This window comes from Engystomops pustulosus, chromosome 7, assembly GCF_040894005.1.
Source record: "Engystomops pustulosus chromosome 7, aEngPut4.maternal, whole genome shotgun sequence".
NCBI lineage: Eukaryota > Metazoa > Chordata > Amphibia > Anura > Leptodactylidae > Engystomops > Engystomops pustulosus.
The window spans coordinates 53,169,513-53,241,601 of NC_092417.1; positions in this window are offsets into that span (position 1 = coordinate 53,169,513).

Genomic DNA, 72,089 nt, shown 5'->3' on the forward strand with positions numbered 1-72,089 from the left:
TGGGCGATAGACTGAGATAAGAGAGGAGAGGTAGGGGGGTGCAGCATTATACAGAGCTTTATGGATGAGGGTTATTATTTTAAACTATTCGAAAGGAGACTGGCAGCCAGTGCAGCGACTGGCATGAACTGTAAGCATACATGGTCCCCTTATCAAACGAGCTGTGTCAGGCAGAATTTTGGGTTGTTTTCATGGCTTCCACAACAAACTTGTTAACTTTGTCGCCACCCTGCTGTGTAATCCACAAAAAATACTGGCAAACTTTTATCATTTACCGATATTATTTCAGCGCTTCTTGCGCATCTGTTTACATTCCCCTCACCCGCCATATCCTAAACTTATAAGAACGCTACTACACTTGATCTTATACAAAAGGTTCTTAGAAGTGCTGTTTGGGGAGTAGCCTAGAGACAGGGGCTTGGATTGGCGAAAGCTCGCCTGGCAGCGGAGCGCCAGCTCCATGCCAAGATCCAACTAACATAGTTTTAACTGCAGCACCTTTAATCTACTACTAGTTCACTGCCTCCATACATGGTCCCCTTATCAAACGAGCTGTGTCAGGCAGAATTTTGGGTTGTTTTCATGGCTTCCATGTTAACTTTGTCGCCACCCTGCTGTGTAATCCACAAAATATACTGGCAAACTTTTATCATGTACCGATATTATTTGAGCGCTTCTTGCTCACCTCCTTTGGTTCCTCTCTGCCACCCATTGGTTTGAAGCCTGAGTCCATTTAGGGTATGTCGCCATGACACTCTCTAGCCTGCTGCCGCTGCCTCTGCATGCCGTCCCCTATAGTGTCAGGGTCAATTATTGGATGTTTTAGATGCTATCTAGCTTCATTCTGTCACTCTGTCATGGCCATGCTGTTGCCCATAATTTTGGCATAATGGTGCGATTAAGCAGCCTCAGAGGCATCCATGCATGCTGCTCCTGCTGTTTCCTGTCCATTTCCGTGGTGTTTCCATCCTTTTCTGAGGTTCCCAGGTGTTTGGCCAAGCTTCCCTGTGCAGAGCCTTGGTCCCCTTGAAAAATGCTCGACTCTCCCATTGACTTCAATGGGGCTCGTTATTCGAGACGAGCACTCGAGCATCGGGAAAAGTTCGTCTCGAATAACGAGTACCCGAGCATTTTAGTGCTCGCTCATCTCTAGTAAGTAAATGTGCCCCAATATGATGACACTATTTAGGTTGTATATGCCAGTTTTTTTAAAAATTTTATGCTGGTATCATGAAGAAGATTATCTAAAAATAGGAGTAATAATTTTCAGATTGCATATCATTTTTTTCTAACCTGTGGCATATTCTTTATTACCAATTCTAATTTTTGTTGCAGTAAACCACGTCCATTCAGACACAAACCATTACCTTAGGACTTACATTCTACAAATCTTCCCCCTATACACATGTGTGAGCACACACCCATATGTACCATTCATCTTCCTTACATACACAAATACTGTGTCAGACACTGAGCAAGGCTTTTTATGCTGAGTCTTTCAAATGCACCAGATGCCACATGAAGCGCCAATGCCTGTGTTTATATGACCCAGAGGCAATAAATTTGATAGGTCTGTAGAGGGGCATAAATTTGTTCAATATTTATTCTTGCTGAAATAACTTTAACCAATGGCTTTTGTAATTAGGTTCTTTCTTCATTTCAGTTTTTTGTGGCTATTAAAAGCACAAGAGACCAAAATATTTAATCAATTGAATTTAATATTCTCGAACAAAGTAAAAAACCTATTTGTTAATACGATGCCACAATAATTGCAAGTGCTGTGCAGATTGTGAATAACTGGAAATTGAATAATCACAGCATTAAAGTTTATGAGTATATATATTTTACACAGCAGTTACTGCAGGTTTAATGGCCAACAAATGCAAAGAAAGTCCCAGTGAAACTCATTTTAATTTTCTATTTAGAGAATTTGGTTACCTGTTGTGGGCCCTTTGCCCACCACCCCTTGTTATTTAATTTGTAACATTTACCCTTAAAATGTTTGGTTTTTTAACTTACTTCAACCATAATTAATAAAAAAAAATTAACAAATGTGTCAGTACATGATTTTTCTTTTTTTTTTTTCTGTATATAAAGAGACAAACATTCTGTTCTGTTTATGATTCTGGTTTCATTGGTTAGGAAATTAACATTATGAAAGCGTTTGACAAGTGCTGAAACCTGAAGTTTCTTTCTGATTTTCCTATGGTTAATGTCTTTTCTAAAATCTGTTATGTTGCAATACATGCATCAACAAATTAATCTATATTATTTTGGAGTAGTGTAGTAAATTGGCGTGGCATATCTATATGTTCTGTGTGGATTTCAAATGTTATATCGTTTTAAACTGTTGCTTTAATGGGAACCTGTCACCAGGAATGTCATTTTTAGCTAGTGACAGGTTCCAATAGCCTACGCTGTGTGATTTTGTCAGCATTCTGAATCACTTCAGTAGTTTGTATAAGTTTAATTAACATCACCTGGCTCCCGGCCAGCAGCATGTGGTGAGTCCCAGGGAGGAGGTAGCTGAAGCCTGTGTGTGCCTATGTCAGTCTTCTCTCCTCCAAACTCAGGCAGTTTGGTGTGGAGTAGAGGAAGAATGCATAGGGAGACACAGGCTGCAGCGGCCCCTGCCCGGGGCTCACCTCATGCTCCTGGCAGGGAGCCAGGTAATGTGAATCAAATTATTATAAACTACTAAAATGATTCAGAACCTGTCACCACCAAAAAATCACATTCCTGGTGACAGGTTCACTTTAAGCCTGGGTACTGTATTCTTTCTGGGTCACATGGAGCTATTGGGGGTCATTTATTAGTGTTGCAAGATTATTTTTTTCCACTGTGTGTTTTGTTTGCCACTGTGATTTTTAGTCGCACAGGCTTAATAAATTGGAGCACGGCTAAAAGATTCCATGGGGGTCATTTATCTTTATTTTTCTTCCCCTTTTTTCTGTCTTTTTTATACATTTTATGGCAAATTGCAATTTTTTCCCCTTTTTGGGGACATTTTGAAATGTCCGCCAGACATTTGTTTTAAGACACATTTACCTTCTATTCCAGATGTGCTAAATGTTGCAAATGACATTTATCATTTCAAATTGTCTAAAATTTGCGACATTTTTAGGCACAAAAAACTCCAGACCAAACCAGACATAAGGAAAATTTAGAAAATAGAAAGAAATGACTGTTGTGCAACAAATTTTGTGAAATTTGTAACAAAAGTCTCAAAAAGAGATCTGATAAAAACACAAGGAAAAAGTGAGATTGACAAATTACAAAATAAGCAGATGGAAAAAGGAGCCAAAACAAACAGAGATAATATAAATGACCCCCCATATCATACAGGATAAATAAAACTTAATAGACTTGCATTTAGTGGGTCAAATGTGTGTGACAAATTGCGGCATAAGAAGAGTCAGAGAAACTAGAAGAGCAAGAAAGCTGTCAATATTCATCCAAATTGAGCAACAAAAAAATAAAACTGGCGTGAGAGTCAGAAAAGAAGCTAAATTGTGGCCCCTGTAAGAAATGGTGCAAAAAAACGGCATCCAAAAAAGTTGTGGAAATCAAATAATGAATGATCCCATTGTGACTAGTTTTAGAGAAATCAAGTTCCCAGCAGTGAACTTTATCACGGTACCTATAATATTAGGGGTCTTGTAGTTACCCTGTTAAAGATTACTGTAAGTGACCAACCCCTGTAAGCCTTTTTTCTTTCTAAAGGCAAATTCACACGACCGTTGGGGGACGTATATGTGGACACCATATATACGTCCGCATAGGCCGGCAATGGGCGCATGGCAAGGTACAGGACTGTACAGTGCAGCACAAGTGCCGCACCATACTTTTCCGTGCCTGAGAAAAGATAAGACAAGACCTATCTTTTCCCGTAATACGGTGCCATGCCTTATATATCTCCATGGAGAGGGGCACCCCCTCCTCCTCTCCACTGTGCCGACGTGTTCCCGCCGTGCTACACTTGTGTGTGAATATAGCTTAAGACTGATGTGACCACCAATAATAAAATTTGAGTAAATCACTGTTCTAGTTAACCTCACATATGGACATGAAGCAGAAGCAATAGATTTTACAGGGTTTGGTGGGTGTCAATAGAACGGATTCTACTTACAATGGGAATCCTACTCTAGAGAAGACATACATTTAATTTCTATAGCTTAAATATCCAGAATGTCCATATCTATTAGGCGTTATGCACCTTTTACTAAATGTAATGCAAATCTCTCAAGCTATATATAATACTAATCTATATTACCAGTGTAAATAAGAGAATATTTTAACAACTTCTCTATTATATCATATCAAATCTTTCTCATACAGAAATATCTTTGCTACCCAGTAATAGCAAAAAAATTAAAAATCTTATGGGAGAATTGATATGTATTCCCTTGCTGTCGTCTGGTGGTGTCAGACTGAGATAGGTTTGATGTGTTATTAAAGCCGATACCCTGAACACAGAATCACATTACCAGGACTGTAACTACAGACGCTAAGGACAGATATCGTCGCTATTTCGGTAAAAGCCCAAATTTACAACTCATTTTATCCTCTCTTCAACTAAAAACACATAAGACAACACTTTGCCACCAAGTGCAATAGTCAAAAAATCTAAAAATAAGAGAAAAAATATATATTTTTTTGTATTCCTCCCCTTCCCCTTCGCTGTGTTGGGCTAATCAGTAATCACAGCGACTCCGGTTGATTGGTGGTATTTTGGAGCAATTTCATCTCGGCATATGCCTTGAAGTTTGATATTCTCCGGTAAGAACTATGCAGTGTTATTGCTTATTGAAAGAGTTTATGTCTCTCTGAAATACAGTTATTACCGGCGTGCTTGGTGCAGAATTGCCTTTGTGCTGTTCAACACTTCCACTCCTTTATTATAACTATCTAAAGTAGAATCTGGAATGAAGTTGGTGACAAAGGAGGAATTTCCCTGCTCTGTGGCCGAGATTAAATTCCTTTATATTGCCATATACTTTAGATATGCGTATAATCCAGTTATCTAGGCCCGAGCTTGTCTAAAGTGCACTCATATTTGCTCAGCCCTGGTTCCAGTGGTCCATCATTGCTTTATTAAGAGAAACTCTATAGGCCCGTCCATTACTCATTAGATACAGAAAATCTGGGTAAATGGGATATGTAATCTTAGATTACAGCTTCTCTTTCCTGTTATCATTCATCATGTTGACCACTATAGGATAAATTAGTATACAAGATTTATATTTATGTCTCAGGTCTCTGGTAGACTCTACCTTTATCTTTAAGGAAAGAACATGTTTCATTGGATAAGATCAGAATATCTGTTGCGGAAAAATTGTTCATATTTTTGTGCTTGTGTGATGGCAAAATATAATCATGTAGGAGGAAGACCTCTCTACATTACTGTAAATGTTTAAGGTAGGTAAAAAAAATGATTGTTTTCAAAAATATTCTTGTTCTGCAGGATACCTTAAGAATAATCTTCAAACAAAGGCAGAATAAACAGTCCTGGAAGTGTCAGATCTGTTTGGAATTTGAGCCAGTCTACGTCTATAGTTATCTAAGGTGTTTGGACCAATCTCCCTGCCAAATTCCTTCGAAATCTGTGTCCAGGTCTACCTAGAAAATGCTGAAGGTTATGAAGGCAAATGATGGCCAAACCAAATATTGATGTGATTTTTCTTTTGTGCATTCACTTTGTATTCGTTGATTGAGAAAAAAAATCTAAAACTGCATAAAAATTTTGTACAATATTCCAATCAACAATGCTTGTCCATTGGGTGAGTTTTATATTTCAGCTAAACTATATCCCAATCCCATGTAGTTTTTCACCCCCGATTTCTAGTTCTGCAGTGATATATGGCAGGTAAACAGTGGTAAAGCTTCTAGACCTTGACTTTACTCTTGTACTGTGCTATTTATGATATTGGTGTTATCAGGCTCTTTTATGTGCCAGGGCCCATTAATGATGGCTACCTCTGCACTATACCTATGTCCCTGGTTAACAAACTACTTTTCAAAGGCTAGGTTTACTTTTCCATGAAGCACCAACGGGGCACATAAGACCCCATTGTCCATAATAAGTATTGTGTGGCTTATATTAGAGTTTCCTTAATTATTCTGTTCTCTTCTAGTGGATGTAAACTTATTATTATAAATATTATTCTTATTATTAATAGTATTAGTATTAATATTATTACTATAAGCCTACTGTATACATAGCTGTATTAATCCCATTTTTCTTTATTACAAAGTAAATGTGATTTTTTTGTCTTATTTTTTGCTTTGCTTTTGTTTACACTGTTTACTTAGAATGATATTACCAGCAGATGTTCTAATCTAATTTTAGAACATAAACATATCACCTACAACCTTCCTAAATTGGAGGGCAGGGACTAATTGGGCAGTGCCAATAATCAGCCTAAATTGCCCCCTGCTTTCATATATTGCACTCTTTTCAATCAGCCTTTCAGTACATGGACGTTCCTCTTGCTTTTTCTTTTTACCAAATTAGACCCTATTGGATTGAAGTTGATTGCTAACAATCATGTATAATAACTACTGTTAATGGGACACATAGCCAGCCTGACTCAAATGTACAAAACTGAGGTTTTTGACACGTAACTACTACAAAAGATGGATTCACATTTGGTTGTTTTTCTTTTATGTTTTTTTGTGTTTTTGTTTTCTTTTCTTGCAGTTAACCATTAAATCACCAATCCACAAACCTTACTGCACCTACTATACCAGACACTGTGGGGGAAATTTATCACATGCTGGCGCCCGTGTGGAGGCTTAAGCTTCTTGGTGTAACCGGCAGGCGAAACTGGCATTGTCTGACCTGGCATAGTTTTCCATGAAAACCTGCGAAAGAAAGTTTGCAGGTTTTTAAAAAGCATAAAAGCATGCATGACAGAGGAGGAACGCTCCATGGCAGCCCACTCCACCTGTGGCTGTGTCCCCCTGTGCCTCCTTGTCCACATGGCGTGGAGGTGGAGAATTTGTGATTATATCTGCACTTCTACACAAAAACTGACATAGAAGCGTTGATAAATCCACCCCTATATTTAGGAACAAATGTAGATTGTCTCTTGGTTTCCAATGCCACAGATGTTTCAATTCACACCAAAGTCCAATCCTTAGGCCATCTCAGTTAGGTTACCCTAAACTTCAATCACTATAGGATTCTAAAGAACTATGGATCCAGGTTTTGTGGATTCTAAAATGTAGTCATATTATTGCCAGGTAAATTCATTACAATGTAGAAGCATGGAGAGGAACAAAATGACATAGTCAAAATAAAGTGAATTTCTACCATTGAAGAAAAGTGGAGGTGAGGGGTTAAATAAAAAATGCTGTACTAAAGTGACTATATAAAAATAAAGCCATTAAATTACGGTAAAATAAATTTACAAATATAAAAATATACAGTTCTGCCCCTTTAAAAATGGTCATGATGATTATTATAAGAGAGCCTGAGTCTATATAGACACACTTTCGGATGAGTTCTCAGTTGTGTCTGTCATGAGTGTCTCATGCACATTTGTGTGTGAATAGGTAGACATCCCAGATACTGCATTGTCTCCAAATAATCATAACAAACCACCGATTCACTAGATGACCCGAGCCCCCTGACAGAACAAACCCTCACTCAGGGTCATGTTATTAAGCTGAACTGTCTGAGGGTGCAATTTACCCAACGCCTATGTGCTAAAGCCTGACACGTTACATTTACACCCCCCATATATCTACTGCTGACACATTATTGGGCCTAACAGAATTACAGTGTGTCATAAAACTCTGAGTGAGTATTTGTCCACATTAGTCCCAAGGGTGAAGAAGAGCATAAGTGTCCTTGTGGGATTTTTAGTGTTATAATTAATTACAGATTTCCCAGGAGACCGACGGATATATTTCTTTAAAATAATATTTGTTCCTTTAAGTGTCATCATGATGCTACTATCTGACGGTCATCAAAATGAAAAGTAACATAAAGTAATTATGGAAGAGAACACATTTTATAATGATCAAGCATAAATCATTACAGGGACATAACCTGAAATTGTGGACCCAAGACTCTAATAGATGCCATGACTAGGGTAGGACTGCCACAGGACCTGCATTGTTTATAGCTGCATCTGACCCATTATCCAAATAGAATAGCACACTTCCTAATCACATCGGTATGTACCCACTGGGGCTTATTTACTAAGGATCGCGCTGCTCACTTTCATCGGACTGTTTGCCTTTTTCGGGGATTACATGGTTTGTACAGGTATTTAACAAGTGTCTGTGCTGGGATTTTGGTGCACACAATAGTTTTATTGGCGCAGCTGCGCTTGCTTCCATGTGACACAAATTAGGGGGCGTGCCATCAGATGATCCGACTGATTCGGTCAGGGCGCGGAACTTAACTTTAAAACTGTGTCGCAAGCCCAAGCACTTACATGCACCAGGAAGAAGAAGGTGAACTCCGGTGGACCTTAGCGGGGAAGTGACATATGCAGGATCTCAGGCGCACGATCTTAGTGAATCGCGGCACAGTGCATTATTGTCAGACAATGTTCTTTCTGTGCTGGTAAGTAAATGTGGCCCATTATCTTCCATGTGCATATGTGACCAGGAATTTCTTAAATTGTGCAAATTATGGCTTAAAGGGGATGAACACTTTTTCAAAGAGGTCACACCTCTCATTATTCAGTCCACGTGGACCACGGTTGGCTGCGGTCCTCCACTGTGCACGGCAGAGTTCTTTTCAGACAACAGAGCATTGCTTTATGGAAATAAAACATGAACAATTTCTCCTGCACTGTGGTAAAATACAAATCTTTTATTTCAATCAATTAAAAAGTTACATGCTTGGGTGGAAAAACAAGATAAAGCTGACACTTTTGGGGCTATAAGATTGAGCCCTTAGTCATATAAATAAGGTCTCAATGTTATAGCCTGAAACACTTTGGAATCATACTTCATATCAACTATAAGTTAGCCTAGTTTACTCCTGAAAACTGCACCAAACTTTTTCCATATTTGTATAATTTTTGACTCACTGACTTTTTCCCGGCTGCCCCTTTTCTGAGGTCAGAAACCATTATCATCTATTGGGGACATGTCTTGAGTTACTTGGCTTTTGTCACATGACTAGGAAGAAAGGAGAGAGGATAATAAAAGCCAAAGTAAGTGGAGAAGGAGGAACTTTCTTCTAATGAGATTAGAGTTACTGGCCCTCTATTCACTGCTGTGGTGCTGTCTAATCTAAAGAAATGTAAAGGTAGCTAAGGCGGTCCTTCTCTACTGCAGGTTCAACTTTATCAACCCAAATAACAATAATTACTCCAATTGGCCAATTTGATGTATTTTGGATCTGCCAAGAAGGTGAGCCTATTATCAGATTGCTCGAGGTTGTCACAAAACCATTTCATTCATAGAAGGTTGAAGCTTTGGGCATATCCAAAATTTGCAGAAATGTCTACAGCTGAAAATCCATTCTATTTACTTGATTGGGATTGGTTTAACAGCAGACAGCCAGATTTATCCCAGGCCTATTAAGATGAATGCAACAGTAGAAGAAACTTCTGTTAAAAAACTGTTGCTGCCTACAACCATTACACGTCTGATCCCATTTCTAGGTCCTCCTACCTGCAGTATACAATCAATAAGGACTCCGTGGGGCACATGTATCATAAGTCCATCTTTGTCAGTCTGTTTTATTATTTATTAGACTTTTCTTGGCTTTTCTGTTGGTCAGATGTATCTTACTGGTTTTTCCTTATTGATACATATGACATTTTGTTTTAAGTGAATTGTCGACTTTTAAAAATAAAAGTCGCAAAAAGTCTCCAAAAGTCGCAATCAGTTTCAAGCTAATTTCTACACCTGGTCAGGGACAGCCAAAGATTTGCGCCAAATTTTTTTTAAAAGTAGCAATTTTCACATTTGGATTCAGATGATAACTCGGGTAATACTGCAGAAAACTAGAAGATGCCGAACTTTGAAAGGAGGCGCAAAAAAAGTCACAACTGATCACAAGCAGCCTGAAAAGTCTCAAAGTTAAAGAAATAGGCAAGTGAAAAGTTTGATACATATCCCCCCCCATGACTCTCTTGAGCTAAAAAGAGTGCCAAGACACACAATTACGAGACATTTTTGACATACAGGCGGTCCCCTACTTAAGAACACCCGACTTACAGACAACCCATAGTTACAGACGGACCCCTATGACCTCTGGTGAAGCTCTCTGGATGCTTTACTATAGTCCCAGACTGCAATGATCAGCTGTAAGGAGTCTGTAATGCTTTATTGATAATCCTTGGTCCAATTACAGCAAAAATTTTGAAACTCCAATTGTCACCGGGGCAAAAAAAAAAAATGTCTAGAACTTCAAGTATAAAATATACATTTTCGACTTACATACAAATTCAACTTAAGAACAAACCCCCAGTCCCTATCTTGTACGTAACTCGGGGACTGCCTGTATTAGGATATTCCATCAATTCCAATTTTTTAGAAAAAGCCCCTAAGGAATTATTTGCTCATTTCCACATAATTTGGGTCTTATTAGTATGGAAATATTTTGTATAAAATGCTCTTTTTTTATGTTCTATTTTTAGACATTGACATCACATCTTGGAAAAGCCATAAAGGTTGAGTAGTAAATTCATACCATAATGAAGCATTACTCTGACAGTCCTATATTGTCTGCTTGATGCATTAACTTCATCTAGTCACCATAAATTTTATGATCTATTTTAACAATTCCAGTTTATGGTAATGAATCTGAAGTGTGAAACAGAGCAGAAGAGAATACAGAATTGCAATGTAGAAGACAATCTTTATAGGGCCGACACGTGTTCTCTAACTGAACCATTAGAGGGAATTACATCTGCAAACAAATTCTCAGCCCCGAACAATGAGCAAGATTCAGCCTTCCACTGAAGAATAAAATGTAGTGGTGTGGACATAGTAGCGCAGGACTTATTTAAATGTTAATGAGAAAGGCTCTCCGAGTGATAGGACTACTAATGAAAGAGTCCCACAGAAACCCAATATTCTCTACTCAACACTTTTATGGTGCCATAGTACAGAAACAGGAACATATGCACGGCTAACAATCTGCCTCTGCTTATTTGGTAATGGACTTGAAGCGGTCGCATCCATTTGAATAAAGCTTTATTGCCGCAGAAAAGAACTAACATTTATTAAAAATATTGCACAATATGGATAGTGTAAATAATTGAAAAAAAAATGGAAAACAAGCGAGAAATTTTATGTATGTAGAAAGCATTATGGGAATATTTAGAATGCATTGTGTACTATGTGTCTCCTTAAATGCAGTGCAGGTACATTAATAATCAACATCTCCATCTGGTTATGTGATATCAACATACAGAACACATCTCTGCTTAGGGAAAACAATATTACCAGTGTAATAGTTGTATAATGAAAGTTGACTGCTACTGGGTCCAAAATGAACAAGGCACTCAGCTAGGGCACAATGCCAACAAGGCACACGGTCTTATGGGGTAGGAAGTAAAAATAAGGTAAGATTGCAAACTGAAATTAGATAAGTCACACTGACATTTCCAACTATACTGCAGGCATCATATTATAGAGTGGGGGAGTCAGGTACATTATATATGGAGTAGTTTCATGCAGAAAAATCAGTACAAGTTGTCATTCCTTGATGTAATTCAATGCTCATGTTTAGCATAGAAGTCCATAGGAGATAGGCATATGACTGACCATAGTATGAATCAGTCTATCATTGATAAGACTATGCTCTGGGCTCCTATAAGATAGACATGTATTTATCACATAATACATACTTCACCTTATACAAAATCGGCAGTGTGTGTATACATTGCTAGCACTAGGAATTTTGGGACCCTTGACTGAAAAATATTGAGGCCAACTTAGTTTCCCAACTTAATGGTAATGGAGAAAACGAAGCGGCACTCACCAGTAGCGTGAAGAGACTTTTATTTGCGGTGTGTACAGAGGCAGAACGGGTCCTGGCGACAGGCCGTTTCGCGCTAATCTAGCGCATCATCAAGCCGAATGACGTCATCTCACCGCGCCGCACACAATATATGCGTCGGAGCCGGTGGGTGGCGTCATGGCAACGAAAACAATGCAATAAAAACGTGACAGTGCAAACGTTTTTATTGCATTGTTTTCGTTGCCATGACGCCACCCACCGGCTCCGACGCATATATCGTGCGCGGCGCGGTGAGATGACGTCATTCGGCTTGATGATGCGCTAGATTAGCGCGAAACGGCCCGTCGCCAGGACCCGTTCTGCCTCTGTACACACCGCAAATAAAAGTCTCTTCACGCTACTGGTGAGTGCCGCTTCGTTTTCTCCATTACCATCGATTTATGTGGCTATATTATCTCAGCTGAGCACCACCTATTAGACTGCGTCATTGGGCTTACCTCACCTGCCAGGAATCTCACCCGTGCTGACCGGAGTAGGAGTGTTTGGTCGTATGGTGCCGGGACACTGTACTCTTTTTACTTTAGTTTCCCAACTTATACTACAACACCACATTGCAAAAAACCACGCTCTTCATTGTATCCTGTCTCTGGGATGTAACAAGATGCATTACAAGAACCAAGATGACTACATAGAAACAGTACCAGAACTAAGATTTCTACATAGAAACAGTACCAGAAACAAGATTAAGTATAAGAAAATAACAGAGAGTCACAGCACAAGGGGATGCCGCAGAAATGTGAGAAATACCGGTACTTACTGTAAATATGGAGACTTTTGCTATAAATCGGATGACATGACATCTTTGATTAGAGAAATTCTAATTAATTTTCTTCTTCTACACGGCCACCATGTCAGCTTTTTCCTGCCACAATTAGTCTATGCAGATTTAACACAAGAAAAATGTTAGGTTCCTCCTTCATCATCATCTTCTCCGCCTTCTTATCACAAAACTTAACAATTTTCTGTTGCTCCTCTAGAGATCACTACTATGCCTCCACATTAGCTAATATAGTAATGGTGCCCAATAGAAGCCAATGTAGAATCAGTGCTCCAACAGTAGCAAATATCTGGGGCCCCACTGGAGACAATATAAGAACAATGCCCCCATAGTAGCCAACAGTCACAAATCTATACGCACATGTGTGCCACCATATTGCTCCGTACAGCCATTGCCGGTCTATGAGCGCCTTATGTACAGACGCAAGCTTGCAGCTGTACATACGTCCCCCTACGGTCGTGTGAATGTAGCCTAAGGAGACCTCAAAATTATTATATTGGTTGCTGTACCGCACTTGTTTTTCCAAATTATTATTCTTGCAGCAAAAAGGAGCGGCATCCCACTTGGGCACCATTATTTCTGTGCACAGTTATGTGTTTGACTACCTAAAGGGACTGTGCAGGATCCATCTCATAGGCTACAGGCTTCCTCACCAGGCCTGTGACTGGAGTCTTAGTATTTCCCTCTTGATAGTGGCCCTTTATATACATGAAGAGTAACGCTGATTCTGGGCATTATGAGACTTGTAATCTTTAGTTTAGTCTCATCTTGGTAGTCAGTAACTCTACTTTTCAATCCTTTCAATGATCAGGGGTGGCAACCTAGCTGTTGTGACTCACTTTCACACTTTTACATAGAACTTATATGTAATTCCATACCTCAGGGAACGTCTGAGACTATTCCTAGCAAGATGGAGTTCAGTTAAGGTAAAAGGAAGATTTGGAGAAGAGTAAGGAGAATGAGAGGAGCCAAAAAAGTGGAGAAATATGCAGTTCATTCTGAAAAGACATAGGGACAAATTTACAAAGGGTCCGAAGCTTTCCCAAATTTTTCTGTTTTGCGCTGAATTGCCCCGGGTTTTTGGCGCACGCAATCGGGGGGACAAACTACGGAATTTAAAAATCAAATTGTGTCACTAGATCAGCACTCACATGCATCGGGAAGAAGAAGGAGAACTCTGGCCGACCTCAGCGGGGAAGCGACACATGCAGGAAATTGGACGCACAATCTTAGTGAATCGCGGCAGCTCCGAATCCTCGTCGGACATTCCGGATCAGCGGCGTCAACGGGAAGGGTAAGTAAATGTGCCCCATAGTATAAAATTTCTTGTGTTAATTTGTACTACGGAGTTGTGCAGAGTAATTGACCATTATAGGGCATATCATTTCAATACCAATACAGCATTTGAAGATAATTGTAGACACATTATCCATATGATGATAATTACAGTTTTGATTATTGTAAAACTCAAAATGAATGACAACCAGACTGTCCAGACAATGTCAGCCATAGTGGTTACAATGCCTGGCAGGAAATGACTTACAGCTCTTGATCTTGCTCTACTGGGCCTCTGGTAGGTTTCCATAATAATCAGGAGTCACCTGGATATACTAGACAAGTTTAATACCTACTATAAATAGAAATGCATAATGCAGCACCATTCTTAATAATTTAACATTAACCACATGCCTGTATAAAGAGTCTATGCTAGTCTCCAACAGTTCATGAATTGGTTTACTGTATTAACAGATTAAATCCATCAATGCACTACATTTCCATTCACCGGCAGATTATCCCAGCTAGAAAACTGCATGGATTTAGATTGTTATTGTGAAGCTGAACAATGAATGCACAGAACAATACAACAAATCAGGTTTAGACAACTTGTGGCTTTCAAATGCATCCCAGCATGCTCTTCAGCCAAAACGCACCTACACAAAACTCTTACACCTGTCAAATCCTTACATGTAAACTAAACATGTGGCCTTATAGAAAAACTGCTCCATATTATAAGAAGGTTATAAGAATATTGACTTAAAGAGAATTAATGTATGGATCAGCTAGATAAAGGCTGAGATGGAATCTTTGTGAGCTGCTCCAACAGGTAGTGGTGACAGAATTAGTTACAGAGACCTGATGACAGGTGTATCCTTTTTTGGTCCATAAAGCACATTTTACCAAGAAAAAAATGAATAAAAAGTATCTGTGTTTTATAGTTCGCAGGTCAGGAGGATCCAGCACTGCCTGTCCCTCCTGACTGCTGTAACATTCAAGGACCTTACCTGACATCATCAGGTCCTGTGATTTTTAAGTCACATATGCAGAGCAGAGACTGAATAAACAGGATGAGCTTTCTGTGCCTTGCAGTTACATGGAGAATATGAGCAGCAGTATGGCTGCAGGTTGGGGGGCTGGAGGTAATGGGATGGAAGGATATACTAAGGGATAAGAAGCTGGGGGGATTGTTTTACACAGGGGATAAAGAGCTGATTCAGGGAGGGTTATTAGTTATAAGTGTTTGATAACTGATGGTATGTGCGGGGGTTTAAACTGAGGGGATGGGGATCATAGCTGTATGTGTGAATGTGTGAGCATGTAGTGGAGATATTGGGGCAGATTTACTTACCCGTTCCTGTCGGGTTCCCCGCTGTGCATTGTCCGATGAGGATTCGGGTCTGCCGCGATTCACTAAGGTTGTGCGTCCACACATCATGCCCTCTTGTAGACAGGCGTGCATATGCACCGCATAGGAGGAGGAATGAGCCGGCTCACCCATCCACTCTCCAAGTGAAAATAAAGCCAAACATAGCTTTTTTTTTCCGGGCACGGAATGGTGTGCTGGCACCATACCCGTCAATGAGGACGTATATATGGCCGCATTTTACGTCCCTCAGGTGGTCGTGTGCATGGGGCCTAAGTGTACAATATTGTGGCTAAAAATAAAATAGTGGCATGATAATTTCATTCTGCTGCCTGTGAGCGGCACATGGAGTGGCACAAGCCTTTGTACACTGCTCTCTCTGTCTACTGTATCTGCATATACAGTTAATTATTCTGGGCCCACAATTATAGTAATTGGCTTGTTGTAGCCTAATGAAGCACTATGCACAGCACTGGCAGGGAGTCCTAGCCAGAGGGTAAGTGGCAAGGGGACCTTTAAGTACGCACCCTCCCGGCTTAGGGAGCCCTGATACAACAGTGACCTTTGCTATCCCTATAGCTATACCACTTTTGGTGACATAAAAGATCATATTAAATCTATTATCAAAACTCTAAGTGTGTGTGTGGATGTATAGATGGTTAATCCATCACTCACCCACCACCCAACCATGTAAACGTAACTTATAGAGCACAGAACAAAACCATTGCACTACACTAGTATCGGTATCCCATTCTCCCTAATAGCTATCCAGTGACCCCCTGCTGAGAATTTTGTCGACACCAGTGAAACCCCTAGTAACAAAAGGAATCTACCAGTGGAGCCCATACCAAGTTGATGTCCTTCTGTTATGAGGGGATAGCAATTCCATATTCAACTCTCTTTCATGGATAACTGACTAATAACTCTAATGAGAAGTTACTAGTATCTATATAAATCAAAAACACGAAAGAAAAGGGGAATGAAATGAAGACTAAAATACCATTTGGTGAAGGTGAAAAAATATAAATTTTATTAGTTACATTGTGAATAATAAAAACATATATAATGAATAAAAAGGGAAATGGCTGCAGGAGACAGAAGTTCATGTAGACCAGGACCTATGATGTACAGGAAATAAGTGCTCAAGAGTAGAGGGCATGCTGGTAACAAAACTCAATGGATGAGTTACAGCAATGTAAGTGCCCAAGTAGTTAACAGCGGTGAAATAGCATTTACATATACATAAGCAGCCCACCGGTCAACCCCTTGAGAAAGACCGGCGGGTTGAAATGGGCGTTGGGGCATTTCCAGCAACCAGGTAACCATGAGTACAGGTTTTGCATCCACAGCTGTGTTAAATGTACAGGTCTAATGACTATACTAGTCACCTGCTTATGTATATGTAAATGCTATTTCACCGCTGTTAACTACTTGGGCACTTACATTGCTGTAACTCATCCATTGAGTTTTGTTACCAGCATGCCCTCTACTCTTCAGCACTTATTTCCTGTACATCATAGGTCCTGGTCTACATGAACTTCTGTCTCCTGTAGCCATTTCCCTTTTTATTCATTATATATGTTTTTATTATTCACAATGTAACTAATAAAATTTATATTTTTTCACCTTCACCAAATGGTATTTTAGTCTTCATTTCATTCCCCTTTTCTTTTGTGTTTTTGATTTATAATTGTTATATATGGGGATAAAGTAAATCCTCCTGGCACAACACTCTCTATACAGGTATAGGTGTGTTGTCACCTTGATGATATATCCACATTTAGGTTACCACATATATGTGTTCTGATTACTAGTATCTATAGTCCATACGGTTTTCTATACCATAATGCATCATTTTTTTCTTAGTTGGCATCAGTGTGGAAAGAGTTACCAAAAAGTCCATTCAAAAAGTTACATTTCAAATGTTTTACTACAATGGTGGTTTTGCATAGAAGTCATTCTTGGAACATTTTCAGAAATTGCAGTGACCCAATGGGGCTTTATTCCATGGAACTGTGAAAACTCCCAAAAAGAATACATTATAAGGGCTCATGCAAATGGCCATGATAGGGCTGCCATAGATCTCTACTGTCAGACTCATACAACATGGATTAATAATAATTCCTTTATACAGGCAGTCCCCGGGTTACATACAAGATAGGGTCTGTAGGTTTGTTCTTAAGTTGAGTTTGTATGTAAGTCGGAACTGTATATTTTATCATTGTAATCCCAGCCAGAACCTTTTTGGTCTCTGTGACAATTGGATTTTAAATATGTTGGGTTGTCATAAGAATCAATATTAACATTAAAGCTTCATTACAAAGCTTCATTACATTTGATAACTGTTATAGCTGATCATTGTAGCCTTAGGACTAAAGTACAATAAATTACCAATATCCAGAGGTCCATTTGTAACTAGGGGTCGTATGTAAGTCGAGTGTTCTTAAGTAGGGGACCGCCTGTATAGTGCTCACAGATTACGCAGCGCTGCACAGAGCTTGCCAAATAGGTCTCTGTCCCCAATGGGGCTCACAATCTAATCAACCTAATCAACCAGAGGACCCAGATGAAACCCATGCAAACACGGAGAGAACACAATAACTACAGTATTTACAGATGTTGACCCAGGCCCTGTGTCTTTGCCTTGTAGGCGATGTGCAGAGGGCTGTTATTTGTTGGTTTTATGGCAGAAGTCCCAATGAAATTGCACAGCAGCTTATCTATAAAAATCTTAATGATGAATCAAATTTCTAAAAAAAGAAAATGGTTGTATGTTCCTCCCACAATGCACTGCAGATAAGAGATTTACTGGAAGTACAGTATGTAGAAACTGTATACATATGTCCTGTCAGACTGAAAATAAAAAGGATGGACTCTATACCCCAAAATCAAGACGCATGTATAATTTCATAGATGAGTGGGCCTGTCACTTACAGTGAGTCCCAGGGGAACAGTTTCCCTCATTTTTAGCATGGCTGGTCTCTGTGACTGGAATGGATTGTCACTCTCCGATGTCAGATATCTACTTTAATGTCGTTTTTGGTCATGAGACTTTAAATTTCACCTACTCCTTGGAATGACATTGACAAATGTGCCCTGATGACAGAAAATCAAAAATAGAAGTTTTTCCTTCTCTGCTCGGTTGAACACTGCTCTAAGACGATTGCATAATGATGGAAATTTACAGCTTTTCTGCTTTCTGTATCTTATACAATGTTTACATCAGAGAAGAGGTGAAGAAGTCGGTAAATTTATATTTGCAAACATGTCAGATGGAAAAGAGTGGACACGTTCTCCAATCTCAGCTTGGCTCTACTTACTCTGTGTAAATCACCCTATGGCATTCATACCAGAGTCGGGTGTTATAAGGACAATCCAATGTGTGGAACAGAGGTGCCACGTGGCAAAAATGAGTCTGTTTAATCCCACCCTGAAAAGAAAAGACTGTTGTTAGTATTAGATTCCAAACCCCATTTAGGAGGGTTTGTAAACCCCCCACTTCATTATTTGTGTACATAATAATAACAATAAATCTTTCTTTATTGGCACCATCATATTCCTCTGCCCCTCACAATAATAAGCGCTAGTGAGGTCATAACCTAAAGTAAAAGAGAAGTTATTGCTTTAGCTTTTTAAGCTTACTATAAATATATATACTTAAAGGACCCTTTTGTCTATAAAAAACACAAGACTTAGGCTACATTCACACGATGTATACATCGGCACTGGGGAGAGGAGCAGGGATTGAGCGCTGCTCACCCCCGCCCCTCTCCATAGGAAGATACAGCGCACAGGCCGTATTCTGTGGAAAGATAGGACATGTCCTATCTTTCTACGTGCTATGGAGCGGTACAGTGCCGCACAGGGCCGTGAGCACATAGAAGTGTATGGCGGACGTATATACGCCGTATATACGTTGGCCGTATATACATCCTCCATAAGTTATTTTTATACAGAAATGGCAGGGATTATATGGATCATATGGACAGTGTAAGAAGAATCAAATTAAGAAATATGCAAATACATTTTCAAGGGTGGGAAAAGTAAAACTATGGGAAAAGTAATATATATAATACTCTACATGAAATGAATACAAATATATGCTATAGGCTCTCAGGAGAGGATCCCTTCTGTGCTGCAGCTTCACAGACTGTACATTGTGCAGAAGCACTTCTACTCCTTCCCCTGCAACCTCTGCTTGATGTAATCTCATAGCAGCAAATTATGGGGAAGTGCTTATGACAGTCTAACAGCCTGTGAAGTTGCAGCACAGAGGGGCTCTGGTAAAAGCCCTTCTGGCTCAGTAGCATAACAAGTAGGTTTTAGAAGGAAGGAAGCGATGGATAACAAATATAAGATGATTACCACTGTCACAGTGCCTAGATCTATGCATAAGTATCCCTGGTTTATCATGATGGAGGATTTCCATTAAGACTGACTTATTGAATGTCAGTCTTAATATTATCCCCCCTTGGCCGGCGTACTGGACATTGCATATACTGAGAGGCTCCAGCCAGTTTATCAGGAGGTGACTAAGTTATGCAAATGAGCCTGAAGGGCTCCGGCTTTCATCGGTGTTAACGGAGCCTAGAGCCCCTCAAACTCATTTGCATAATTTGTAAAGCCTTTTTCTCTTAAAAACAAGGGCATAAGAAGCTACCAGATTTTGCCAGGGGCATACACCAGCATGTAAGTGTTCGTGGTTTACAATTCTTTAGATGTACTTAAAGGCTATGCAACCTCCACAAGGAGTTTAGTTTCTTCTAGTAGCCTCAGTAGTAAGGAGCAGGGCAGAGGGAAAGTTATTGTGAAGAGAATGTTTAAAATCAGTTTTCCTGAAGACTGTGCTGTCATAATTGGAATGAACGTTTTTAAACAAAAAGTGGAGTGAACTGAATAAAAGAGGTGTGAATTGCAAAAAAATTATTATTATTTTTTGTTACAAATAATTCCATAAATAAAACCTTTCTGGGCCCAGAATTTTAGTGTGCAATTCTTGATTAATACCCCCAAAATGACCTATGTAAAGTTTCTAAGCGCACGAAAAACCACTCTGACACTTATATGAGGCCTCACACAGGAACAAGTTATCAGCAACATCAAGACTCCAGGAGACCTTTACTGACCCCTGAAATCTAAAACCACAGCTGAATTGATTTCATCTGGTTTCTCAGAAGATATTCCCTAAAAAGGGGTCAGTGTCCACTCCCCACTTCACAACCCATAAAGAGGAGAATGTTAAAGCGCTGGCTATTTAATCTGTCAGTCAGTAATGTTAAGAATGACAAGCGCTGCAGCTGCACGAGGATGGAATGAAGCCTCTATTTATATGTCCTCGGTTTAGACAGATCAGAGGAAGCCAAACTTTTTGTGATTTTTGGGTATACATAATACATGGTTACATGATCCTACAGTAATAGAAATGATAGAGTTCTTCACCAATAGAACATGGTTCTTCATATCCTTACAAATTTGTACATTTTTCTATATACAGGGTTTGGCCTCATGATATATTCTGAGGCTCATAAAACATATAAAATTAATATAAAATTGCTATAAAGCTACACCACTACCAAATATTATGAAAGTAACCCTCTATGTAGTGTGTAAATAACAGTGCCATACAATGTTCATTCCTGCATACAGTGCTAAAATAATACTATATACTCCTTCATACAAAAAGCAATCTAAAAGGGATTATATTCTTTGGAAAATCTCTACTTCCTGTAGGGTTAATAAACATTAACCCCTTTGCGCACCATAAATGGAGAGGACTTACAGGCTGAGAGCTCTCCATACAGGGCAGGTGTCTGTTGTGTTATACAGGTGTCTGTTGTATCGAAAATTGTTGTCCACCAACATTCACCATCCAACCTGAGAGAACGGGAGGGGATCTGCATGAAAGAATAGCAGAGGATCCCCAAATCCAGGGGTGAAATACTTGTTGCATCATTCCCAAGAAGACTCCTGGCTGTACCAGCTCCAAAGCTGCTTCTACTCAATACTGAGCAAAGGGGCTGAATACTTAAAGGGCATCTACCACCAGGATGAAGGACTGTATGCAAATGAGCCTGAGGCAATCAAGGCTCCATTAACACATAGGGGCAGATTTACTTACCTGGTCCATTCGCGATCCAGCGGCGCGTTCTCTGCGGTGGATTCGGGTCCGGCCGGGATTCACTAAGGCAGTTCCTCCGACGTCCACCAGGTGTCGCTGCTGCGCTGAAGTCCGCCGAGGCCCGCCGGAATGCGCTGCAGTTCACTGGCCTATTCCTGGTGAAGGTAAGAGCGAGTCCATTGACACGTTTTTTTTAAACGCGGCGGTTTTTCCGAATCCGGAAATCCGGAGGTTTTCATTCGGCAACGGAAATATTCGGGTAACACGCCGGGAAACCGTGAATCGGGCCCTTAGTAAATGACCCCCATAGAGCCCCTCAGGCTCACTTGCATACAGTCATTCATCCTGGTGGTAGATGCCCTTTAAGACAATGTGATATTTCAGTTTTTCTCATTTGATAAATTAGCAAAAAAAAATACATTTCTGTTTTTTTCTGTCAAGATGGGGAGCACAGTGTGCATTCATGAGCAAAACAATAACTTTTTTTGATCTTACCAATTGGCTGCAAAGAATCAAAGAGTGAAACATTTCAAAGGGTCTAAACACTTTCTGTACCCATAGTATGTCAAGGTAGTTTTTGCTGTCGCCATATAATCCGTGTAATAAAGCCTTAGCTTCTATTAAAAAAAATGGGTCAGTAGCCATACACTTAGACATGGTTTTGGATTACAAGCAAATGTGAATGAGTTCTTCAACACCTTTTCAGTATTCCCTCTCCCACTTTACCATTCCAAATCCAATCCAAATCTATTGTACATTGTCTACAGACTGTTGCACAAGACTAGAGATGAGCGAGCACTAAAATGCTCGGGTACTCGTTATTCGAGACGAACTTTTCCCGATGCTCGAGTGCTCGTCTCGAATAACGAGCCCCATTGAAGTCAATGGGAGACTCGAGCATTTTTCAAGGGGACCAAGGCTCTGCACAGGGAAGCTTGGCCAAACACCTGGAAACCTCAGAAAAGGATGGAAACACCACGGAAATGGACAGGAAACAGCAGGGGCAGCATGCATGGATGCCTCTGAGGCTGCTTAAACGCACCATTATGCCAAAATTATGGGCAACAGCATGGCCATGACAGAGTGACAGAATGAAGCTAGATAGCATCTAAAACATCCAATAATTGACCCTGACACTATAGGGGACGGCATGCAGAGGCAGCGGCAGCAGCGGCAGGCTAGAGAGTGGCATGGCGACATACCCTAAATGGACTCAGGCTTCAAACCAATGGGTGGCAGAGAGGAACCAAAGGAGGTGAGCAAGAAGCGCTGAAATTATTTCCTCTGTGAACAAAAGGTTGACGGTATATTTAGTCGATAACACAGCATGGTGGCGACATAGTGACCAAGTTCCATAACGTATCTGGTGAAACACCCGAAAAATGAGCCTGACACAGCTCGTTTGATAAGGGGATGACATTTGGAGGCAGCCATGGAGAGGACTTCCATGATTAAGAGCGACAGTATGGGGCATCCATATTGCGCTTCTATGATTGCAACTGCAGGTCTCCAGCATGGCGGTGACAGACGCGCCGAGTTCCACTATGTATCTGGTGAAACACCTGAAAATTCTGCCTGACACAGCTCGTTTGATAAGGGGATGATGTGCTGCATATCCTCTCCAGCGTCTGGGGTATAGACAGTTGAAAGTTGCGCATGGAGACATTGGTGGACGCTGTGGAGGCGAAATGGACGGGAAACAGCAGGGGCAGCATGCATGGATGCCTCTGAGGCTGCCTAATCTTGGGATGGAGCTGGCGGTCCGCTGCCAGGCGAGCTTTCGCCTGTCCAAGTCCCTGTCTCTCGGCTCCTCCCCACCCAAAATGGGCCTGGGGGCCAGAAGCGTTTACTTTGAAAAAATTATAATTTTCAAAGCAGGCGGGGTCGTTTGAATATTTCACCTAGGAATAATGGAATAGCATAGTGGTTCTACTTTTAATTGTTTTTACGGAAATGGTTCCATGATTAAGAGCGACAGTATGGGGCATCCATATTGCGCTGCTATGATTGCAACTTCAGGTCTCCAGCATGGCGGTGACAGATGGGCCGAGTTCCACTATGTATGTGGTGAAACACCTGAAAATTCTGCCTGACACAGCTCGTTTGATAAGGGGACCATGTATGGAGGCAGTGAACTAGTAGTAGATTAAAGGTGCTGCAGTTAAAACTATGTTAGTTGGATCTTGGGATGGAGCTGGCGCTCTGCTGCCAGGCGAGCTTTCGCCAATCCAAGCCCCTGTCTCTAGGCTACTCCCCAAACAGCACTTCTAAGAACCTTTTGTATAAGATCAAGTGTAGTAGCGTTCTTATAAGTTTGGGATATGGCGGGTGAGGGGTATGTAAACAGATGCGCAAGAAGCGCTGAAATAATATCGGTAAATGATAAAAGTTTGACAGTATATTTTGTGGATTTCACAGCAGGGTGGCGACAAAGTTAACAAGTTTGATGTGGAATGCCCTGTAATAGCTCTTGGGCGGTGTGCCTTTTATCGCCTAGGCTCAGCAGTTTGAGCACCGCCTGCTGTCGCTTAGCGACGGCACTGCTGCTGTGCCTAGAGCTACCGACTGATGGCGCCATGCCCACGGATGGTAATTCGGAGGAGGAGGAGGTGGAGGAGGGGTGGGAGGAGGAGGAGGTATAGTAGGCCTTTGAGACCTGGACCGAGGTAGGCCCCGCAATCCTCGGCGTCGGCAGTATATGACCAGCCCCAGGGTCAGACTCGGTCCCAGCCTCCACCAAGTTAAGTGTAGTAGCGTTCTTATAAGTTTGGGATATGGCGGGTGAGGGGAATGTAAACAGATGCGCAAGTAGCGCTGAAATAATATCGGTAAATGGTAAAAGTTTGGCAGTATATTTTGTGGATTACACAGCAGGGTGGCGACAAAGTTAACAAGTTTGATGTGGAATGCCCTGTAATAGCTCTTGGGCGGTGTGCCTTTTATCGCCTAGGCTCAGCAGTTTGAGCACCGCCTGCTGTCGCTTAGCGACGGCACTGCTGCTGTGCCTAGAGCTACCGACTGATGGCGCCATGCCCACGGATGGTAATTCGGAGGAGGTGGAGGAGGGGTGGGAGGAGGAGGAGGTATAGTAGGCCTTTGAGACCTGGACCGAGGTAGGCCCCGCAATCCTCGGCGTCGGCAGTATATGACCAGCCCCAGGGTCAGACTCGGTCCCAGCCTCCACCAAGTTAAGTGTAGTAGCGTTCTTATAAGTTTGGGATATGGCGGGTGAGGGGAATGTAAACAGATGCGCAAGAAGCGCTGAAATAATATCGGTAAATGGTAAAAGTTTGGCAGTGTATTTTGTGGATTACACAGCAGGGTGGCGACAAAGTTAACAAGTTTGATGTGGAATGCCCTGTAATAGCTCTTGGGCGGTGTGCCTTTTATCGCCTAGGCTCAGCAGTTTGAGCACCGCCTGCTGTCGCTTAGCGACGGCACTGCTGCTGTGCCTAGAGCTACCGACTGATGGCGCCATGCCCACGGATGGTAATTCGGAGGAGGAGGAGGTGGAGGAGGGGTGGGAGGAGGTATAGTAGGCCTTTGAGACCTGGACCGAGGTAGGCCCCGCAATCCTCGGCGTCGGCAGTATATGACCAGCCCCAGGGTCAGACTCGGTCCCAGCCTCCACCAAGTTAAGTGTAGTAGTGTTCTTATAAGTTTGGGATATGGCGGGTGAGGGGAATGTAAACAGATGCGCAAGAAGCGCTGAAATAATATCGGTAAATGGTAAAAGTTTGGCAGTATATTTTGTGGATTACACAGCAGTGTAATCAACAGATGCGCAAGAAGCGCTGAAATAATATCGGTTAATCATAAAAGTTTGCAAGTATATTTTGTGGATAACACAGCAGGGTGGCGACAAAGTTAACAACTTTGATGTGGAATTAATGAAAACAACCCAAATTTCTGCCTGACACACCTCGTTTGATAAGGGGACGATGTAAGGAGGCAGCTATATGGACGACTTTTGGAGGTAGCAATGGAGACAACGTGTGGAGGCTGCTATGGAGACAATTTAATTTGGATAGTGCCTGTATGTGGCAGTCCGAAAAAGTTTTCAAACCAGAGGAGCAGGTAGGTGGCCCTCCAGAAAAATGAAATAGATTGAGTGCCTGTATGTGGCAGTCCAAAAAAGTTTTCAAACCAGAGGAGCAGGTAGGTGGCCCTCCAGAAAAATTGAATAGATTGAGTGCCTGTATGTGGCAGTCCCAAAAATTGTTTAAAACAGAGGACCGGGTAGGTGGCCCTCCAGAAAAATTAAATGCATAGAGTACTATAGCTAGAGCCAGTGGGCCCTGGCAAAAAATAGCCAGTTTCCTCTGCTTTAGTGTACAAAGAGGAGGAGAAGGAGGAAAATAAGGAGGAGGAGTGCATAAATTATTCAGGTTGAGCTTCCTTCACCTGGTGGAGATTGGAAATTATGAGAAATCCAGGCTTTATTCATCTTAATAAGCGTCAGCCTGTCAGCGCTGTCAGTCGACAGGCGTGTACGCTTATCGGTGATGATGCCACCAGCTGCACTGAAAACCCGCTCGGACAACACGCTAGCGGCAGGGCAGGCAAGAACCTCCAAGGCGTACAGCGCCAGTTCGGGCCACATGTCCAGCTTTGAAACCCAGTAGTTGTAGGGAGCTGTGTGATCATTTAGGACGATGGTATGGTCAGCTACGTACTCCCTCACCATCTTTCTGTAAAGATCAGCCCTACTCTGCCGAGACTGGGGACAGGTGACAGTGTCTTGCTGGGGTGACATAAAGCTGGCAAAAGCCTTGTAAAGCGTACCCTTGCCAGTGCTGGACAAGCTGCCTGCTCGCCTACTCTCCCTCGCTACTTGTCCCGCAGAACTACGCACTCTGCCGCTAGCGCTGTCAGAAGGGAAATACTGTTTCAGCTTGTGCACCAGGGCCTGCTGGTATTCATGCATTCTCACACTCCTTTCCTCTCCAGGGATGAGAGTGGAAAGATTTTGCTTGTACCGTGGGTGCAGGAGAGTGAATACCCAGTAATCGGTGCTGGAATAAATTCTTTGAACGCGAGGGTCACGGGATAGGCAGCCTAGCATGAAATCTGCCATATGCGCCAGAGTACCAACGCGCAAGAATTCACTCCCCTCACTGGCCTGACTGTCCATTTCCTCCTCCTCCAACTCCTCCAACTCCTCTTCTTCTGCCCATACACGCTGAACAGTGAAGGACTGAACAATGGTCCCCTCTTGTGTCTCGCCAACATTCTCCTCCTCTTCCTCCTCATCCTCCTCCACCTCCTCCGATATGCGCTGAGAAACAGACCTGAGGATGCTTTGGCTATCAACAAGGGAATCTTCTTCCCCTGTCTCTTGTGACGAGCGCAAAGCTTCCGACTTCATGCTGATCAGAGAGTTTTTCAACAGGCCAAGCAGCGGGATGGTGAGGCTGATGATGGCGGCATCGCCACTGGCCATCTGTGTTGACTCCTCGAAGTTACTCAGCACCTGACAGATATCAGACATCCACGTCCACTCCTCATTGTAGACTTGAGGAAGCTGACTGACCTGACTACCAGTTCTGGTGGAAGTTGACATATGGCAGTCTACAATCGCTCTGCGCTGCTGGTAAACTCTGAATAACATGGTTAATGTTGAATTCCACCTCGTGGGCACGTCGCACAACAGTCGGTGAGCGGGCAGTTTGTCGGCGGCGCTGCGCTGCCCTGAGAGTGGCAGCATCTGTGCTGGACTTCCTGAAATGCGCACAGATGCGGCGCACCTTCGTGAGCAAATCAGACAGATTGGGGTATGTCTTGAGGAACCGCTGAACTATCAGATTTAACACATGGGCCAGGCATGGCACATGTGTCAGTCTGCCGAGTTGCAGAGCCGCCACCAGGTTACGGCCGTTGTCACACACAACCATGCCTGGCTTCAGGTTCAGCGGTGCCAGCCACAGATCAGTCTGCGCCGTGATGCCCTGTAATAGTTCTTGGGCGGTGTGCCTTTTATCGCCTAGGCTCAGCAGTTTGAGCACCGCCTGCTGTCGCTTAGCGACGGCACTGCTGCTGTGCCTAGAGCTAGCGACTGATGGCGCCATGCCCACGGATGGTAGTTCGGAGGAGGAGGAGGTGGAGGAGGGGTGGGAGGAGGAGGAGGCATAGTAGGCCTGAAAGACCTGGACCGAGGTAGGCCCCGCAATCCTCGGCGTCGGCAGTATATGACCAGCCGCAGGGTCAGGCTCGGTCCCAGCCTCCACCAAGTTAACCCAATGTGCCGTCAGCGATATATAGTGGCCCTGCCCGGCAGCACTCGTCCACGTGTCCGTGGTCAGGTGGACCTTGTCAGAAACGGCGTTGGTCAGGGCACGGATGATGTTGTCTGACACGTGCTGGTGCAGGGCTGGGACGGCACATTGGGAAAAGTAGTGGCGGCTGGGGACCGAATACCGAGGGGCGGCCGCGGCCATGAGGTTGCGAAAGGCCTCGGTCTCTACCAGCCTATAGGGCAGCATCTCCAGGCTAAGCAATCTGGAGATGTGGACATTGAGGGCTTGGGCGTGGGGGTGGGTTGCACTATATTTCCTTTTCCGCTCCAGCGTCTGGGGTATGGAGAGCTGAACGCTGGTGGATGCTGTGGAGGATCGTGGAGGCGACGATGGGGTTTTTGGGCCAGGGTCCTGGGCAGGGGGCTGACTATCAGCTGACACATGGGAAGGAGCAGTGGTGTGCACGGCCGGAGGTGAACGGGCTTGGTGCCACTGAGTGGGGTGTTTAGCATTCATATGCCTGCGCATACTGGTGGTAGTTAAGCTAGTAGTGGTGGAACCCCTGCTGATCCTTGTTTGGCAAAGGTTGCACACCACAGTCCGTCGGTCATCCGGTGTTTCCTTAAAGAACCTCCAGACTTCTGAAAATCTAGCCATTGCCGCGGGAGCCCTCGCCACGGGAGCTTCACTACGTGACACATTTGGCGCTGATGCACCAGCTCTGGCCCTGCCTCTCCGTCTGGCCCCACCACTGCCTCTTCCAACCTGTTCTGGTCGAGGACTCTCCTCCGTCTCAGAAGCACTGTGTTCACCCGGCCTCTCAACCCAGCTTGGGTCTGTCACCTCATCATCCTCCGATCCCTCAGTCTGCTCCCCCCTCGGACTTCCTGCCCTGACAACAACTTCACCACTGTCTGATAACCGTGTCTCCTCATCGTCGACACCTCTTTACACACTTCTTCCACTACGCCAAGAAGGTCATCATCACCCACAGACTGCGACTGGTGGAAAACCTGGGCATCGCTAAATTGCTCAGCAGCAACCGGACAAGTGGTTTGTGACTGTGGGAAGGGTCCAGAAAACAGTTCCTCAGAGTATGCCGGTTCAAATGCCAAATTTTCCTGGGAGGGGGCAGACTGGGGGGGAGGAGGCTGAGGTGCAGGAGCTGGAGGAGTGCCGATTTCGGTGACATGGGTGGACTGCGTGGAAGACTGACTAGTGGACAAATAGCTCGAAGCATTGTCGGCAATCCACGACATCACCTGTTCGCACTGTTCTGGCCTCAACAGTGCTCTACCACGAGTCCCAGTAACTTCAGACATGAACCTAGGGAGTGTAGCTCTGCGGCGTTCCCCTGCTCCCTCATCAGCAGGTGGTGTCTCACCCCGCCCAGGACCACGGCCTCTGACCCCTGCAGTAGTTGGACGCCCATGTCCCCGCCCTCGTCCTCTACCCCTAGCCCTCGGGTTAAACATTTTGAAAATGAAAGTTATAACTTTAATTTTTTTTTTACTTTTTTTTGTGTTTTTTTTTTTGTTTTTTTTTGTGTTTTTTAGTTTTTAAAACCAAACCATGCTATCCTATTGCTATGGCTATTTTCTAGCCAACTATGAAAGCACACTGCTATGCCAGATGAGATAACGCTGAGTTATGAAAAAATAAACGTAAAATAAAAAGTAAATGGCAGACTGTGCCTAATTTCAATCAAACCCCTAATAAATTGTCCCACTTCGGTCTTTGCGATGGATATGTGCGTCACTAAGCGCTAAACACAACGGTCGCAAGTCTCCCTGCAAATTCCTCACAATATGGTAGTAGATGCACTACAGCAAGGCCAGCCACCAGCAGATCAACCAGAAATAAAATATATAACGCTATTGTAGGCCTAAGTAAGTCGTTTGGATTCTCCTATGGCTATTTTCTAGCCAAGTATGAAAGCACACTGCTATGCCAGATGAGATGACGCTGAGTTATGAAAAAATAAACGTAAAATAAAAAGAAACTGGCAGACTGTGCCTTATTGAAATCAAACCCCTAATAAATTGTCCCACTTTGGTGTTTGAGATGGATATGTGTGTCACTAAGAGCTAAACACAACGGTAGCAAGTCCCCCTGCAAATTCCTCACAATATGGTACTAGCTGCACTACTAGTGCCAGCAAGCCCAGCCACAAGCAAATAAAAAAAAAATGTATAACGTTATTGTAGCCCTAAGAAGGGCTGTTGGGTTCTTGTAGAATCACTCGTGCCTAACACTAATCTAATAGAACAGCCTAACGCTTTCCCTGACCAGCAGCAGCTCTCTCCCTAGCGGCATCCAGACACAGAATGATCCGAGCAGCGCAGGCAGGGGCTAGTCTATTCCAGGGTCACCTGATCTGGCCAGCCAACCACTGCTATCGACGTGTAAGGGTACCACGTCATGCTGGGTGGAGTGCAGAGTCTCCTGGCTTGTGATTGGCTCTGTTTCTGGCCGCCAAAAAGCAAAACGGCGGGAGATGCCATTTTCTCGAGCGGGCGAAGTATTCGTCCGAGCAACGAGCAGTTTCGAGTACGTTAATGCTCGAACGAGCATCAAGCTCGGACGAGTATGTTCGCTCATCTCTACACAAGACACATTAGCTTACCCACAAAACACAGCACACACAAAACTCCGAGCATACCCACAACTTATAAGTGACAAAGAACATGCCCACTAGTAAAGGGTAATTAAAGGGTAGTATTCAGACTAAAGTTTTCATACTAACACCAATATTGTAAAGCAAATCTCAGCTTGAAGAAGGACCTAAGACTACACCAAAACTAATGTCATTTTTTTAAACTATATATAATAATAAACTATTATATTTCTTAAAAAAATAAAATGCCTAAAATCTCCCTGGTAGATAGAATCAACTCAATCTATGAGGGGCCATTTAGAAAAGACATAAAAACAGGTTAAATGAGGTTGACTATAAAATTTCTATCTACTCTCGTGGCGCAACAAATTGAGAGAAAATGCAGAGCAAATGACAGGTAGACTAATTTCAATCATCTCAGTCTTCCTGTGTGAGTGTCAGTGAGTGATTGGATCTACAATTTCATTCAATGTGTGACTATTGCTTTTTGGTGAAGATTTACATTACCATTCGAAGCCCTAAGGGGAAAGGATTCTGAAAATTGGTTTCGAAATGTTCCTTTCATTACATTTTTTTTTTCTTCCTTGAAATAAAAGACCAATTGTGAGCTGTTGAACATCTGACTGACAAAGTTGCAGTTATACCAGATAAGATTTTTTTTTCTCTTTAAGTCGAGAAAGAAAACACATCATGTTTTATATTGACCGGCTAAATTACCTCAGCGCTGAAAAATCTTTGTCGGAGTAAAAGAAGATAGAGGAGATGAGAAATAGATTTTGCAGGAAACATTAATTTGCTGCTGAAAAGAATGATGTAGCACCTGAAGAAAGACGGGGAGAGGGTGGAAATGACTAAGAAAATGTTAATGACTTTCTATTTAAGACCTGCTATTGGGAATGCACTGCACATCCCCTATTACACAGACCGCCATCTAAACAGAGGGAAATCATCATGAACGTTTAGAGCGTGATAGTGAAACACACAACTAGAGGTGATATACAGGGGCGTAACTTGAGGGGGTGCACAGGGTGCGGTCGCAACAGGGCCCAAAAGTCTTAGGGGGCCCATAAGGTGTCACTTTCCCATATGAAATTAATAATAGTACTATAAACCATACATTATAGTCGGGGGCCTGGCACAGACTTTGTCCTGGGGCCCATCAGCTTCAAGTTACGCCACTGGTGATATACATAGGATTTTATAAGATTAAGGAATTATCTGAAAGATCAATTGAGGGAATACGGTCTAAGACGAATAAATGTGAATATTGTTGTGTTACCATTATTTATAATGGTGAAGAACTCAATATAGACCTGATAACAAAGGTCTGCAGAAAGGCCATGGGCTCCATGGTCTTCTTGAACAAGAATATTACTGCATAGAGGAAGACAGAAAGGTGAAAAATCATTTTCCCATAATTCATCAAGGAATAAGCTGTTGTAAATCTAGCAGCCCTTGTTCTTGGAAAGCTTGGTACATACTAAAATGGTTGCTAAAGGGATAGGCAGATATAAATAGATCAATCCATACACGAAAGGGTTGTTTCCTCAATGATAGATGGAAAGATCAGTAGTGGATTATAAAATAGGCGAGTTGGGAAGTAGTCTGGGACCCAAGCCTTGTAGGGGGCTCATGGCTATGCAAACCAACCACCAAAATTTATATTGAAAAGGACCTTTACCCATAAAATCCTCATACATCTATTCCTGATCTCAAAACACATGTACAAAAGAGCCATTTCCGGTCCTCCAAAGGACCTGAAACCACAGATTGAAAGCAGGCAGAAGGGACACATCATGAGTAAGAGCACGTTCTAGTGTTAGAAATGTGTTGATGATACCCTGTGACTGTGTGGCTTTTTGGATGCCATGTAATTGACTAATAAAGCTGGATCCGTGGATTCTTCTTCAGTAATACTACACTTGTTGCAGCCGAGTTGGATCCGTGCTACAGGAAAAATTGTACCGCGGATCGAGGTGAGCTGGAGAAATCTTGGATTTAGAAAGAGCACATCCTCTATTCCCCAAGAATATTGATTCTAGTACCATATGTAAGAAGTGATTTCCAGACATGTAGGGGATATAATATTCATACGGCACAAAGCCCATTGCTGTCTTAATCCCTGGGAAAGATCACTCATAAGTTTGGAGTCACTTAGAAATGTCCTTATTTTTGAAAGGAAAGCACATTTTCTTTCAATGAAGCTAACATTAAAAGGGTATTCCCATCTGGGCATTTACATTTAAATTAATTCATTTGCCATATGTAAACATTTCTTCAATTGGATGTTATTAAAAAATATGTTCCTGTGGGAAGATAATTTCTCATAAATTAAGTCATGTTGTCCCTTAGAAACGAGATGGCTTCCTCGGATACGACCACCTCACATTTTGATCTCTTTTCTAAGGGACCATATCACTACATTTATGAGAAATTATCTTCACACAGGTTTTTTTAATAACATCTAATCGAAAAAATGTTTATATATGGCAGATTAATTAAACTGAATGTGAATGCCCAGACAAGAATACCCCTTTAAGTGAATCATAAATACACTCTATACATTGTTAATATGGTAAACGACTATTCGAGCTGCAAGCGTATAGTTTTTAATGCAATATCTACACAGGTGTATATGGGCCCATTTCCAACAACCACCACTCCAGTGGTTTAATGGACTGTTGTGATGGTAACAATGTAAGGCTGTTCTTAGAAATGAAGGCCATTCCATGAGACAAATAGAGAAGAAACTGAAGATTTTCTCCTTCAGAGGAGAACACAAACAGGTCCTAACCAGAGTAGAAAGAAACGTGGAAGGCCCCGATGCACAACTAAGAAACAAGTACATAAGAGTCTCTAGCTTGAGAAACCAACGCCTCACAGGTCCTCAACTGACAGCTTCATTAAATAGTACCCACCAAACACCAGCATCAACCTCTACAGTGAAGAGGCGACTCCAGGATGCTGGCCTTCAGCCATATCCGAGACTGGATAATAAAAGGAAAAGATTAATACGGTCAAAAAAACACAGACATTGGAGGGAGATTGAAACAAAAGTGTTATGGACAGACAAATTCAATCAAGGTCAATCATAGTGGAGGTCACATGGTGGTCTGGGGTTGCTTTGGTGCTGGTAAAGTGGGAGATTTGTACAAGGCCAAAGGGATTTTGAATAATGAAGGCTATCCCTCCATTTTGCAATGCCATGCATTACCATATGGACAGTGCCTGATTGGAGCCAATTTCATCCTACAACAGGACAATGACACAAAGTACCTCCAAGTTCTGCATGAACTATTTAGGGAAGAAGCAAGCAGCTGTTATTCTGAATGTAATGGAGTGGCCGCCCAGTCACCAGATCTCAAACCCATTGAGCTGTTGTGGAAGCAGCTTGACCACATGGTATGGAGAAAGTGCTCATCAAGCCAATCAAAGCTGTGATGGCAGCAAAGGGAGCATTCTTTGATGAAAGCAAAGTTTGTAGAATAAAATTATTATTTCAAATAAAAAAAATATTTCAAACCTTGTCAATTAATTCATTTGCCATATGTAAACATTTCTTCAATTGGATGTTATTAAAAAATATGTTCCTGTGGGAAGATAATTTCTCATAAATTAAGTTATGTTGTCCCTTAGAAACGAGATGGCTTCCTCGGATACGACCACCTCACATTTTGATCTCTTTTCTAAGGGACCATATCACTACATTTATGAGAAATTATCTTCACACAGGTAAATTTTTTTTTAATAACATCTAATTGAAAAAATGTTTATATATGGCAGATTAATGAAACTGAATGTGAATGCCCAGACAAGAATACCCCTTTAAGTGAATCATAAATACACTCTATACATTGTTAATATGGTAAACGACTATTCGAGCTGCAAGCGTATAGTTTTTAATGCAATATCTACACAGGTGTATATAGGCCCATTTCCAACAACCACCACTCCAGTGGTTTAATGGACTGTTGTGATGGTAACAATGTAAGGCTGTTCTTAGAAATGAAGGCCATTCCATGAGACAAATAGAGAAGAAACTGAAGATTTTCTCCTTCAGAGGAGAACACAAACAGGTCCTAACCAGAGTAGAAAGAAAAGTGGAAGGCCCCGATGCACAACTAAGAAACAAGTACATAAGAGTCTCTAGCTTGAGAAACCAACGCCTCACAGGTCCTCAACTGACAGCTTCATTAAATAGTACCCACCAAACACCAGCGTCAACCTCTACAGTGAAGAGGCGACTCCAGGATGCTGGCCTTCAGCCATATCCGAGACTGGTTAATAAAAGGAAAAGATTAATACGGTCAAAAAAACACAGACATTGGAGGGAGATTGAAACAAAAGTGTTATGGACAGACAAATTCAATCAAGGTCAATCATAGTGGAGGTCACATGGTGGTCTGGGGTTGCTTTGGTGCTGGTAAAGTGGGAGATTTGTACAAGGCCAAAGGGATTTTGAATAATGAAGGCTATCCCTCCATTTTGCAATGCCATGCATTACCATATGGACAGTGCCTGATTGGAGCCAATTTCATCCTACAACAGGACAATGACACAAAGCACCTCCAAGTTCTGCATGAACTATTTAGGGAAGAAGCAAGCAGCTGTTATTCTGAATGTAATGGAGTGGCCGCCCAGTCACCAGATCTCAAACCCATTGAGCTGTTGTGGAAGCAGCTTGACCACATGGTATGGAGAAAGTGCTCATCAAGCCAATCAAAGCTGTGATGGCAGCAAAGGGAGCATTCTTTGATGAAAGCAAAGTTTGTAGAATAAAATTATTATTTCAAATAAAAAAAATATTTCAAACCTTGTCAATGTCTGGACAATATTTTCTATTAATTTTGCAACTCATTTGAAAAATAAAGAGTTTTCATGGAAAGCACAAAATTGTCTGGGTGACCCCAAACCTCCGAGTGGTAATACAGATAGATAGATAGATAGATAGATAGATAGATAGATATAGGGATATATAGACTCATAGTGGGGTATGTATCAAGAGTGAGATTGTTACAACAGTCTTGATACCCCCTCGGCAGAGCTTGCAACAATAGACTCCAGAAGAGAAAGAGAGTTAAATGGGTTGGCCACTTTTCAATAAATCTTTTCCATTAGACAGGTCTCTGCATGTATATGTACTTTTGCCTCCTGTGAGAATTTCAGCCTTTCCCCGTTCTCCTCCCTGCTGCTCTATATATACACAACGTCCTGTTTCTGACTCATTCAGTCCGTCCTAATGACAGCCTCCAGTGTGTCTATTTTCTCTCCGTCCATATTACTGACAGACACAGGGAGGTAGGGAGTCATCATCTTCTGCTGCAGATCCCTGCTATTTATTAGTAAGGAGACATGTAAACAAAGATCCAAAGAGAGTTTGTAGACAGCACTAAAGGAAGATTAATCAATTGTTGAACATTCAGGGATTATTATTAAGGCAATCAAGGCACATGGGCAATTTAAGAAAATGAGTAGCCAACCCCTTTAATTGTAGTGAGATTTTATGCTATTTTTCTGCCATTTACAATGTAAAGCCACACCTTTTCCAGCAGCTTTTTTTACAAAGTGGGGAGGACAGTAAAAAACATCTTGCACTAATGGTGGAGATGCATGAGAGAGAGAGAATAACAGATGGATCCATGGATAGACAGTTTGCTTTTTTATTCTTTAAATAGATACCAAATTTTGTGATTCCTAGAACTTTAACCACCCTTTTAGCAGGCTCTTTAGGCTGTGAGATGATTGATATATATCTTCCATATATTTAGCTGACAGTGCATACATGTGTGCAGATCATAGTAAGTTGAATCACTACATGTGTGCAATGCAGCAAATATTTGTGGTTAGAGATGTATTTTTGAATCACGTCACTGGGTTGACACTTGCCTCCATAACAGCATGAAGAAGACAGATGGGTGCTGCCTATAAACTAGTTTTTCATTGCTTCAATGACAAAAAGCTTTGCTTGTGAGAAGTTACAAATATTAAGATAGATTATATACAGTATGGTTTATGGTATTTATTGAAAAGTGGCTACTAGAGATGAGCGAACACTAAAATGCTCGGGTACTCGTTATTCGAGACGAACTTTTCCCGATGCTCGAGTGCTCGTCTCGAATAACGAACCCCATTGAAGTCAATGGGAGACTCGAGCATTTTTCAAGGGGACCAAGGCTCTGCACAGGGAAGCTTGGCCAAACACCTGGGAACCTCAGAAAAGGATGGAAACACCACGGAAATGGACAGGAAACAGCAGGGGCAGCATGCATGGATGCCTCTGAGGCTGCCTAATCGCACCATTATGCCAAAATTATGGGCAACAGCATGGCCATGACAGAGTGACAGAATGAAGCTAGATAGCATCTAAAACATCCAATAATTGACCCTGACACTATAGGGGACGGCATGCAGAGGCAGCGGCAGCAGCGGCAGGCTAGAGAGTGGCATGGCGACATACCCTAAATGGACTCAGGCTTCAAACCAATGGGTGGCAGAGAGGAACTAAAGGAGGTGAGCAAGAAGCGCTCAAATAATATCGCTACATGATAAAAGTTTGCCAGTATATTTTGTGGATTACACAGCAGGGTGGCGACAAAGTTAACATGGAAGCCATGAAAACAACCCCAAATTCTGCCTGACACAGCTCGTTTGATAAGGGGACCATGTATGCTTACAGTTCATGCCAGTCGCTGCACTTGCTGCCAGTCTCCTTTCGAATAGTTTAAAATAATAATAACCCTCATCCATAAAGCTCTGTATAATGCTGCACCCCCCTACCTCTCCTCTCTTATCTCAGTCTATCGCCCAACCCGTGCTCTTAGATCCGCCAGTGATCTTAGATTAACCTCTACCCTAGTGCGGACCTCCCACTCGCGTCTCCAAGACTTCTCTAGAGCTGCACCAATTCTATGGAATGCTCTGCCCCGGACTATCAGACTAATACCTAACCTCCAAAGTTTCAAACGTGCTCTTAAAACCCATTTCTTTAGGCAAGCCTATAACACTCATTAACTGCATGAAGTTTTAACTCTTCTACTAACCCGTCCTGTGTCGTCCTCCCATCTGTTATCCAGCAACCAACAGGCACCAGACTTCTCTGCAGTCCCATTCACCCTGGACCTGGTATATAAGATGACGGCTGAGTGTTTCAAGCGACAGCAATTCCATTTATTATATTTTTTTCTATTCCCTAAGAAGAATGGCTTGACCATTAAATATTCTTTTACCTCGTGTTACCCCATCATCTTCATAAACCGTAAGCTCTGGCGAGCAGGGACCTCACTCCTGTTGTTCCATACAAATGTTGTGCTCTGTTACATTACATTTGTATTTGTTTCCTATGATTTGTAAAGCGCTGCAGAATATGATGACGCTATATAAATAAAGATTATTATTATTATGGAGGCAGTGAACTAGTAGTAGATTAAAGGTGCTGCAACTATGTTAGTTGGATCTTGTGATGGAGCTGGCGCTCTGCAGCCAGGCGAGCTTTCGCCAATCCAAGCCCCTGTTTCTAGGCTACTCCCCAAACAGCACTTCTAAGAACCTTTTGTATAAGATCAAGTGTAGTAGCGTTCTTATAAGTTTAGGATATGCCGGGTGAGGGGAATGTAAACAGATGCGCAAGAAGCGCTGAAATAATATCCCTAAATGGTAAAAGTTTGCCAGTATATTTTGTGGATAACACAGCAGGGTGGCGACAAAGTTAACAACTTTGATGTGGAATCCATGAAAACAACCCAAATTTCTGCCTGACACACCTCGTTTGATAAAGGGACGATGTATGGAGGCAGCTATATGGACGACTTTTGGAGGTAGCAATGGAGACAACGTGTGGAGGCTGCTATGGAGACAATTTAATTTGGATAGTGCCTGTATGTGGCAGTCCCAAACATTTTTCAAACCAGAGGAGCAGGTAGGTGGCCCTCCAGTAAAATGGAATAGATTGAGTGCCTGTATGTGGCAGTCCCAAAAATGTTTCAAACCAGAGGAGCAGGTAGGTGGCCCTCCAGTAAAATGGAATAGATTGAGTGCCTGTATGTGGCAGTCCCAAAAATTCTTCAAACCAGAGGAGCAGGTAGGTGGCCCTCCAGTAAAATGGAATAGATTGAGTGCCTGTATGTGGCAGTCCCAAAAATTCTTCAAACCAGAGGAGCAGGTAGGTGGCCCTGCAGTAAAATGGAATAGATTGAGTGCCTGTATGTGGCAGTCCCAAAAATGTTTCAAACCAGAGGAGCAGGTAGGTGGCCCTCCAGTAAAATGGAATAGATTGAGTGCCTGTATGTGGCAGTCCCAAAAATTGTTCAAACCAGAGGAGCAGGTAGGTGGCCCTGCAGTAAAATGGAATAGATTGAGTGCCTGTATGTGGCAGTCCCAAAAATGTTTCAAACCAGAGGAGCAGGTAGGTGGCCCTCCAGTAAAATGGAATAGATTGAGTGCCTGTATGTGGCAGTCCCAAAAATTGTTCAAACCAGAGGAGCAGGTAGGTGGCCCTGCAGTAAAATGGAATAGATTGAGTGCCTGTATGTGGCAGTCCCAAAAATGTTTCAAACCAGAGGAGCAGGTAGGTGGCCCTCCAGTAAAATGGAATAGGTTGAGTGCCTGTATGTGGCAGTCCCAAAAATTTTTTAAAACAGAGGACCGGGTAGGTGGCCCTCCAGAAAAATGGAATAGATTGAGTGCCTGTATGTGGCACTCACAAAAATTGTTTCAAACAGAGGACCGGGTAGGTGGCCCTCCAGAAAAATTAAATGCATGAAGTACTATAGCAAGAGCCAGTGGGCCCTGTCAAAAAATAGCCATTTTCCTCTGCTTTACTGTACAAAGAGGAGGAGAAGGAGGAAAATGAGGAGGAGGAGGAGGAGTGGATCAATTATTCAGGTTGAGCTTCCTTCACCTGGTGGAGATTGGAAATTCTGAGAAATCCAGCCTTTATTCATTTTAATAAGCGTCAGCCTGTCAGCGCTGTCAGTCGACAGGCGTGTACGCTTATCGGTGATGATGCCACCAGCTGCACTGAAAACCCGCTCGGACAAGACGCTAGCGGCAGGGCAGGCAAGAACCTCCAAGGCGTACAGCGCCAGTTCGTGCCACATGTCCAGCTTTGAAACCCAGTAGTTGTAGGGAGCTGTGTGATCATTTAGGACGATGGTATGGTCAGCTACGTACTCCCTCACCATCTTTCTGTAAAGATCAGCCCTACTCTGCCGAGACTGGGGACAGGTGACAGTGTCTTGCTGGGGTGACATAAAGCTGGCAAAAGCCTTGTAAAGCGTACCCTTGCCAGTGCTGGACAAGCTGCCTGCTCGCCTACTCTCCCTCGCTACTTGTCCCGCAGAACTACGCACTCTGCCGCTAGCGCTGTCAGAAGGGAAATACTGTTTCAGCTTGTGCACCAGGGCCTGCTGGTATTCATGCATTCTCACACTCCTTTCCTCTGCAGGGATGAGAGTGGAAAGATTTTGCTTGTACCGTGGGTCCAGGAGAGTGAACACCCAGTAATCGGTGCTGGAATAAATTCTTTGAACGCGAGGGTCACGGGATAGGCAGCCTAGCATGAAATCTGCCATATGCGCCAGAGTACCAACGCGTAAGAATTCACTCCCCTCACTGGCCTGACTGTCCATTTCCTCCTCCTCCAACTCCTCCAACTCCTCTTCTTCTGCCCATACACGCTGAACAGTGAAGGACTCAACAATGGTCCCCTCTTGTGTCTCGCCAACATTCTCCTCCTCTTCCTCCTCATCCTCCTCCACCTCCACCTCCTCCGATATGCGCTGAGAAACAGACCTCAGGGTGCTTTGGCTATCAACAAGGGAATATTCTTCCCCCGTCTCTTGTGACGAGCGCAAAGCTTCCGACTTCATGCTGACCAGAGAGTTTTTCAACAGGCCAAGCAGCGGGATGGTGAGGCTGATGATGGCGGCATCGCCACTGACCATCTGTGTTGACTCCTCAAAGTTACTCAGCACCTGACAGATATCAGACATCCACGTCCACTCCTCATTGTAGACTTGAGGAAGCTGACTGACCTGACTACCAGTTCTGGTGGAAGTTGACATCTGGCAGTCTACAATCGCTCTGCGCTGCTGGTAAACTCTGGATAACATGGTCAGTGTTGAATTCCACCTCGTGGGCACGTCGCACAACAGTCGGTGAGCGGGCAGTTGGAGGCGGCGCTGCGCTGCCCTGAGAGTGGCAGCATCTGGGCTGGACTTCCTGAAATGCGCACAGATGCGGCGCACCTTCGTGAGCAAATCAGACAGATTGGGGTATGTCTTGAGGAAACGCTGCACTATCAGATTTAACACATGGGCCAGGCATGGCACATGTGTCAGTCTGCCGAGTTGCAGAGCCGCCACCAGGTTACGGCCGTTGTCACACACAACCATTCCCGGCTTGAGGTTCAGCGGTGCCAGCCACAGATCAGTCTGCGCCGTGATGCCCTGTAATAGCTCTTGGGCGGTGTGCCTTTTGTCGCCTAGGCTCAGCAGTTTGAGCACCGCCTGCTGTCGCTTAGCGACGGCACTGCTGCTGTGCCTAGAGCTACCGACTGATGGCGCCGTGCCCACGGATGGTAGTTCGGAGGAGGAGGTGGAGGAGGGGTGGGAGGAGGAGGAGGCATAGTAGGCCTGAAACACCTGGACCGAGGTAGGCCCCGCAATCCTCGGCGTCGGCAGTATATGAGCAGCCCCAGGGTCAGACTCGGTCCCAGCCTCCACCAAGTTAACCCAATGTGCCGTCAGCGATATATAGTGGCCCTGCCCGGCAGCACTCGTCCACGTGTCCGTGGTCAGGTGGACCTTGTCAGAAACGGCGTTGGTCAGGGCACGGATGATGTTGTCTGACACGTGCTGGTGCAGGGCTGGGACGGCACATCGGGAAAAGTAGTGGCGGCTGGGGACCGAATACCGAGGGGCGGCCGCCGCCATGAGGTTGCGAAAGGCCTCGGTCTCTACTAGCCTATAGGGCAGCATCTCCAGGCTAAGCAATCTGGAGATGTGCACATTAAGGGCTTGGGCGTGCGGGTGGGTTGCACTATATTTGCGTTTCCGCTCCAGCGTCTGGGGTATGGAGAGCTGAACGCTGGTGGATGCTGTGGAGGATCGTGGAGGCGACGATGGGGTTTTTGTGCCAGGGTCCTGGGCAGGGGGCTGACTAGCAGCTGACACAGGGGAAGGAGCAGTGGTGTGCACGGCCGGAGGTGAACGGGCTTGTTGCCACTGAGTGGGGTGCTTAGCATTCATATGCCTGCGCATACTGGTGGTAGTTAAGCTAGTAGTGGTGGAACCCCTGCTGAGCCTGGTTTGGCAAATGTTGCACACCACAGTCCGTCGGTCATCCGGTGTTTCCTTAAAGAACCTCCACACTTCTGAAGATCTAGCCCTCGCCGCAAGAGCCCTCACCACGGGAGCTTCACTAGTTGACAGTGGCGCTGATGCACCAGCTCTGGCCCTGCCTCTCCGTCTGGCCCCACCACTGCCTCTTCCAACCTGTTCAGGTCGAGGACTCTCCTCCGTCTCAGAAGCACTGTGTTCACCCGGCCTCTCAACCCAGCTTGGGTCTGTCACCTCATCATCCTCCGATCCCTCAGTCTGCTCCCCCCTCGGACTTCCTGCCCTGACAACAACTTCCCCACTGTCTGACAACCGTGTCTCCTCATCGTCGGACACCTCTTTACACACTTCCACTACGTCAAGAAGGTCATCATCACCCACAGACTGTGACTGGTGGAAAACCTGGGCATCGGAAAATTGCTCAGCAGCAACCGGACAAGTGGTTTGTGACTGTGGGAAGGGTCCAGAAAACAGTTCCTCAGAGTATGCCGGTTCAAATGGCAAATTTTCCTGGGAGGGGGCAGACTGGGGGGGAGGAGGCTGAGGTGCAGGAGCTGGAGGAGTGGGGATTTCGGTGACATGGGTGGACTGCGTGGAAGACTGACTGGTGGTGGACAAATTGCTCGAAGCATTGTCAGCAATCCACGACATCACCTGTTCGCACTGTTCTGGCCTCAACAGTGCTCTACCACGAGTCCCAGTAACTTCAGACATGAACCTAGGGAGTGTAGCTCTGCGGCGTTCCCCTGCTCCCTCATCAGCAGGTGGTGTCTCACCCCGCCCAGGACCACGGCCTCTGACCCCTGCAGTAGTTGGACGCCCACGTCCCCGCCCTCGTCCTCTACCCCTAGCCCTCGGGTTAAACATTTTTAAAATGAGAGTTATAACTTTTTTTTTTTTTTTACTTCTTTTTGTTTTTTTTTGTGTTTTTTTGTGTTTTTTTTTTTTTTTGTGTTTTTTGTTTTTTTTTGAGTTTTTAAAACCAAACAATCCTATCCTATTGCTATGGCTATTTTCTAGCCAAGTATCAAAGGAAGCACACTACTATGCCAGATGAGATGACACTGAGTTATTGCCTAATAGAAATCCAACCCCTACTGAATTTTGCCACTTCGGCCTTTGCTATGGATATGTGCGCCACTAAGCGCAGAACACAGCGGTCGCAAGTCTCACTACAAATTGCTCAGAATTGGCAAGTACATGCACTGCAGAAACTACAGCCACCAGCAGATCAACCAGAAATCAAATATATAGAACGCTACTGTAGGCTTCAAGAAGCTGTTTGTATTCTCCTATGGCTATTTTCTAGCCAAGTATCAAAGGAAGCACACTACTATGCCAGATGAGATGACACTGAGTTATTGCCTAATAGAAATCCAACCCCTACTGAATTTTGCCACTTCGGCCTTTGCTATGGATATGTGCGCCACTAAGCGCAGAACACAGCGGTCGCAAGTCTCACTACAAATTGCTCAGAATTGGCAAGTACATGCACTGCAGAAACTACAGCCACCAGCAGATCAACCAGAAATCAAATATATAGAACGCTACTGTAGGCTTCAAGAAGCTGTTTGTATTCTCCTATGGCTATTTTCTAGCCAAGTATCAAAGGAAGCACACTACTATGCCAGATGAGATGACACTGAGTTATTGCCTAATAGAAATCCAACCCCTACTGAATTTTGCCACTTCGGCCTTTGCTATGGATATGTGCGCCACTAAGCGCAGAACACAGCGGTCGCAAGTCTCACTACAAATTGCTCAGAATTGGCAAGTACATGCACTGCAGAAACTACAGCCACCAGCAGATCAACCAGAAATCAAATATATAGAACGCTACTGTAGGCTTCAAGAAGCTGTTTGTATTCTCCTATGGCTATTTTCTAGCCAAGTATCAAAGGAAGCACACTACTATGCCAGATGAGATGACACTGAGTTATTGCCTAATAGAAATCCAACCCCTACTGAATTTTGCCACTTCGGCCTTTGCTATGGATATGTGCGCCACTAAGCGCAGAACACAGCGGTCGCAAGTCTCACTACAAATTGCTCAGAATTGGCAAGTACATGCACTGCAGAAACTACAGCCACCAGCAGATCAACCAGAAATCAAATATATAGAACGCTACTGTAGGCTTCAAGAAGCTGTTTGTATTCTCCTATGGCTATTTTCTAGCCAAGTATCAAAGGAAGCACACTACTATGCCAGATGAGATGACACTGAGTTATTGCCTAATAGAAATCCAACCCCTACTGAATTTTCCCACTTCGGCCTTTGCTATGGATATGTGCGCCACTAAGCGCAGAACACAGCGGTCGCAAGTCTCACTACAAATTGCTCAGAATTGGCAAGTACATGCACTGCAGAAACTACAGCCACCAGCAGATCAACCAGAAATCAAATATATAGAACGCTACTGTAGGCTTCAAGAAGCTGTTTGTATTCTCCTATGGCTATTTTCTAGCCAAGTATCAAAGGAAGCACACTACTATGCCAGATGAGATGACACTGAGTTATTGCCTAATAGAAATCCAACCCCTACTGAATTTTCCCACTTCGGTCTTTGCTATGGATATGTGTGCCACTAAGAGCTAAACACAACGGTAGCAAGTCCCCCTGCTAATTCCTCACAAAATGGTAATAGATGCAAATTAAAATAAAAAAAGTATAACGTTATTGTAGCCCTAAGAAGGGCTGTTGGGTTCTTTGAGAATCACTCCTGCCTAACAGTAAGCTAATAGAACACCCTAACGCTTTCCCTGACCAGCAGCAGCTCTCTCCCTAGCGGCATCCAGAGACAGAATGATCCGAGCAGCGCGGCCAGCGGCTAGTCTATCCCAGGGTCACCTGATCTGGCCAGCCAACCACTGCTATCGACGTGTAAGGGTACCACGTCATGCTGGGTGGAGTGCAGAGTCTCCTGGCTTGTGATTGGCTCTGTTTCTGGCCGCCAAAAAGCAAAACGGCGGGAGCTGCCATTTTCTCGAGCGGGCGAAGTATTCGTCCGAGTAACGAGCAGTTTCGAGTACCCTAATGCTCGACCGAGCATCAAGCTCGGACGAGCATGTTCGCTCATCTCTAGTGGCTACCCCTTTAAAATCTAGGACTTTCCATCACAGATGTGAAATGAGAACTTTACATAGGACAGTAATTGTGCCCTTTTTGTACAGTAGAAGGGGCAAACCTCCAGTGTTTTAATAACTTGGCCATTTATCCAAAGACCTATGCATTTTTGAAGAACCAAAGACCTAAAAGGGAGAAACTGAGTAATATCAATTTATTGAACTGGACTCCTAAACAGTGAGAGTACTGATTACTCCCCCCATGAGCAATGACTGACACCATTCTGGTTACTCAGGCTGATATGCGTAGAGTTGATAATCAATGCCTGGATGGGGTAATCTGGACTTCCATACTGTCTGGGAGTCCTATCAGGAGTAACAACAACAATCCTGTTCCAAATCATACAACCGTATAAATCCATGAGATCTTCTTTGGTCTATCATATTCTGCTCTAATCTGGCAAAATCACCTATCAAATGCAACTTTCACCTATAATCTCAGATATAAACAATACCTTATTTTTTATGTATATGTGTTCAATTGGTGCCTATTCCAACTCTGCTACAAAATCAACTTTTATTCCTCTTCTCTTATCACTGAGATAAAGTCAGGGAGGCAGGGGAGATGAACCATGCAATCCAGCTACTCTGCCTCCTCACCACCACTCCGCCTCATAACAGTGCCCTTCATTTCTGCTTCTCTGCTCCTGTGTTATCCTCTGCCTGTCGGATTGCCATGTGGTTTGCCTGTTGCCAACCCTACAGGTCCCCAGCTGGTACTGGCTGGCTTCACAGGTGCTCTGCACATGTACCAGAGCAATGCCCTTCACGGGAGCAAATATGAACTAGCTTTATCCCTAACATGCACTTGCATGCTGGAGCAATGTCGGCTAGCTCATGCTCTCTCCTATGATGTACACCGCAGTGGTTCATGCTCGGAGCTCTGTGAAGACTTGAGATGCGCTGGGCAGGTGAGGAACAGACAGGTTCAGAGCGCATGGAAATTTATTGAGCAAATAAGGACATTAGAGTAAAGTCAAGGAGGCAACTAAGGGCTGAATGGTAGTAAGGAGGCAGAGGTAGCTTGACTGCATGGTTGATCCTGGTCTTCCACCTCCGCGGAGAAATAAAAGTTCATTTGGAAAAAAAGTCCAATTTAACACACTGGGGCACATTTACTAAGACCCTTGCACCAGTCTTCCCGTCGGACTTTGCCTGTTCTGTAAGGTGCAAACTGCTTGCGAAGGTATTTAAGAAGTGCCTGCACCACAATTGTGCCGCACGAGACCCTTTTGTGGCGCAGCTGCACTAGGCTCAGTCGGACTGTGTGCCAGATTTATCATGCAAAGGCTGACAGAATTGTGTCGCAAGCCCTATGTTAGAGATGCACCAAAAAAGAGTTGATGCAATCTGCCAGAGCAGTGCAGGGGGGCGTCAGATTCATGGAGAACGTGTGCCAGAAATCCTGTATGTGGCGCCTCCTGCACACTATACAGGCATTTTGTGCAGTTTGCACTGTTCTCAGTAAATGTGCCCCAATGGTTTTGGAGCATGTTAGATGTGACAGGTTTCCTTTAAACCCTATCCTATCGCATGTTGATGTCATGCCCCGTCCCCTTAGGCTGAGGGTTCTCTTGGGGGACCAGGGGTCTCCACTATGCTCCTCTGAAAAGGGGGAAAAGGGAAGGACTTGTAGAGAAATGTTTGTGATGCCAGTTGGGATAATGGTTGCTGACTTCAGCCCTGGGAGGTAGGTGTTGCGGGTCAGCGTGATGTTATGAACCCTTCCCGACTTGCCTTGCAATCATGGCGGTGCCAAAGAACAACACATACACTTGCATTTGAACTTGAACTGTAGGGATGACGGCCACCTGGTGAGCTATCCTCCTCAATATGATTCTTGCTTGTTCCTTAGCTGCATTGAACTCTTCTTGCTCCATCTGAGACCCAGGCCTCCTGTCTGTCTCCTCTAGAACATGCTTCAACGGCTGCTCTTCCCTCTGACTGCTCCCTCCTTGCTCACACTCTGACTGCTGGTTTCTCACTCCGCCTCTAACTCCTCCCTTCTTCTTCCCACAATTCTTTGCTCCTCTCTCACCTTGGTAAGCCGGCCCCTTTCTTTATTAAAAATAAAACAATTAAAGGTATATACACAGTACATTGCCATAGTTGTAGGACCCGACATTTTACACAAAGTTGAGGGTGCTACATAGAGTCTTAGGGGATTGAGTTACTTTAGAATAACACAGAAAAAGTTCTTTAATTTTCCGATTAGAGAAAACGCTTTAGGTATTTGATACGTGAATATAAATGTAGGAATAAAGCACTGCTCTCCCTTTAAACATTACATTAACGTGTCAAATGTAAAAAATAGAATCAAATGTTACGACCTGATGGACCGTCTGGAAAAGGCATAATAATAGCCTCTAAATGCGTGAAAGTCTTTCCAACAAGTACCACATTATCTGCTGAGAGCGCCTCTAACACGACATGACTGGGGCAGTAAATCTGTGAGGATACAGTCGCTTACCAGGCTCTCAACACTGGAAACTCAATCTAAACTGTGCTGTTTAGTAGTGGAGTGCCGGGTAAATGTACCTCCAGTCTTTTTATAGCACCGCCGCAGTCACATCATGATATCATTGCAGTTTTATTATGCTAAATAGCTTTAAGCGTTCCTTCTCTAGTCTAGACACTGCTCCTACGGAGAGAGAAATGGTTTATAAGACTTATATGTGTTTCAGGAATATTTCTGTCAAAACTGTTGTTCTTTCTTTTTTTTTTACTTCTACAGTTGCATCTTGATCAGACACATAGCCGATATCCATGAAGGATTCTGGGAAATATGCAAATACCTTTTCCAGGATGGGGTAAGAAAAAATTGCTTCTTAGGCACCTTGTAAGGCAGCTCCCTTAACATCAAGCATGACTTTGAGGAAGCCTAATGACATGATGCAGGTTTAAAGCCAAACCAGTATATCTGGTATGAAGAATTTACAGAGTAGGCAGCTCCCCAGGGCTTCACTGCAGGGAGAGAATGTAGTCAACGCAGTAAAATTTGGCAGTTCTTAAGTTGGGACACTATGGGGCTCATTTAATAAGGGCCCCGTGGACCGCACTTTCGTCGGACATCCGGGCGATTTCCATTTTGCGCCACTGGAACAGGGATTTAAAAGGGGTTTTTGGCACACGCAATCAGATTTTGGCACAATTGCGGAGGCTTTCATGCGACACAAATGGGGGGGGGCGTGCCGTCGGATGATCTGACAGATTCGGACAAACCGCTGGATTTAACTTCAAAAGCCAAGCACTTACATGCACCGAGAGGAAAATGGTGAACTCCGGTGGACCTGAGTTTTGTAGAGGGAATGAGGCCATGGATAACATATATACGAAGATTACCACAGTCATGGTGTCTGGGTGTATCAGTGTTCCTGGTTTAATTTGATGGTATATTCTCTTTAGGGTGGAGGCAGCCCAATTTAAACCTCTACTTTTAGCAAACCCAAGACACCACTCACTATATTATGACATGTGCAAAGGGTCATAAGATAATTTACATTTTTTTTTCTCATCTTAGATTCAAATGTGAATCTAAGATGAAAACTTGACTATAGGGTGGCACGGTGGCTGAGTGAGTTACACTTCTGCCTTGCAGCGCTGGAGTCCTAGGTTCCCACCCAGGTCAACATCTGCAAAGAGTTTGTATGTTCTCTCCGTGTTTGCGTGCGTTTCCTCCGGGTACTCCGGTTTCCTCCCACACTCTAAAACATACTGTTAGGTTGTTTAGATTGTGAGCCCCATGGGGACAGGGACCAATTTGGCAAGCTCTGTGCAGCGCTGCGTAATCTGTGTGTGCTATATAAATAAAGAATTACTATTATATGCTATGCTGTGTATAATTCTTTTGCTTCTAGGTTTGATGTTGTGGATACAACTCCATGTTTCCTAATTGTCTAGTAAGAATATAATAACATCAAACAGAAATTCTGAAATCTGAGCATTATAACTTATTATTAGAGATGAGCGAGCACTAAAATGCTCGGGTGCTCGTTACTCGAGCCGAACATTTCCAGATGCTCGAGTGCTCGTTTCGAGTAACGAGCCCCATTGAAGTCAATGGGAGACCCGAGCATTTTTCAAAGGGACCATGGTTCAGGAATAAAATGTGTTATTTAATTGAAAAATAATGTCTTCTGATAATTTGCAAACATCTGCGATCTATTCTTCACTGTTCCGCGCGTATATTATCTCCCGACAAGTTAGCAGATGTAAAGAACAGTGAAGAATAGAATAAAAACAGTGAACACAGTGAACACAGTGAACACAGGATCATTTAAGATAAAAACACAGTGCAGAACACAGTGCAGAATAGATTACAGATGTTCGGCACATCTGCTTACTTGTCGGGAGATACGCGCGGAACGGCGCGAACAAAATAGCATGTGAAGAACAATATATATGTGTGTGAAGAACACATTGCAGATGTTTAAATACATCTGCAATGTGTTCTTCACACATATATATTGTTCTTCACATGCTATTTTGTTCGCGCCGTTCCGCGCGTATCTCCCGACAAGTAAGCAGATGTGCCGAACATCTGTAATCTATTCTACACTGTGTTCTGCACTGTGTTTTTATCTTAAATGATCCTGTGTTCACTGTTTTTATTCTATTCTTCATTGTTCTTCACTGTGTTTTTTTAATTAAATGCTCGATCTCGAGCAGGGGAAATACTCGTCCGAGCAACGAGCCGTCTCGAGTACCCTAATGCTCGACCGAGCATCAAGCTCGGACGAGCATGTTCGCTCATCTCTACTTATTATCTATCACTGATTAACCCAATATACAGGTGGAAATATAAGTCTTTCTAATGGTCACAGAGGAGAGGTATAGGGAAACAAATGTCCAGATGTGGACGACATTCATTACTACACCTGTTTTCCATCTGGGTAGATAATAGGGCATATCATGTTGTTTGGCATTGACCTGCACAGCGAGTCATTACAGCCACACAATGGATTCTGGGAAACGAGGAGTCAGCATTATCTATTTAGCCATCTCACCTAATATTGATACAGTGTGAAGCAATCAGGGTTCTGGATCAATTCCTTCCTTTAAGAAGCTGCACCTAGAGAAATAACTGGACTATATTATCCTTCCATGGGCAGAGAGCTGCAAAGATCCCTAGTGGGGAGTTAACATTTCCAGCCCATTTCAGGCCAATTTTACAACACATTTCTGCTTAGTGCTTGACTGAATCCTTTAAGTGACTCGCTTCGCTCGTTCAGCATTAGAATATATCAACACGTTCTCCAATAACCAGAATTTTTCCTATGATCTATTTGTGAAGCTGAATGATTATGTATCCAAAGGCCCATGTAAACCAGACTATGGGGGTTATATCATTAGACCAGCTCCTTGGGACAGTTCTATGTCTATTTCTGTAGCTTTGCTGCTCATCAGATTCATTAAATTGGCTCTGGCCCTTTAATAAATGTTCTTATGGTCTATTTTTATGTCTGTTATTTTTTTTTCAAAAAGTCCCAAAAAAGTCTCAAAATGCATAAAAAGTCTCAGCACATAGACAAGCAGTGAAATTGAGTAAGTTGAAGACTTTTTATGAGTTTTTTTTAAAAAGTCTCAAGTCATGAATCTGGCTTTTCACGGTGTTGCACTAGTAGTGGTTCTATATTTAGGCCAGGTTAATGAAGAGGTGTATATAGTCCTGTGAGACTTTTTAGCAGTGAAAAGTCTCAAAAACCTTAATTTGACTACTTTGTGATGTTTTTACGCAAAAAAGCCCAGGAAAACCAATGATAAATAACACCCTATGTGTAGCATCTGCAGAACAGTATGGGGGAATTTAACATTCCTTGTCTGCAAGGCATGTAAAAAGCCCCCAAACCATTATTTTCATCGGTTTTCCTCACCACATGCTTCACTGGGGATGACGGTTGTGTGAATGCCCCGGCCCACCATATTTACTCCACCGGAGAATAGACTATAGCTGCCATCTCCAGCAGGTCTGACATGGTCTAAGCTGGTGGAGCGCAGCGAAACACACTTCCGGCAGGGCGTTCAATATACCAATGGTGTGTTGTGCAGTACTACATATGGTGTGTTGTGCAGTACTACATATGGTGTGTTGTGCAGTACTACATATGGTGTGTTGTGCAGTACTACATATGGTGTGTTGTGCAGTACTACATATGGTGTGTTGTACAGTACTACATATGGTGTGTTATGCAGTACTACATATAGTATGGTGTGTTGTGCAGTACTACATATGGTGTGTTGTGCAGTACTACATATGATGTGTTATGCAGTACTACATATAGTATGGTGTGTTGTGCAGTACTACATATGGTGTGTTGTACAGTACTACATATGGTGTGTTGTGCAGTACTGCATATGGTGTGTTGTGCAGTACTACATATGGTGTGTTGTGCAGTACTACATATGGTGTGTTGTACAGTACTACATATGATGTGTTATGCAGTACTACATATGGTGTGTTGTGCAGTACTACATATGGTGTGTTGTGCAGTACTACATATGGTGTGTTGTGCAGTACTACATATGGTGTGTTGTGCAGTACTACATATGGTGTGTTGTGCAGTACTACATATGGTGTGTTGTACAGTACTACATATGATGTGTTATGCAGTACTACATATGGTGTGTTGTGCAGTACTACATATGGTGTGTTGTACAGTACTACATATGGTGTGTTGTGCAGTACTACATATGGTGTGTTGTACAGTACTACATATGATGTGTTATGCAGTACTACATATGGTGTGTTGTGCAGTACTACATATGGTGTGTTGTGCAGTACTACATATGGTGTGTTGTGCAGTACTACATATGGTGTGTTGTGCAGTACTACATATGGTGCGTTGTGCAATACTACATATAGTATGTTGTGTTGTGCAGTACTACATATGATGTGTTATGCAGTACTACATATAGTATGGTGTGTTATGCAGTACTACATATGGTGAGTTGTGTTGTGCAGTACTACATATGGTGTGTTGTACAGTACTACATATTGTGTGTTTTGCAGTACTACATATGGTGTGTTATGCAGTACTACATATGGTGTGTTGTGCAGTACTACATATGATGTGTTATGCAGTACTACATATGGCGTGTTGTGTTGTGCAATACTACATATAGTATGGTGTGTTGTGCAGTACTACATATGATGTGTTATGCAGTACTACATATAGTATGGTGTGTTGTGCAGTACTACATATGGTGTGTTGTGTTGTGCAGTACTACATATGGTGTGTTGTGCAGTACTACATATGATGTGTTATGCAGTACTACATATAGTATGGTGTGTTGTGCAGTACTACATATAGTATGGTGTGTTGTGCAGTACTACATATGATGTGTTATGCAGTACTACATATAGTATGGTGTGTTGTGCAGTACTACATATGGTGTGTTGTGCAGTACTACATATGGTGTGTTGTACAGTACTACATATGATGTGTTATGCAGTACTACATATGGTGTGTTGTGCATTACTACATATGGTGTGTTATGCAGTACTACATATGATGTGTTATGCAGTACTACATATGGTGTGTTGTGCAGTACTACATATGGTGTGTTGTGCAGTACTACATATGGTGTGTTATGCAGTACTACATATGGTGTGTTGTGCAGTACTACATATGGTGTGTTGTGCAGTACTACATATGATGTGTTATGCAGTACTACATATAGTATGGTGTGTTGTGCAGTACTACATATAGTATGGTGTGTTGTGCAGTACTACATATGATGTGTTATGCAGTACTACATATAGTATGGTGTGTTGTGCAGTACTACATATGGTGTGTTGTGCAGTACTACATATGGTGTGTTGTACAGTACTACATATGATGTGTTATGCAGTACTACATATGGTGTGTTGTGCATTACTACATATGGTGTGTTATGCAGTACTACATATGATGTGTTATGCAGTACTACATATGGTGTGTTGTGCAGTACTACATATGGTGTGTTGTGCAGTACTACATATGGTGTGTTATGCAGTACTACATATGGTGTGTTGTGCAGTACTACATATGATGTGTTATGCAGTACTACATATGGCGTGTTGTGTTGTGCAATACTACATATAGTATGGTGTGTTGTGCAGTACTACATATGATGTGTTATGCAGTACTACATATAGTATGGTGTGTTGTGCAGTACTACATATGGTGTGTTGTGCAGTACTACATATGGTGTGTTGTGCAGTACTACATATGGTGTGTTGTGCAGTACTACATATGGTGTGTTATGCAGTACTACATATGATGTGTTATGCAGTACTACATATGGTGTGTTGTGCAGTACTACATATGGTGTGTTATGCAGTACTACATATGATGTGTTATGCAGTACTACATATGGTGTGTTGTGCAGTACTACATATGGTGTGTTGTGCAGTACTACATATGGTGTGTTATGCAGTACTACATATGGTGTGTTGTGCAGTACTACATATGGTGTGTTGTACAGTACTACATATGATGTGTTATGCAGTACTACATATGGTGTGTTGTGCAGTACTACATATGGTGTGTTGTGCAGTACTACATATGGTGTGTTGTGCAGTACTACATATGGTGTGTTGTGCAGTACTACATATGGTGTGTTGTGCAGTACTACATATGGTGTGTTATGCAGTACTACATATGGTGTGTTGTGCAGTACTACATATGGTGTGTTGTACAGTACTACATATGGTGTGTTATGCAGTACTACATATAGTATGTTGTTTTGTGCAGTACTTCATATGGTGTGTTGTGCAGTACTATACATGGTGAGTTATGCAGTACTTCATATGATGTGTTATGCAGTACTACATATGGTGTGTTGTGCAGTACTACATATGGTGTGTTGTGCAGTACTACATATGGGGGCAGATTTACTTACCCGGTCCATTCGCGATCCAGCGGCGTGTTCTCTGCGCTGGATTCGGGTCCGGCCGGGATTCATTAAGGTAGTTCTTCCGCCGTCCACCAGGTGGCGCTGCTGCGCTGTAAAGCAGCGGAACGCGTTGGAGTTCACCAAGCCGGGCTGAGTGAAGGTAAGTGCAAGCTCCGCGACAGATTTTCTTTTTTAAATGCGGCGTTTTTTTCCGAATCCGTCTGGTTTTCGTTTGGCCACGCCCCCCGATTTCCGTTGCGTGCATGCCAGCGCCGATGCGCCACAATCCGATCGCGTGCGCCAAAATCCCTGGGCAATTCAGAGGAAATCGGCGCAAATCGGAAATATTCGGGTAACACGTCGGGAAAACGCGAATTGGGCCATTAGTAAATGACCCCCATGGTGTGTTATGCAGTACTACATATAGTGTTTTGTGTTGTACAGTACTACATATAGTATGTTGTGTTGTGCAGTACTACATATGGTGTGTAGTACAGTTTTACATACACTATGTAGAGCAGTGTTACATGGTCTCTAAATACTGGTTTTTATAGACCTGTGCACATTAGTACTACATGAACAGTGTACATAAGTATTATGAGGTATGTATGCACCATTATTACATGTGCTGTGTGCAGAAGTATTATATACGGTAAGTTGTATAAATGTATACATTTGGTACATGATATCTTCAGATACACATAATCCAATGCAATAGAAGGCAAGGCAGCACTCCAGTAAAATGAAAGATGTTTTTTATTCACCCAGAGTGAAAGGTGCCACGTTTCTGCCCCTCAATGGAGCTATTTTCAAGCATACAGGTGAGGGTTACAAGTGGAGTATATACACTCACCGGCCACTTTATTAGGTACACCATGCTAGTAACGGGTTGGACCCCCTTTTGCCTTCAGAACTGCCTCAATTCTTTGTGGCATAGATTCAACAAGGTGCTGGAAGCATTCCTCAGAGATTTTGGTCCATATTGACATGATGGCATTACACAGTTGTCGCAGATTTGTCGGCTGCACATCCATGATGCGAATCTCCCGTTCCACCACATCCCAAAGATGCTCTATTGGATTGAGATCTGGTGACTGTGGAGGTCATTTGAGTACAGTGACCTCATTGTCATGTTCAAGAAAGTAGTCTGAGATGATTCCAGCTTTATGACATGGCGCATTATCCTGCTCAAAGTAGCCATCAGATGTTGGGTACATTGTGGTCATAAAGGTATGGACATGGTCAGCAACAATACTCAGGTAGGCTGTGGCGTTGCAACGATGCTCAATTGGTACCAAGGGGCCCAAAGAGTGCCAAGAAAATATTCCCCACACCATGACACCACCAGCCTGAACCGTTGATACAAGGCAGGATGGATCCATGCTTTCATGTTGTTGATGCCAAATTCTGACCCTACCATCCGAATGTCGCAGCAGAAATCGAGACTCATCAGACCAGGCAACGTTTTTCCAATCTTCTACTGTCCAATTTCGATGAGCTTGTGCAAATTGTATCCTCAGTTTCCTGTTCTTAGCTGAAAGGAGTGGCACCCGGTGTGGTCTACTGCTGCTGTAGCCCATCTGCCTCAAAGTTCGACGTACTGTGCGTTCAGAGATGCTCTTCTGCCTACCTTGGTTGTAACGGGTGGCGATTTGAGTCACTGTTGCCTTTCTATCAGCTCGAACCAGTCTGCCCATTCTCCTCTGACCTCTGGCATCAACAAGGCATTTCTGCCCACAGAACTGCCGCTCACTGGATGTTTTTTCTTTTTCGGACTATTCTCTGTAAACCCTAGAGATGCCTGTGCGTGAAAATCCCAGTAGATCAGCAGTTTCTGAAATACTCAGACCAGCCCTTCTGGCACCAACAACCATGCCACGTTCAAAGGCCTCAAATCCCCTTTCTTCCCCATATTGATGCTCGGTTTGAACTGCAGGAGATTGTCTTGACCATGTCTACATGCATAAAAGCACTGAGTTGCCGCCATGTGATTGGCTGATTAGAAATTAATTGTTAACGAGCAGTTGGACAGGTGTACCTAATAAAGTGGCCGGTGAGTGTATACGGTCCTAGGAAGTGACATAGTTAATTACAGACATGTGTACAATCAATGCATCATAAGGTAGAGATATACAAAAGATAGCAATATAAGCATGTGAAACATATAGCCACACTTGGATTCATTATACACTATACCACAGTGCTAGATATTTTCTAGTTCAGATATACATAAGATTTACATTGGCTGTGTATGGTAACATTACATTAAATATGTATTTGATTTATTTTAGATATATGTAGTGCTACCATATTCCACAGTGCTGTACTGTATTACACACACCGTGCCCATAGTCTAAACTGTGCTCTGCCCCCCCCCCCCCCAAGTACTTCATCTATGAAAAATCCTAAGTATAATAAACTTATATAATAGGAACCTTTACTTTGTCTTATTATATAGATGATAAATGAGGAGGAGGAGCCCTCACAACAATATAATAAAAGAAATCCTAAATTTTTACAATAATCACTAGAGAAATATAAATAAATGTCAGGATTGATGAGGTTATAGACAGGATTTATTGACCCGCAGATGGGCTTTATTCTGCTGTAAACCTTTATTAAAGTAATGGGCTGTGTTTGTCCCCTCTCTTGTTCAGTCGCTAACAGTCCAGCCCCAGCCTCTATATACACATAAAAGCCGGGCTGAGATGGATTTTAATGGGCAGATTTATGGGAAAGCTAATAAACTGGCTAAGAGGTTTAGCAAATAAACAGGTAGATCCTCAAATGCTACAAATCTGCTGCCAAAGAAATTAGAAGCGGTGGCGAAAGCGGCTTTTAGAGACAGTTGCTGTCACAGATAGCAGGGTAAGCCTTTGTAATCTTCTGCTGGATGCTTCCTTCCTGCAGCCTTTTTACGACTCCAGGCAGGCAGAAATGAAGAGTTTTCTTAAGCCAATGCTATATGTCCCTTCTAAACCGGCTTCCAAGTCAATGAAGTGAGAGATGCAAGCGGCAATTTCGGTCGCCAGCATCCACCACCAAGCAGATGGCATCCGCTGGAATTCAACAGTGCTGACTCTGGTCAATGAAATTTTACGGCGAGCCCACCAATATGAATTACTGTCTTCAGAACCACTAATTAAAATGGCTCTTTTTATTAGTTAGGACCATCTGCTAAACCATTGAATTTGTAGAAGAGAGAACTACCGTCATTACTTCTATGGAGGAACCTGTTCATTTTGTGAAACAAAGTTCGAGACGGCGCTGATACTGATTTCCTAGGTGGGAAACAAAGAAAATAAGAGTGCTGTTATCCAATTACATGTTTCGGCCACTAAACAGACAGTGGAGCAGTCTGCTTCCTGTTTCATTGTATTTCTATTGACATCTGAGCAGTGGGGGTCCCAGTCCCCACTGATCGGATCTGTATTGTGAAAAACTCTTTTTTAAAGGGGTATGGGTATCCACAGAATATGTCATAAATACATGATAGTTGCCAGGACCATCTCTGCCACCTTCATCTATATCATGAAAATTCTGTTCTTTGACCCAATTTCTTCAGCATAGGCTGCCCCATTCATGTCCAGGAGATAGCCTAGTGCAGTGATGGCGAACCTTTTAGGGACCGAGTGCCCAAACTGAAACCCCCAAGACCCCTCGTTTATCGCATGGTGCCAACCAAAAATAGAGCAGTAACTTATTGCTCCCTGTTCAACAATGTTCAATCATACTGGCCTCCTGAAGACACCAACATATTAGAAAAAAAGATTTGCATCATTGCAGCTTCTTTCCAGTGCCCCTCTGTACAAAGAGAATCATGGGGCCAGCAGGAGGTCCTCCAAAGACAATTCGGCCCTGTTTACACATTCCCCTCTTCCTACAGTCCCATGTAGCCAAGTACGTATCACTTTAAAATATCACTGGAAGCAGCATCTTTTAAGTTGTTTGGAACTGCAGGAAAATTCTTTGAGTTCTCTCTGGTGGGCTTGGGCGATGGCCCGGGTGCCCACAGAAAGGGCTCTGAGTGCCGCCTCTGGCAACCGTGCCATAGGTTCACCTTTGCTGGCCTAGTGTGTGGACTTGTCACTACATGAATAGAGAGTGGCTGCGCATGCATGGCAAACTCTTCATTAGGTGTCCTGTGGAAATGGGGTCCTACATTTTCAAGATCCGGGAGGTGGCATGTATGTCTGACATATTCTACCCCTACAAGTCCAGTAGTACTTGTTTCCTTTACTAATCATAGTCTTGACAAATGTGCATTATTCACAACTGCTGGGTGCTGGGGGGATGTTGGGATGTAGGAGAAATCCTACTGAAAACTTTAGGGTAATCCATCCTGCACATGATGGTTGTTTTTCTGCGTTCACAATCTGCTTCTGTAATGGCTGTATTTGTGGGCTGTGTGTAATCCGTATTTTACCTGTGTCATGGCTGTATGTCCACAGAGTAGGAAATGTAGGACACAAGGAGTGTGTAATCCTTGTTTTCCAGGAAGTCAGAGATTGAACTACACCAGCCCTTTATGGCCATGTGATTTTTTTCACAGCAGCCAACCCCAAAAAGGGCTACAAAACCTAGTACAGCTGTGCGCAATCCGTTTTTTTCCTGCCCCCATTGACTTCTATGGGACTGTTTGAGCCACAGACACTGATTAGAATAGGACATGCTTACACGTTCTAGCATCAGACACTGAGCTGAGGAAGCAATGAGCATGAGCCCGAAGCAATACATGGAGCTGTGAGACACCTGCAAAAAAAAACGCTGTAGCACCTGAGGAAAATGATTGTGTGCAGGAGGGATAAGCACTATTTGGGTGCGGTCACACATTGCGCTGTATTGCGTTTACAAATGCAACGCAACATATTTCTGTATAAATGCATGTGATCGGTAGCCAACTAATGCACAACATTATGGGTCACACTTATTAAACTGACTGTGCAAGGTTTCTGGCGTACTTTGCACATAAATACATCTGCTTGCACATGTATTTACGATGGGTTTGCGCCAGTTTAGTGTTGCGGCTGAGCTGTGTCCGCCACAAAACAAAACTTTGCTCCTAAAGGGGCTTTCTGGTGATAATGTGCACCATGCACCACATTTATAACGTATATGTGACGTACGCCCTTAAACTATGTGCACCAAAAAAACTATTGCATAATAGTTATTGAAAAAATTAGTGAAGAATTTGTGCCAGTCTTCAATTATATGGTGCACCCTGTACATTGATGAATGTGGCCCTATGTATTAAACATCTTTTCACATAAATATCTAGAGATCTGTGACCTATGCCCATCAATTGGCGATGCTGAAGTGTGTGACAGGATGCACTGGCACTATAGGCTTGTGACCACCACAAATCTTATTATTGCCGTATATACCCGTGTATAAGCTGAGTTTTTCAGCACAAAAAAATGTGCTGAAAAACCTCACCTCGGCTTATACACGAGTCAATTAAAAAATTAAAAACTATAATACTCAACCTCCAGTGTCCGGATGCTTGGCGCGGCTCCTGATCTTTGGCGCAAGGCTCCCGATCTTTGGCGCGGTTCCCGGCGGCTCCTCTTCTCTCTTCTTTCTTCTCTCTTCTTTCTTCTTTAGCTGGCAGAGTCGCGACCATGCGATCTGCCGGCGGGCGCACACTATGATGTGGCGGTGTCGCCACTGATGATGTCATCAGCCGCCAGGAGCCGCCGCCGGGGATCAGGGGGCTGGCTATATACTACATGGGGGTTGGCTGTATACTGTATGGGGGTTGGCTGTATACAACATGGGGGCTGGCTGTATACTACAGGGGGCTGGCTATATACTATATGGGGGGTGGCTGTATACTACATGTGGGATGGCTGTATACTGTATGGGGGCTGGCTGTATGCTACTTGGGGCTGGCTGTATACTACCTGGGGCTGACTGTATACTACTTGGGGCTGACTGTATACTACTTGGGGCTGTCTGTATACTACATGGGGCCTGGCTGGCTGTATGCTACATGGGGCCTGGCTCGCTGTATACTACACCCTTCGGCTTATACTCGAGTCAATAGGTTTTCATAGTTTTGGTGGTAAAATTAGGGGTCTCGGCTTATACTCGAGTATATACAGAAAATCAAATTAAATTGAATGATGAAGTTAAATAATGTGAAAAATGTAAAAATGAAACGAAGCTCCATGTGCAGAAATTGGGCAGCACAAAATTTATTTGCAGGGGATGCAATAGTCATCGTATCCATGTCCTAATAATCCCCTTTAATAAACATGGCTGAGTGCCAGACTATTGCAAAGGGGACCTGGAGTCTTGTGGAGAAAGGGCAACAAAAGCTAAAGCCAATTTGCATTCCTGCCCGTGAAAATGTGTAGATTTCCACCTTTTGACCATTCGTTAATGTGGTGAAATACCCAGGATCCAGAAGGCAGGAATCAGCAAGCTGCGCTGCTGCGTTCCTATTACCCAGTGTAAATATGTATTCAGGAAGGATCTCGGCCCTAATCCTCATCAAGATCCCGGCTTGTTTGCTTTATCCGCAATGTTTTTACACTTCCACGTTCGGAGGCTGGAGAGGACCAGGACAGAAATCGTTTCAGCCTCCTCTGAGAATGAACATGTCAAGTTGCTGAGTCGGTGACATTTACACTTGTCAGCGGAGAGTGTTGGCCGCGCTGCATTCCAAAAAAGCCAAGCCAGGGGGAAATTGATTAGAAGGTTACTGTACAAGATGATGGCGAGAGTAAATAGGCCTTCTGGCTGCCGCGCTGCAGGAGGAAGAAAAGGCCACCAATGGGAAACCAATCCCCGGTCCTGTGCATCCTTTTTCTCTACCTTTTTTTATTAGTTTTTGTAGCTTTTTGATGTTTAGTGGAAAAGCAACCTAATGTGCCTGTGTCTCCATTCCTTTAATGTTTAACCTTTTAAAGACCTTGCCCTTTTTTGTTTTTTCATTTTTTTTATTTTTCACTCCCCACAATCAAAAATCTATAACTTTTATTTTTCTACACGTTAAGAGCTGTGTGATGACTTGTTTTCTGCATAACAAATTGCACTTCATAGTGTTGGTATTTATTCTTCCATGCCATGTACTGGGTAGCAGGAAAAAAAAATCAAAATTCAGTGAAATTGGTGAAAAAACTCATTTGCGCCGTTTTCCTCTGGGTTTGGAAGTTCCGACTTTCACTATGCGCCACAAATGACATATCTACTTTATTCTTTGGGTCGGTGCAATCACAGGGATGCCACATTTGCATAGGTTTTATAATGTTTTCATACATATACAAAAATTAAAAACTTGTGTAGAAATATTTTTTTTATTATTTTGCCATCTTCTGGCACTCTTTTTTATACTTTGGTGTACAAAGCTGTGGGTGCTGTCTTTTTTTGCAACTTTTGATTATGTTTTCAATGCTACCATTTTTAGGACTGTACAACCTATTGATCACTTTTTTATATTTTTCAAAATGGCGCTATTTTCCATTATGGGGTTAAATGCAGTGAAAAACGGTTATATTTTGATGGAACGGGCATTTTCGGATGCGATACATAATGTGTTTGTGATTTTTACTGTTTATTTTTATTTATATCAGTTCTAGGGAAAAGGGGGTGATTTGAATTTTTAGGGGTTTTTTTATTATAAATTTTTTTTTAACTTTTTTTAATTTTTACTTTTACTATTTTTCAGACTCCCTAGGGTACTTTAACCCTAGGTTGTCCAATTGATCCTACCATATACTACAGTATGGTAGTATATGGGGAATTTCCTCCTTATTCATTATAATGTGCTGATTATAATGAAAGGGTTAAAACAAGACAGCCTCGGTTTTTCAGAAGACTTAAGGCTGTCATGTCAATGGATCGCAACTCCCAGATGACATCAAGCGGAGTGACAAACCCCAACAAGATGGAGGCGCCCATGCACCGCCATCTTTTTGAAGCCGCCGGCAGCTTTGCTGGTGGCGATGTGCGGGTTAACACAGCACCGATCGCGGGTGTTACCGGTTAGTCTTTGCTGTGATATGCAGCTAAGACTTACCGGCTATGGAGAGAGCTCAGCCCAGTGATGGCTAACCTATGGCACTGGTGCCAGAGGTGGCACTCAGAGCTCTTTCTGTGGGCACCCAGGCCATCACCAGAGATGACTCCAGGTATCTTCCTACAGTCCCAAACAGCCCAGGACTTGCTGTGCATAGAGCTATAATAAAGTGACAGCTCAACCTGGGACTATTTTCTGCCTTATTGGTGTCCTCAGGGTGCTGGTATCAATGAAAACTGTGACAGAGAAGGGAGTATAAATCACAAATTAAATTTCTGTGTTGGCACTTTGCGATAAATAAGTGGGTCTTTGTTGTAGTTTGGGCACTCGGCCTCTAAAAGGTTCGCCATCACTGGCTCAGCCCGTGAGCCCTCTCCATGCACCCTTAGCCGACCCATGACGTGCTATTACGCCACAGGTCGTGAAAGGGTTAATGGGCTGCTATGAAGATAGATAGATAGATAGATAGATAGATAGATAGATAGATAGATAGATAGATATAAGATCAATAGATAATAATTAATAGATACATAGATAGATGGACATTTAGCAGAAAACTGGCGTAGAAGCTTTGCGATTACTAGCCCCTTTACTCTAGCTCCACGGGAAAGGGGTTGGTGAGGGGTGTGAAGGGGCGGCGCAGGCGGCCAACGCAGGGCAGGAACATGCGCTCACTGCACAGCATATTTCTACGCCAGATCCTACACTGCTCAGCCACCCTGCATGATATATCAGAAGGCCTGACCTGTTCATGTATCTGGCAGCTCTGGAGGGGCGGGCACGTGTGTCGGGTTATAATAAATCTCCCCATAGATTTTATCTATCCAGAGTAAGCCACACTCACTTTTCTAGAGGGAAAATATTTATACCTGAGCAAAAGCTGCCAATTTTTCGGAGCGGAAGGCACCCGCAAAGTGCGCAATGGGGTTCCTCAAACGTGTCTGGACTGTAAACCAATGATGGGTATAACCCTGTTATAGTTTGATGTGGTATCGCTGTTACCCTTATACTATGCTTATTGGTTACACTGGTTTTTGATAAAGGTAGAAGGCGTTCATCTTATGTAAGCCCCATATATTTGTTGAGTCTATCCCCCACATGTTATTTCTGCACTTTACTTGGATAGGATGGATAAGACCAAAAACCCGAGGCAATTCGTCGCAAATCGGTAATATTCGAGAAACCCAACGTTAAAACGCGATTCGGGCCCTTAGAAAATGACCCCCATTATGATCCATCTAGTTCTGTGAGTTGACAGTGCGGTTACATTATCAGGGTACAGATGTATATACACTTTCATCTGGGTCTGACATTGTCATAATACATTGACACATAGAAGGAGAGATGCATGAGATGCCTATTACATAGTCAGCTTTGCTACATCTCACAGATATGTGCCTGCCTACACCTTCCCCCGGATCACTTATCTCCTTGTAGTTTGCAGTTCCTCACTGCTCACATATGCTGGCAGGAAGTGAGTGTCTCTGAGCTCAATGCAGGGGGCGGGGCTACAGGCACACAGAAAGACAGAGAAACTCCACAGCAGTGCTATCACACAGAAATCCAAGATGGCGGCCAACCCTAAAGTCGGAAGTTACAGGGTTGTGTCTAGGGGCAACTGAAATTGTGTAGAGCAGGACTGATAGAGATAGGTTGGACTTATTTCTGTGAAATCCTGCATTTTTGTTAATGACAGTGAATTAGAGAATGTCTTATTTTGTTATCCTGAGTACATATAAGAATCTTGTCTTCGTGGGAATAGCCCTTTAATGGTGAAAGTGCCAGTCTTGATAAATCTCCTCTATAGTTTCTAAATTCCAGTCCATGGCTCAACAACATGTTTGCAAAACAGGAGCTTCATTAAAAATAAAATTTAGTAAGATTAAGCTACTTCTTGCAAATCAAGCTATTGCCATAAGCTTCCAGTATTTGCTCAATGATGGCAGACATCTCACTTTACGGAAAGTAATAGAGCCAATATAAACCCTGTGCAGTCTACTTCACATCCATTTATGATGGAGGGGTTGAAATGTTTATATTCATGTTTCCTATGTGGAAAGTGTAGACTGCAATACATCCTTTGACATCTTAATATGTGGTTGTAGCTAACCTGAATTTGACTTTTAACTCTTTCAGGTTGGATTGTTCATGTTTGTTCGTCTTTAAAGAATTTTACAAGTCACCTTCTGATTATGGTATTACTTTATAATGTCTTATTTTATTTGTATATTTACTCCATGATCTGTACAGCGCTGCAAAATAAGATGGTGCTATAGAAATAAAGCTTTATTATTATTCATCTTCAAAAGGTTTTTCAGTTCTTGTTGACACCTCTGGCTGGACCAGATATGTCAGAAGCACCGCAACAATTGCAGCTCCCCCCCAAGCTATACCCCTGGATCTCCGCACAGCAACATATGCACATCCCCCTAGCAATACCCCCTAAATCTCTGAACTGCAACATCTGCAAAGCCCCCTATCCCAGCTAGAGCCCTGGATCTCAGCACTGCAACATCTTCACATCCCCCAAAAGATGTACTCCTGTAATACAACATCAGCAAATCTGCAACGGGGCCTAGCCTTTCTTTGGTGGTTGTAGACAGCCGGGGCCCAGAGTACATGAGTGGCTGGCTTATGTGGCCTTGGGCACTCTATGGTCACGGTGCTTGGTATTGGGACCCGAGGACGGGAAGGTCTCCAGCAAGTGGTGAGTGCAAGAAAGAGGCTGATGCAATAAGTTTCTCCCTGGGGCAACCACTAAAGGTGTATATGGGAGTCCCTGGATGATGGAGGATGGGGAGCCTGTGATGGTGAAGCAGCAGTTCTTTATTCAACTTCAAACGGCAGGCAATGGCCTTAAAGGGGTTGTCCGAGTTTTTGAAAAAAAGCTAAAAGTGGCCGGGACAGGGCTGCTTAAAAAAAATAAAGATGTACTTACCTCCCAGTGCCCTCCCGTATCCAGCGCTGCTGTCACTCCGGTCCGGGCGCCATGTAAACAAACATGGCCGCCGGAGCAGCACTGGACTCAGTTCCGGCCGGACCCGACAACCTTCCGGCCCCCGTACACAATGCTGTGTATAGGGACGGATAGGCGTGCCCGGCCACGGCCGGCCGGAAGCTGAATCCAGCGCTGCTCCGGCGGCCATGTTTGTTTACACGGCGCCCGGACCGGAGTGACAGCAGCGCTGGATACGGGAGGGCACCGGGAGGTAAGTACATCTTTATTTTTTTTTAAGCAGCCCTGTCCCGGCCACTTTTATCTTTTTTTCAAAAACTCGGACAACCCCTTTAACTTAGCTGGAAAGCCTGGTAATAGCTTCACGCTGGGCTGGTAGATGGAACTGAGTCCAGATGGTGGACCTCTGCTTCCTTGTAGTGTGTCTGGGCAGTGGCCTAAGACATTCCTGCTTCCTGGTATTACGACACTGACTTCTGCAGCACAGAGATGTGCTGCTCTCTCCTCTGCTTGCTTTGCTGACATGTGCTCCAAGATGGAGTCTCTCACTCTGACCATGAGGTCTGACTCAGGTAGCAGCACTCTCCAATCAGCTTACAGCTTGCATTACAATAGAATAAAGATTCTTATTGGATAGAATATTCACTCTCCACTATTTAGAGACCTCCTAGAGATGTGATCAGTCTCCCTAACAGCTCCTAACTTGGAGAGGGCACTATTCGCTACAACCACCTTGCAGATCCCCCCAGCAATACCCCTGGATTTATGAACTGTAACATCAGCACATCTCCACAGCAATACCCCTGGAGCTCTGAACTGCAACATCAACACAACCCCCCCCACCCCCAGCAATACCTCTGGATCTCTGAACTACAACATCAGCACACACCCCCAGCAATACCCCTGGATCTTTGAACTGCAACATCAGCACATCCTCCAAGCAATACCCCTGGATTTATGAACTGCAACATCAGCACATCCCCTCAGCAATACCCCTGGATCTATGGACTGCAACATCAGTACATCCCCCCAGCAATACCCCTGGATCTATGGACTGCAACATCAGCACATCCCCCTCAGCAAAACCCCTGGATCTATGAACTCCAACATCAGTACATCCCCCCAGCAATACCCATCGATCTCTGAACTGCAACATCAGCACAACCCCCCCCCCCCCCCTCAGCAATACCCCTGGATCTATGAACTCCAACATCAGTACATCCCCCCAGCAATACCCATCGATCTCTGAACTGCAACATCAGCACATCCCCCTCAGCAAAACCCCTGTATCTCTGAACTGCAACATCAGCACACACATCCCCAGCAATACCCCTGGAGCTCTGAACTGCAACGTTCAGGGGATGTCCCTGAGCAATACCCTTGGATCTATGAACTGCAACATAAGCACATCCCCTCAGCTGTACCGTTGAATCTCTGAACTGCAACATCAGCACTCCTGCCCCAGCTATACCCCTGGATCTCTGAACTTCAACACCAACGCATCTTCCCCATCTCTGAGCTAAAACATCTTCTATACACCGGGAACTCAGCACTGTAACAACTCCCCACCTCCCCCACTAGCTGTACCCCTGGATCACCTGAATCTGAACAGCCCCTTCTGCTGATATCTTTGGCAATATCAACACTGCTACATCTGACTATCATTTTGTCCAATTATCTAGATATTAATAATAAAATTCCACCACTCTATAGGTTGTATGTGCATTTGTTCTTGGCTAGGATGAGCTGCCTGCGACACTATGAATAATAAGTAACCCTGGATTCTTAAGTAAGCGCAGACAGCTGCCCTTTTAACTCACATATCAGCAAATTACATGTTGGAATTCTCAACAAGCTTCGCCAAGGCTGCTTATAAAATCTTGTCCCACTTCGCCATCACCTACCCAAGTCATCCTTCCAGAGAATAAACAGCTTCCTTAGCAAAATTCCACGTACAATGTGTGTGAGCATCCTGGGAAGGCAATATCCTGAACATATTGGAATATTCAATACCCCGATGAATCGTCTCATAGATTACATCCTGCAGATCATTGTAGCAGGCAACCAAATTGGTAAACTAGATTGCTAAAAACACTTGAAACCTAATCTACAAGCATATAAAAGAGACGATGCATCCTGGCAACACAAACATATATGTAGTTCAGACATGTCCAAGACTGTTACCGGGTGGCTTTTGTTATTTTCCAGCTGTAAAATAATACCTGAAAGAACGTGGTGCCTGGTGCAATTTTTGCACCTACTAAAGATTAGGCACCAAGAGATCCAAAGTGGTATTACAGTGTCTAAACTCTGCTCAGCAGTAAGTGGTCGTCACTAGTTGTGTCACCCCAAAGAAGAAAAAGGGAATCCTAAAGGAAGCTGTCAATTAGGAATATTTTGTCGTGCTTCTTCCCTCTGTCTCTGATACATGGGACCTGTTGTCGGCCTCCAGCCATTTACTTTCATTAAGGAACTGACTTCCTTTAACACCATCCACTGCTCCTCTTTAGAGGATGGATTGCATCCATGAAAACTTCACAGCAACTCAACCTGCAACACGAAGCACAAGCTTTGTGCACTACAAACATACTTGGCATCATGCAGAGAAAGTTGTGTAATGAGTATCCCAATTCTTAACTCATAAGGACAACAGTTTCCGAGTTTTCAGGTCTGATTCAGAGGTCACTATTGATGGTTGGGGGGTGGGGTGGGAGCCTGAGAAAACTCTAGGGAAGCCTAAAGTCAAAGGTCAAGATATGACAAACCAGGGGTAAGAACCAAGAATAGGACAACATGCAACAAATTCAAGGAGCAGAAGCAAAGCAAAAATAGGATTGGCTGATGATGTGACCATGGCAGCCAGCAGGAGTCATACAGCTGCAGTGTATCAGGTTGCTTCTGTATTGCCACAGAGTTATTTGTGTTTAAGAAAATGATTGCATTCTTATGAGACAACAATTCCCGAGAATCTTTATCGTAGGACTCTGCATGGTGGGCCATTTCTCTACTATCCACAAATCAACTATGGCAGCATGGTGGCTTAGTGGTTAGCATTACAGTCTTGCAGCGCTGGCAGAATAGGCAGTTTATTAATAAGCTTCATAGAAAGGGAAAATCAAGTGACTTCTATTTACTGAATGCATTTTTTATTAGAACAAAATATACTTTAACTCATAAATAATTAACCTTTTTCTGCTCCTACATTTCCCTGCTGTTGATCTGGAAGGAAATATATTTAACGCAAATATTTATTCCAGCAATCTCATGTCTGTGCATGTGGTTTTGGCGACTATGGTGGTAAAGTGGAGAGATTAAGAGGGAAAGAAAGTGGTGGAACATTCTCTGTACGCTGCGACTTGGCAGAATGGGTCTTAGGCTGTGTTCACATCATGTTTCACGTATACGCTTAGCATATATGTCAGGAAAGGTGCCAACGTATATATTCTGAGTATATACATTGACATATAGTGCAGATGGCGGCATATGTTGGATCTGCCGAAAAAGGCAGGATGGAAAGACATAGCAAGCTTCTCCATCCAGCTGCCTCCAGCTGAGCGACCTGTGCGTTTAACGGAGGTGATAGAAGGCTATGGGGAACAGGTGCAGCGTATTGCATCCCTACCCCCAGCCTCGCTGAGCGGATACATTACTCAGAACATCACCACTTGCCGCTAAAACACTGTGCATGACCAAACTTTCATCTCCACAGAGAGAGACAACTAACCTCAAAGTGTCCTCTTCAGCCATGATATTATATAGTGGCCAAAGGATTGTCAGTTGTGCTGTGTGGAACATATAAGATATGTATACGGGGCGTAGTGTGGTCAACTGTGGTGTGTGAGGTATTTATGATATGTACGGGTACAGTGTGGTCAGGGGTATATTTGATATATGAGATGGGCACGGAGAGCTCTGTTGTGTTGTGAGGGACATATATGATATATGCTAAAGGCATATGTGGTCAGTTTGTGGTATATATAATTTGGGAACATAGTGTGGGTTAAAGTTGTTACCCAGGTGACACTATACTGTAAGTGTATGATATGTATGATATGTATGTGTGCCTAATGGCATCCCTGTGTATACATGGAGACTTCAGAAGCAAACAGGGCTGGGTACCTAATAGGAATTTAAAGCACAAAATAATGTCATGTACCCCCATCCTGCTCATAATGACTGTAAGCGATGACAACATGATGAGTGCAGGGGACTGTAGGACATAGGTGAAGCTGGGGAAGGCGGAAAGCATCACATGGAGAGGGTGCACATGGAAAGGGATTAGGTCAGGAGTCAGCACGGAGAATAGGTGGGGCAGATGGTGTAGATGGATGGGTAAAATATCTGGTATGGAATCCATTTATTATATGCCTACAAATAAGCGCATACAATTTCTATTATGTTATTGTATTTAGTTTTTTTTGTTTCAATCACAATAAAAAATTTTCCCTGGATTTAGGAAGGTTGAAAGGAAAAGGAAAGCAAACAGTAAAAAAAAAATTAACATGTAGCTCATTTCAACACAGTGAAAAGAATTAATGAGCCGGTGTTACAAAACATATGTATATTACCCTGTAACTTCTGTCTGTTGACTCAGGAAAACAATGGCGCTGCCGCTAAGCAGCCGTATATAGACAGCTGCTGTATATTGATTTCCTGCGGAAAAACAATTCCTTTTTCTCTTTGCAAATATACTGAAATATATAAAAGAAAATACAAACCATTACAGTCTCCAGCAGCTCCATTGTACGACAAGTTCCTGGTAATGAAAGAATTAACAGTGGTGGCCGATTGCCTCATGAAATCCCCATTAACTTGAATTCTCTGGATAATAACATGGGTTTGGTGAACTGTGCACCTTCACTCACACATTTGTATTGAAGAAAATAGCTCGCAGCCACTGAGAATTGTGTCTAGCCGCATAAATACAGTCTGGTATAAAGAAGACCTCTACCCTTAATGCAGAAAGCGACAATTAGGGAGGATTTTTTTCTGGATGCTCCTTATAATGTCAATTATATGTACAACTCAAATAAAATAATATGAATTATTGCAAGTTGTCTATGGATTGAGAGTATGCCAACATAAAGCACAGCTTCTCCTTGAAGGGGTTCGCTCATCTTAGGTATTTAGTACTTAATACTTGATAGTTCTCAGTACAGCACAGTAGTGGATTATAAAACAGGTGTATTGGGCAGTAGCCCGGGACCCAAGCCTTCTAGGGGGCCCATAGCCAACCATCAAATTTTATACTGAGAAGGGCCTTCACTCATGACATCCTTGTACATCTGTTCCTGTTCTCAATATAGACATTTCAGGACCTTTAAAGTTGCTTCAAAGGTCCTCAAGTAGACAGAAAGGAAGCACCCACTATTCCCCAAAAGGCTTGCTAGTACCATATGTAGAAACTTTATCCCAGACTTGTAGGGGCAATAATATTCATACAGCCTAGGGCCCACCATGTCTTAATCCGGTGGTAAAGCACCATCTCGAGTATGTGTGTCTGACTCCAAACCCCAGGAGAGGTAGTCACAAAATGATGGCACTCCACATTCAAGTCTAAAAAACAGTCAAGCAAACAGCCTCTGGTGTTTTACAATAATTTTAAATGGAGAGTGACTTGCAGGTATGGCCACCTCCACCTACCCATAGGACAATGCCATGACCATTGTCCTATGGGTAGGTGGAGGTGGCCATACCTTCAAGTCACTCTCCATTTCAGATCACCATTCTCAAGATAGGAATCAAAATATCCATGTAAGGAATTTTCTGTTGAAAAGAATCCATTCTTTAATGGAAATCAACTACATAAAAAAAATAAATAATAAGGCTAGAAATACTCACCTCCGCTCCTCTTCATCTTGATCCAGGCACTGTCCTCCACTAGGATTACCTAGAAAAGAAAGATATAATTAGCAGCCCGGAGCACGAGGAAAAGATATCCGGCGCTCCGGGCTGCTAATTATGCACGCCCCGCGTGACCTCACCTCCCTCTCCCATGTTTCCAGCTGAGCATGAAGAGCAGCGGAGGTTGCCTTAAATTTCTCTTAAAGCCAGCTATCTAGTAATCAGTAGATACCAGGATGAGAATTTATGAGAGTCACCCAGCATCCAATATAGGGGAAAGGCAGTATGGCATGCAGATCGATCCAATGAATGTCAGACCATGTAAAGCATAGACAAACTAAAGTGAAGTCTTACTGAGCAGCTCTCTACTCTGGTTCATAGGTTTATAGCATCCATGTAGACTTTATGAACTAGAAATATTTGGCTCATCAACTACCCTTCAGGACCGTCATTCATGGAAAAAAAACTGTAGGTTCCACTTCACCCTAGTTTATACGGTTGGAAAAAGACACATGTCCATCAAGTTCAGGCAAGTAAGGGAAGGAATTGGAAGAAGAAGGGATTTAGGGGGAAAACTCATGTATAATACCTTAAGACTACCTGTGTCCTCCCCCAGTGCCCATAATCAAAGCTAGGCCAACCACATTGAAAAAGGTTCAGTGAGATGACCATGGATTTCTGCAAGAAACCATCTGTGACCTCCTTTGTAGATTTGCAATGGAACAGCTAAACGCCAGTTGAATACTGTATAGCTACATTAAGGTGATTACATATGTTTTGTTCAGAAGTAACTGGCTAGATGGGATTATAATGGAGTGTAAATATGTTTAGTTGTAAGTATATACCAACTTAGGTATGGAATTTTTCTCTTTTTGGTGTTGTGAATCATGTACAAAGCAGAGGTGTCACTATTTGGGGTGGATGCCAACCACGGTCCATGAACCCTCCTTCAGACAAAAGTTCAGGTTTGGTCTTTAGGACCACCCCCACCAGTAACACCTGCAATCAGTAATAGTAGTATTTGATGGGTTCACTGGCAGTTGTTCAGGTTTAGGTACAGGAACGAGTCTACTCAACAGTAGTTACTATACCACCTCCAGTGTAGGACTCTCCATTGCCTGGCGTTAAGTTTCATTTTAGCATCCCTTCTAGGTCCAACCCCTAGAGACTAAACCATGACAAAAACTGATATTATGGTTTTTGTCTAAAATGTGTAGGCTTGGTATTATTGTAGCAATTAGTCATGAGTGGTCCTGAACCCGGACCTGAAAACTCCAAGTAAGACCTTTGATTGGTGATGGCACCGATGGTAGGTGTTAACCATTTAAATGGTACTAGAAAAACCGGTGGCAATTAAATCGATGTGGTGCTAGCATGCCGGCGGCACTGTCATGCCATGATGTCTTTGGGGAATGTCGATCCTCCCCAAAATGGTGGTGCATGTAAATGCTGATGCACATGCGCCACATTGATTTAAATGCTGCTACAATGCTGCCCAATGCTGCCAAACCTGGACTCAAACTTCTGACGGTAGTCTGGGTT